Source organism: Lissotriton vulgaris, chromosome 5 (assembly GCF_964263255.1).
Source record: "Lissotriton vulgaris chromosome 5, aLisVul1.2, whole genome shotgun sequence".
NCBI classification, from domain to species: Eukaryota; Metazoa; Chordata; class Amphibia; order Caudata; family Salamandridae; genus Lissotriton; species Lissotriton vulgaris.
The window spans coordinates 1,574,803,173-1,574,875,261 of NC_141693.1; the positions used below are offsets into that span (position 1 = coordinate 1,574,803,173).

The window sequence follows — 72,089 nt, forward strand, 5'->3', positions numbered from 1 at the left end:
GCCAGGCAATAGTGCCAGAAATCCTTTGCTATCTCCGCCAGGAGCCGAGACCTGGTGCCTCCTAGGCGATTTATGTATCGCACCGGGGACACATTGTCCATGCGTAGGAGAATGCAGCATGACACTTTCTGAGGAGACAGAGTGCGAATCGCAAAGGAACCCGCCAGGAGTTCCAGGCAATTGATGTGGAGACTCAGCTCGTCCATGGACCAACGACCCCCCCGTCTCCACCGAGCCGCAACGGGCTCCCCAGCCCCAGCGGCTGGCATCTGACTCTATCAGCACCTCCAGGGTGGCCGCGAAAATGGCTCTGCCATTCCACGCATCCATATGCTCTAACCACCAGTTCATCTCCGTTCGAGCCTCTGCCGAAAGAGAAACTTGTTGAGCGTAAGTCAGACCCTTGCGCAAGTGCAACGCCTTCAATCGCTGCAGGGCCCTGTAATGTAAAGGGCCCGGAAAAATCGCCTGGATAGACGAAGCTAGAAGCCCGACCAAGCGCGCCAAAGTCCTCAAGGAGATTGTCGGAGAGACAAGCGCTCTCCTCAACTCCTTCCTGATCGCCACTCTCTTCTTGAGGGGCAAGAGTAATTGAGCTTTCACCGAGTCGACCTGGAAACCCAGGAATTCCATCACCTGAGAAGGTCTCAAGATGGATTTCTGTAAATTCAGAAGGAAACCCAAGTCCTGAAGAAGTTGAATCGTCCATGACAGATGGAGTGACACCATCTCCGGCGACCGACCTAAAATTAGTATGTCGTCGAGGTAAATAATGAGGCGAACGCCCCTTTCCCTCAAGTTCTGCACGATGGGTTTCATCAACTTGGTGAAACACCATGGGGCGGACGACAGTCCAAAGGGCATGGCGGAAAACTCGAACCACCGGTTGCGCCACTGAAACTGTAGGAACCGCCGGTGTGGGGGGTAAATGGACACTGCCAGGTAGGCGTCTTTTAAGTCCAGGCGTACCATCCAATCTTCTTCCATTTTGAAGTGTCGATACACCACCCAGCCGTTGAACTCCCTGAGGTTCAACACCAGCCGATACCCCTGGTCCTTTTTGGGGACCACAAAGACGTTGCTTACGAAGCCCAGGTCGTGTGGGGCGGTTTCCACAATCGCGCCTTTCTGGAGTAAGGAGCATATCTCTACGTCGATGAAACTCTGCTCTGTCTGGGAAGAATGCAGGGGATTCGGTCTCCGCCGTTGTATCGGGGAGGCATAGAACTCTATGTGAAATCCCTGTACTGTCTGTAACACCCATGGGTCGCTCGTGAGCATGCGCCACCTGTGGAGAAAAGGAGACAGTCTGCCTCCCACCATATGTTCTGACGGACACAAAAGTCGTACCTGAGTAGGAGTTGTCTCCAGAATTACTCTGTTGTCCACGATAGGTTCCTCTCTGTCCTTTGCCTCGCCCTCCTCTATCGCGGGAGGGGTAGAAGTTGGAGCGTCGGTTGCCTCTGCCCCTCTGATCTGCTCCACGCGAGGTCTGTGCATAACCTCGGCCGGACCCTCGACCTCGTGGGCGTCCGGCCCTATCAAAAACACCAGTGTGGAATACCTTCTTGATGTTTGAGTGCGCCCGGTCCAGCGCGGAGAAGGTGGCAACGTACTTGCCCATTTCTCTAACAAATTTGTCCCCAAAAAGCATACCATTAGCAAGAGAGCCAGGTTCGGAAGGGGCCATTTCCGCCAGCTGGGAATCGATTCTCATAAGAAAAGAGCGTTTCCGCTCTGTAGACAGGGCCACATTTGCATTCCCCAAGAAGCACTTGGCACGTTGTGCCCATTCAAGGACCTCCGAAACATCCAGTGGTACCTTTTTATCCTTTGCCTTAACTGCTGCGTCTAGTATCTTCGTGAGGTGTCCAGCGACGTCCAACATTTTGTCCTGACACCCCCGCCAGGCCCTATCCAGCCCCTTTTTGGGATCCTTTGCAAACTTCCTCATAAAGGCCGCCATCGTGGGATCCAAGTCCGGCGTATCTGCTACCTTTCCTGTCAAGGATGGCCTGGGGCATTCAGATCTGAGCGTGGCTCTCACACCACTGTCGAAACCCTGTCACAGGTTGTTACCCACATAATGCGCCACTTCCGGGCACGGCACCCATTCCGTGGACCTAGGGTGCGCGATGTTATTTGGATCAAAAAGAAGGTTCTTCGGCGCCTGACTATCATCGGCCTTATAAGCGGTGTGTTTCACCTTCTTTGTTTTCTTTCTGGACGTCACCGATTCCACCTCAGAATCAGAAGTGACAGGCGGGGTCGGGGACGAATCCCCAGACGTATCCATAACCATCGAGCCATGATCCTTCATAACATTCCTGGCCATCTGTGCTAACACCTGGGCCGAGGATTGAGTAGAGGTATCACCCTGTCGGGCTGACTTAAACTTCCTCTTGCCATATTTCTGAAGGGTTTGAGTAAAAGGCTTGAGAGCCTTGATCAGTGCCTTATTAACTGACCCTTGGACATGGGTATCCAGGGCCTCAACAAAATTTTCCTCCAATTGTTCTTCTTGTGGCTCATACTCTTCATACTCGTTGTATTCTACCCATTGGTTATCCTCCTCGGCGTAGTACGCCATAGCGCTAAAGCAGGGAGGTGAGGAGGAACTTCTACAGGGGGGGAGCAGCCCAGGGGTGCCTCCAACACACACACACACACTGTAGTTCGTAAGGTTCAACACTCTGAATGAGGCCAAGATTGAGGTGGAAGGAGACCCCTGTATACACACAAAACTCCCCTAGAGCCAAGCTCTGATCCGGACACGCTCCGGTAGGCGTTCGTTGAGACCAGGATTTATGCAGTCTGAAAGGCGCGCGATGTGCGAGGAGCCGGTATCATAGAAAACGAAAGTCGGCTCCTCGCGCATGCGCGTCGCGTGTGGGGGGCGAACTCGACTTGGAGGGTCTGTGAACCAAAACAGCTGAGCCTATGAGGTCTTTTTTAGAAAACCACGCTTTTGGATTGCACTAAACCAGACCAGGTGGTCACATGACACAAGTATATGATAGATATCCTATCAGCCCACCCACTTGGCGGAGCCTCGTCATGTAGGACGTCCAGAACCAGGGTAGTGAGTCCAAGCCCAGATGGATTGGCCAGACAACACACACTTCTGGTTCATATAATGGAAGTGTCCATGCCACAGAGTGGTGCTGGAAAAGTGCAGTGCAAACAAAAAAGTGAAGTAAGTGATGTTAAAATGACGGTCGAGGCAAAAGAAAAACTTTTATTGATATTCACCAGGACGCCAGATTAAAAAGAGATGTAGGACAGTGTGAAAAAATCACTGTTTACTTTGCTGTGTTATTAAATAGGCCAACATGTTTCTGCCAACAGGTGAAACTACACCGGCATTCTTCAGGGCCACATACATAAGATTTTGCTACTGCAAAGGTACACTCAAGAAGTGTTGTATGAAGTGAAAAAGACAGACCAATTTTTATTAACGGACTGTCAAAACTAATAGAGTGGTCATGTGGACCATCCTACCGTATCCTTTAGAACCAGTAGTTGATAGAGGATGTAATCCTGTAAACAAAAAACAGAAAAACAACAACTATTGTGTGTTCTTTAAACATAACAAACTAGTCACGTCGTGAAGACCATTAAAAGACTCAGCTGGGCTAGTCCCTACTAGAACGGCCAATCAAAATAATATAGGTTGCATTTGGAGTAAACCACAGTCATTGCTGAACATAATATTTCAAAAAGTAGAGAAGACTTACCCAGCAATGTGTGGGAGTCAAGCCTCACCTCACCCGGCAACGGCTCGGAGATTGAGGCCCGCTCTACGCACAAACAAATAAATGTAAACATGTAAGCCCAAGCGACTCAAAGGGTCTGTAAAGTATCCTAAGTCAATACTATGTTTTTAAAGTCTGTGCATGTAAATAACTGGTTATATGATTGCCCACAGTGATCACAGTCCCAGGGAGATCAAGAGAAGGTATAACTGCTAGTCAAAACTAGTTTATAATCGCTGACTGGCTGGGTAAACCTAGGGTCAATACCACTATTGACCTAGTAATACTGCTTGAGTTATAAGTATGTAGAACACTCAAAAGCAGCATACAGTTAAGAGATGGAAATGAACTGTAGCGTTCACAGGTAAATTTATAAGGGTGGTGAGTCTGAGTGAGAATACAGCCCAATAATAGACTAAATAAGGACAAAAAGAACCATAGCCTACACCTATGGCCTCACTCAAATGGTAGGGAAAGGTCAGATACTCAGTCTTAAAGTTAAGCTGGAATTATTTATCAGCCAAGAGAAAGCATTACTTCTTAAGACCGAGTGCTCAGAATATGCCCCACAGCCAGTAACAGCACACCACGCTCTGCCCACTCACCTCTCCGTCGTTACCTCTCGGCTAAACCAAAGCCGAAGGGGAGGCAACGAGGAGAGGTGAGGCTCGCGCTTATATACCCCACCTAATTGGAGGAATGGAAAACAGCTGCTAGCCTGTAGCAATTGCCGATATACGGGTGTTCAATTCCCTGCGCATGCGCGCCAGTGAGTCACTTCTCGGCAAAATGTGGTCGAAGCCCGGGCATGCGCGAACGGGTAAGGCGTGCCTCCGGTGCATGGAAACATGCCGATTGTGAGCGCATGCTCAGTAGCATGTATACTAGACACGAACCTGGCTAAAAAGTAAACAGTGCTGCGCTTCGTTTACATGCCCGATGCTTTACATACATATCGCGTGGGACAATGTAAAAACAACGATATGGAATTCTTGAAGCGCTAATTACAGGCTCAGAATCGTGCATAGCCTCGTACTTATGACACAAATGCACAATCATAGAGTATTAAATAGCGGGCGCTATGAAGTATGTTATGCGCCAGAGTTTATTGTGTAGGTCAAATGTGGCGAGTCAGCATTCCAGGTGTAGGAACAGTGTGTAAAAGATGTATAAAGAACACACTATGCAAAGATATTGATCAAATTGCAAAGACCAGGTGTGAACCACCAGGGATGTGCGCTGACCACTGTGAGCTATAGGGACTGGAACTTCAGAAACAGAGCAGGCTGAACCCGGAGCCTGGAATGGATGGATTCAACAACAAAGGAGGGAGCACTGCCTCACCCAGTTCATTTTGCATGTTAGGGTAATATTAACTGATTACTGACGTGTACTACACATTGTATGGTCACTGGAGAGGATCTACGTGATGTAATGTGTAGAGAAGACTTTTATGCTAAAGTTTAGGGTGTAAAGAATTGCCAGTTCATACGGGTTATATTTCCATGGAGAATCCTAGATGGTTAAATGGACACCCAAGGGATGTTATCGTTCAACCCCGACACATCAGTTTTCAATTTAAAAATCCAACGTTGTTCCTTGATAAAAAGAAACCGTGAGACATCTGTTATGTGCGCTGGGATGAAGGGCTGTTCTAAAACCAACCACCTCAGGTCATCAGCTTTGTGCTTCTTGATTAAGAAGTGGTTCGTCAGGCAGGTGGACTGTTTATTACACCGTATCATACTCTTATGTTCGCTGATACGTAGCTTGACTTTTCTGGTGGTGTGTCCAATGTATGCCAGACCACACGGACATGTGATCATATAGATCAATCTCTCCGAGTTGCAGTTTGTATGATTGAACAATTTCCATGGTCTGGAAGTTCCAATATCAATGGAGAGGGTCTTACGGGTCTGTGGACATGCCGTACAGCTACCACAAGGGTAGTGCCCCTGAACCGGAGTGGTATTCCAGATGGTTTCCAAAGTGGTAGTGGTTTCCTTCCTCTGTGTCTTCGGTCTTGTATGAACCAGGCTGTCTCTGATACTAGACCCTCGTTTGAAGGCGAACAGAGGCCTGGGTATTACACCAGAAGCCGTGTTCAGGATTTTCCAGTGCTTCAGTACTGTTTTCTTCACCATACTCGATAGAGTGCTGAAAGTGTGCACCATCGTAATCCTTTCAGACGGTGTCCTGCTTTGTTGATGTTCAATTAGTGCCTCTCGATTGTTATTAAAGGCTCTTTTATGCGCCCGACGTATCAAATGATTTGGATAGTGCCGTTCCTTCAGGTTCAGTGATAATTCTCTCGCATGTTGTTCGTACAAGTGATTGGAGGAGCAGTTACGCCGGACCCTCAAAAATTGGCCCACCGGCAAGTTATCACGTAGTGACTGTGGGTGGAAACTTCGATATGACAGTAGGGAGTTTCGAGCCATGGGTTTCTTGTATAATCGACTCTGCAAACCTCCCTCTCCCGGAAAGATGAGAAGATCCAGGAATGGTAGCTGCTCTTTGCTGTACTCCACTGTAAATCGGAGATATTGATTTCTGGAGTTCAACCACGTGTGAAAGTCGGTAACCTCCAAACTAGTGCCTCTCCATATGACAATGATGTCATCTATATATCTGCGCCACAGCAACACCTGACAAAAGTAAGGGTTGCTGTGGTTTAGGACATGGTCTTGCTCAAATTGATGCATATACAAGTTCGCCAGACTGGGGGCAAAGACACTCCCCATTGATGTCCCGGAGACTTGGAGGTAGAGGTCATCCTGGTATTGGAAATAATTCTCCATCATCGCAAGTCTGGCGCACTCCATGATGAAGGGTATTGGAGTGATGGTATCCGGTGGTTTGGATTCAAGTAAGTGCCTTATGCAGTCCAGAGTCTCTTGCTGAGGGATGCACGTATAAAGAGACTCAACGTCGAAACTCACCAATAAGTCGGTCTCGACGTTGAACTCAGTCTCAGCAAGAAGTCGAAGGACGTCACCAGTATCCTGTAGGTACGTAGGTGTCTCCCTTACTAATGGTTTCAGGTAGACATCCACAAAGGTGGATAATGGCTCGAGTAGAGACCCAATCCCCGAGATGATTGGGCGACCCGGAGGTGGTCTCTTCTCCTTGTGTATCTTCGGGAGGCAATAGAAGTAAGGGACCACCGGGTGGGCCGTGGTCAAGTACCTTGCTTCCTGAGATGTAATCCATCCCTCACAGGATGCTTCCTCAGTAAGACTTTTGATATCATTGGAGAGTCTCGTGGTCGGATCATCCGTTAGTCGACGATAGGCATCGGAATTGTTCAGTTGACGTACGCACTCCCTGTGGTAAGTGTCAGTGTCCTGTATGACAATGGCACCGCCCTTGTCGGCGGGCTTGATTGTGATGCTGAACTGTCAATTCTTTACACCCTAAACTTTAGCATAAAAGTCTTCTCTACACATTACATCACGTAGATCCTCTCCAGTGACCATACAATGTGTAGTACACGTCAGTAATCAGTTAATATTACCCTAACATGCAAAATGAACTGGGTGAGGCAGTGCTCCCTCCTTTGTTGTTGAATCCATCCATTCCAGGCTCCGGGTTCAGCCTGCTCTGTTTCTGAAGTTCCAGTCCCTATAGCTCACAGTGGTCAGCGCACATCCCTGGTGGTTCACACCTGGTCTTTGCAATTTGATCAATATCTTTGCATAGTGTGTTCTTTATACATCTTTTACACACTGTTCCTACACCTGGAATGCTGACTCGCCACATTTGACCTACACAATAAACTCTGGCGCATAACATACTTCATAGCGCCCGCTATTTAATACTCTATGATTGTGCATTTGTGTCATAAGTACGAGGCTATGCACGATTCTGAGCCTGTAATTAGCGCTTCAAGAATTCCATATCGTTGTTTTTATATTGTCCCACGCGATATGTATGTAAAGCATCGGGCATGTAAACGAAGCGCAGCACTGTTGACTTTTTAGCCAGGTTCGTGTCTAGTATACATGCTACTGAGCATGCGCTCACAATCGGCATGTTTCCATGCACCGGAGGCACGCCTTACCCGTTCGCGCATGCCCGGGCTTCGACCACATTTTGCCGAGAAGTGACTCACTGGCGCGCATGCGCAGGGAATTGAACACCCGTATATCGGCAATTGCTACAGGCTAGCAGCTGTTTTCCATTCCTCCAATTAGGTGGGGTATATAAGCGCGAGCCTCACCTCTCCTCGTTGCCTCCCCTTCGGCTTTGGTTTAGCCGAGAGGTAACGACGGAGAGGTGAGTGGGCAGAGCGTGGTGTGCTGTTACTGGCTGTGGGGCATATTCTGAGCACTCGGTCTTAAGAAGTAATGCTTTCTCTTGGCTGATAAATAATTCCAGCTGTTCCTACACCTGGAATGCTGACTCGCCACATTTGACCTACACAATAAACTCTGGCGCATAACATACTTCATAGCGCCCGCTATTTAATACTCTATGATTGTGCATTTGTGTCATAAGTACGAGGCTATGCACGATTCTGAGCCTGTAATTAGCGCTTCAAGAATTCCATATCGTTGTTTTTACATTGTCCCACGCGATATGTATGTAAAGCATCGGGCATTTAAACGAAGCGCAGCACTGTTTACTTTTTAGCCAGGTTCCTGTCTAGTATACATGCTACTGAGCATGCGCTCACAATCGGCATGTTTCCATGCACCGGAGGCACGCCTTACCCGTTCGCGTATGCCCGGGCTTCGACCACATTTTGCCGAGAAGTGACTCACTGGCGCGCATGCGCAGGGAATTGAACACCCGTATATCGGAAATTGCTACAGGCTAGCAGCTGTTTTCCATTCCTCCAATTAGGTGGGGTATATAAGCGCGAGCCTCACCTCTCCTCGTTGCCTCCCCTTCGGCTTTGGTTTAGCCGAGAGGTAACGACGGAGAGGTGAGTGGGCAGAGCGTGGTGTGCTGTTACTGGCTGTGGGGCATATTCTGAGCACTCGGTCTTAAGAAGTAATGCTTTCTCTTGGCTGATAAATAATTCCAGCTTAACTTTAAGACTGAGTATCTGACCTTTCCCTACCATTTGAGTGAGGCCATAGGTGTAGGCTATGGTTCTTTTTGTCCTTATATAGTCTATTATTGGGCTGTATTCTCACTCAGACTCACCACCCTTATAAATTTACCTGTGAACGCTACAGTTCATTTCCATCTCTTAACTGTATGCTGCTTTTGAGTGTTCTACATACTTATAACTCAAGCAGTATTACTAGGTCAATAGTGGTATTGACCCTAGGTTTACCCAGCCAGTCAGCGATTATAAACTAGTTTTGACTAGCAGTTATACCTTCTCTTGATCTCCCTGGGACTGTGATCACTGTGGGCAATCATATAACCAGTTATTTACATGCACAGACTTTAAAAACATAGTATTGACTTAGGATACTTTACAGACCCTTTGAGTCGCTTGGGCTTACATGTTTACATTTATTTGTTTGTGCGTAGAGCGGGGCCTCAATCTCCGAGCCGTTGCCGGGTGAGGTGAGGCTTGACTCCCACACATTGCTGGGTAAGTCTTCTCTACTTTTTGAAATATTATGTTCAGCAATGACTGTGGTTTACTCCAAATGCAACCTATATTATTTTGATTGGCCGTTCTAGTAGGGACTAGCCCAGCTGAGTCTTTTAATGGTCTTCACGACGTGACTAGTTTGTTATGTTTAAAGAACACACAATAGTTGTTGTTTTTCTGTTTTTTGTTTACAGGATTACATCCTCTATCAACTACTGGTTCTAAAGGATACGGTAGGATGGTTCACATGACCACTCTATTAGTTTTGACAGTCCGTTAATAAAAATTGGTCTGTCTTTTTCACTTCATACAACACTTCTTGAGTGTACCTTTGCAGTAGCAAAATCTTATGTATGTGGCCCTGAAGAATGCCGGTGTAGTTTCACCTGTTGGCAGAAACATGTTGGCCTATTTAATAACACAGCAAAGTAAACAGTGATTTTTTCACACTGTCCTACATCTCTTTTTAATCTGGCGTCCTGGTGAATATCAATAAAAGTTTTTCTTTTGCCTCGACCGTCATTTTAACATCACTTACTTCACTTTTTTGTTTGCACTGCACTTTTCCAGCACCACTCTGTGGCATGGACACTTCCATTATATGAACCAGAAGTGTGTGTTGTCTGGCCAATCCATCTGGGCTTGGACTCACTACCCTGGTTCTGGACGTCCTACATGACGAGGCTCCGCCAAGTGGGTGGACTGATAGGATATCTATCATATACTTGTGTCATGTGACCACCTGGTCTGGTTTAGTGCAATCCAAAAGCGTGGTTTTCTAAAAAAGACCTCATAGGCTCAGCTGTTTTGGTTCACAGACCCTCCAACTCTTCTTGTTCTTTGTAGCTCGATTAGGGGTATTTGAGTTTGGATGGTCTATAAATATAGTCCCCTTGACCCTCCTAAACAATTGTTTTTCGGGCGAACTTGACTGCCTCCTGAGCGCGAGAGGCTCGCGTCTGTCTCCTCCTGCTCCACCGCCCCCTACCGAGCGAGACACGCGCACTGCCGACTCGCGTGCACAAAGACCGGAACGGGCCAATTAAGCAATGTGAGCAATAAAGGCGAAGGCATAAAACACACAGTAGCAACACGAAAGAAGCGTGTGGGGAATAAACAACGCAACGGAAGACATCGCAGTCAATAAACGCGAAGGCATCAAGAGCACATTAGACACAACAAAGTCAAGGGCACGATCACGCGCCGTTCACAACCACCGCCCTTAAAACCATTAACCACAATAAAGTAGAAAACGTAAAGGGCACTTAACTCGCTGCTGCAGCAGCAAAGAAAGAGGAGGTCGTATGGTTAAACATGGACAGTGTATATTGGACTTGTTAGTGATTGGTGCAGACTGTTGGAGGGGGTTGTCCTTCCGGGGTCATGCCAGTTTAAAGTTTTTATTGGCTGCTGTTTTGTCAGTAAAGTGAAGAGAAGCATAATCCTCGCCTCCGTGGACTGACATAGAATCGGAGCCTCCGTGGACTGACATAGAAACATGAATAGCTGAAAGCAGTTGATGCCTGTTTCAATGTATCATGTACCACCTCAGCCTGTGTACTCTGGCGTAAAAGACCCAGATAAAAGGATAGCTCTGATTGGCTGTGTGGCAAAATCTTAGCGTCTTTGATCCAGTCAGAACAGCCGACATGGGTTCTGACCAAAGTATACAGTGCGCCTCCATTGGTCGCTCTCCCGAAAGTGCAGAAAGTTATTGAAACTACCTCTTAACTCCTACATTCTATGAGTTCCATACGTCCTTTCACCTCGGTGTTTACTCTTTGTTGCTGTTGTATTTTGCGTTTGGCTTTGAACTACACGCTCATATTAACACCCCAAACCGTATCATCCTCAAACTCCCTAGTTATCCAGAGTCTTTGTCATGCTCTGAGATGGCCCCATCCTGAAAATTGTACGGTGGGCCAGTGGCGCAATGGATAACGCGTCTGCCTACGGAGCAGAAGATTCCAGGTTCGACTCCTGGCTGGCTCGGTATAACCTTTTAGCACTTTCATTCATTTAAATATTCACGTTTTCACAAATACTTACATCACAAAAAAAGCACTCATATATTCTTCAAATTTACACAAACAGTTATATCAAAAAATTAAACAAGTGAACTTCGCGGTGGTCTCAGCTTATTATGTATGTGTGTGGCATTTACACTTTAAAAAGAATACAACATATATTCATGAAAATACGCATACCAGAGAGTTTCTTTGGTTACTCAGTATTTTAATTGTAAAATGAACATATTTCTCTAGGGTCACAGCAAGGTTCGAATAATAATTTGACATAACAATAAAGTAATGAGAATTTGCCAACAACCCATTTCAGAATAAACAATCAAATTCATGGTACGTCTACATTTCCTGCGGGGAAAATAATACAAACGATTTTGACAAAAAGCAACCTTTGCTTGCAAAAGATAGGTGACAGGTCGCGAGTGTTTTGATATATTCGGTTTTACTACGCCTCAGTTATTTACCAATAATCCTCAATCGCCCGATTCCTAACCTTCCCCATCATACTGTACTTCAAGGGGGAGCCCATTTCCAGAAGACTGGAAACCTCAGTTGCCATATAAATCATAAATTACATTTTCGTCTCATCCCTTCACCTGGTTGTACTTATACCACGACCTCTCAAACAGATTTGTTTTTTGATGCGCCCAGTGTTTTCGTTTCTTTTAAAAAGGCACAAGAGGTGTAAAAGTAAAACAGATGTTTCCCATCATGGGCAGACTTTAAGCTGTTCGATATGATAGAAGTCTCCAATGTGAATCTTTTTTGTTGACAGACACATGCATTATTGATTCTTATAAAGCAAGACATATGCCAGTATTTCCGAAACGGAGGGTATCACTGGTGGGTCACAAGCTGATTTTTGGTGGTTCGGGAAAAATCTGAGCAATAAAAAGAAATGTCTTTAAACTCTGTATTTATTTTGTCACATTTGCCAGTGTTTCAAAGACAGAGGTCAAATGTCGGGCTATGTCTTCTGAAATCATGCTGCTTACTGTTTTAAAATATAATTGGTGTTTACTTTTCTTTCTCTGACAGCAAAGTGAGAGGAGTTTTTAAAGTGAATTATGTGACAATCTTGCAGGAATATAAAAGAAGGGCTGTAGGATGTTGTGTTTTTTGTGTGTTTTTTTTTCAACACACAACAGAAAGTAATACCTGTAAATTAACTGTGTGCATTCAGCTGTTAGAAAAGCAAGAATGAAGCACAATTTTTGGGGGAAATCCCGAAGTGTGCAGGAAACAGAGATTTTAATAGAATCTAAACTAATCAAGACACTTTACTTGGAGATGCACAAATGAAAAATATTCCCAGAAACCTGATTGCCACACATTATCATTTGTGTGCTGTATAGTTTAATCAGTAAAACTGTATCTGTGCAAAGTTAGTGGCCATTTCAATGAGCACCTCCTATGGGTTATATTTATACAGTATTGTGTTAGCTTTCCTGGATGCAGAAAAGTGGGGGCTTCAGTCGAGGTCTCCACTCTGTAAGACAGGTAAAGGATAATGATGCCCCAAAGACCAAAATGCCCCAAGGTAAGTAGCAAGAGGCACTCCCTAAATGTAGGCAAACCCGGAGTACTCTGTGGCCACTCTGCAGCAATGAGGAGAGGTCAGCACGTGCTACCTCCTTGACAACCAGTGCTCACCATGTGCTGATAAAAATTTATTTGGATGGCCTGACTGGGGAGCAGGGAGACACGCAGCAGGCCACCACATAAAGCAGTTGCAAAGTGGCAGTCCCGCCTGCAGCCCAGCAGTCAGAAGGCTGACACAACTAAGCAGGCAGTCTTGGCGGTCTTGGCAGTCTATGGCGGTTTCTCTTAGCAGCAAAACAGTCCTCTGGCAATGTGCAGTCTGTAGAGCCAGCAGCATCTGGTTACAAATCCATGCAGTGTCCAAAAACATGGGGCCAAAGCCCCTGCACTTATACGCAAACATGTCTTTGTTTAAAGGATGACTTCAAAGGAACCCTTTCAAGTGCACAACAATACCCTTTCAACCCAGCCCTGGATTAAGACATCAGTAGGGGGTAAATCAGCCCTTTGTGTGAGGGCAGGACACAACCTTTACAAATGTAGTGTGAGCGCCCTCTCCCTCTTCCAACCCAGACAGATCATCATTATGCATATTAATGCAGATGCCACCTCTTCACACACAGCCCTTCCTGTGTTGTGGCTGTCTGAAAAGTAGGCGCAAAGTGTAGTTGTTACCCATGCCTAGAGGTGCATTGCAGGCAGGCTGCAAAGCACAGTGATAAGCACAGAGAAAGGCCCACTTTCTAAAAGTGGCATTTCTAAAATAGTACTGTAAAACCTAACTACACCAGTGAGCAGGATTTATCACCACTTTTCTAAACATACCAGACATGGCAACATCACTCCTTTCAGGTCCGGAATTACCACATAAGTGTGTATGCATATGGATCACTGAAATAATATCGTGGACAAAATATCGACAGTCAAAATATCGAGTTTGTATCTACAAACAGGTAAGTACAAAAATATCGAGTACAAAATATTGTTTACAATAATATAGTTGTAAAAAATATCGACTTTATTAAAAACAGTGTTAAATGAAATTAATATTCAAATTTAATTACTAAAATATACTTAAAAATACTTAGATTAACTTATAATAATTAAATAATAAATGAAATTAATAAAAATAATTTTTTACAATCTTATTTGTTAAAACATATATATATAGTAACATACTATAATTAAATAAGATACTATTATATTACCGTACGATACCAGAAGTGTAAAAAATACTATTCCCACTCCAAACAGTGCAAGCGTAGGGAAAGCATTGGATAGCGTAGGTGTTAAAATTACTATTCCAACTCCAGTGGGTGCAACAGTAGGGAAAGCGTTGGATAGCGTAGGGGTTAAAATTACTATTCCCACTCCAGTGGGTGCAACAGTAGGGAAAGTGTTGGATAGCGTAGGGGTTAAAATTACTATTCCCACTCCAGTGGGTGCAACAGTAGGGAAAGCGTTGGATAGCGCAGGGGTTAAAATTACTATTCCAACTCCAGTGGGTGCAACAGTAGGGAAAGCGTTGGATAGCGTAGGGGTTAAAATTACTATTCCCACTCCAGTGGGTGCAACAGTAGGGAAAGTGTTGGATAGCGTAGGGGTTAAAATTACTATTCCCACTCCAGTGGGTGCAACAGTAGGGAAAGCGTTGGATAGCGTAGGGGTTAAAATTACTATTCCAACTCCAGTGGGTGCAACAGTAGGGAAAGCGTTGGATAGCGTAGGGGTTAAAATTACTATTCCCACTCTAGTGGGTGCAACAGTAGGGAAAGTGTTGGATAGCGTAGGGGTTAAAATTACTATTCCCACTCCAGTGGGTGCAACAGTAGGGAAAGCGTTGGATAACGTAGGGGTTAAAATTACTATTCCCACTCCAGTGGGTGCAACAGTAGGGAAAGTGTTGGATAGCGTAGGGGTTAAAATTACTATTCCCACTCCAGTGGGTGCAACAGTAGGGAAAGCGTTGGATAGCGTAGGGGTTAAAATTACTATTCCAACTCCAGTGGGTGCAACAGTAGGGAAAGCGTTGGATAGCGTAGGGGTTAAAATTACTATTCCCACTCCAGTGGGTGCAACAGTAGGGAAAGCGTTGGATAGCGTAGGGGTTAAAATTACTATTCCAACTCCAGTGGGTGCAACAGTAGGGAAAGCGTTGGATAGCGTAGGGGTTAAAATTACTATTCCCACTCTAGTGGGTGCAACAGTAGGGAAAGTGTTGGATAGCGTAGGGGTTAAAATTACTATTCCCACTCCAGTGGGTGCAACAGTAGGGAAAGCGTTGGATAACGTAGGGGTTAAAATTACTATTCCCACTCCAGTGGGTGCAACAGTAGGGAAAGTGTTGGATAGCGTAGGGGTTAAAATTACTATTCCCACTCCAGTGGGTGCAACAGTAGGGAAAGCGTTGGATAGCGTAGGGGTTAAAATTACTATTCCAACTCCAGTGGGTGCAACAGTAGGGAAAGCGTTGGATAGCGTAGGGGTTACAATTACTATTCCCACTCCAGTGAGTGCAACAGTAGGGAAAGTGTTGGATAGCGTAGGGGTTAAAATTACTATTCCCACTCCAGTGGGTGCAACAGTAGGGAAAGCGTTGGAAAGCGTAGTTGTAATAATTAAATTTGTAAAAATCACATATTAACAAATTAATCAATTAATATAAAATTATTAACAATTACTATTTAATTAATTAACACATATACATTTATTATCAATTATTTACTAATTACTATCAATCAATATATTAACATATTTAATTATTATTAATTAAATTACTTCCCACCCTATTCCCCTATAATCCCACAACCCGCTACTGCATTAAATTAGTAAATTTTACATATTTAACAATTAATCAATTATTATTAATTAATTTGCAATTACTATTAAATTAATTAATACATATAAATTAATTTACATTAATTTTACATTAATATCGATTAATTAATTTACATATTTAATTAATTATAATTAAATTACTTCCCACCCTATTCCCCTATAAACCCACAACCCGCTACAGAATTACATTACGCAATTATTATTAAAACAAAATTCTTTTAATAAAATTATTTATAACATTAATACACACTTTTCACACATATTATTACATAAAAATACACTATAAAATATTATATATTATTAAAAATTCGATATTTTTGCTATCTATATTTTACACAGTCGATATTACTTCACTTACCTTAAAAACAATATTTTTGTAGTCGATATTCTGTCCAGTCGATATTTTGTCCAGTCTATATTTAAAAGTTGATATTATGTCCAGTCGATATTTCGGAATCAATATTTTGTCTGTGCACCGTATGCATATATCTGTTGAGTTATGAGACAGGGTGACAACAAGCTGAGTGTCACCCACATAAGACACAATGGTGAAATTGCGTCTTTCAACAGTCTCCCAGCCAGGGGTCCATTGTAAAGATAAAAAGAGTTGGACTCAGAATTGAGCCTTGTGAGACCCCTTGTGAGAGTGGAATGCTATTGGAAATGTGTGGGCGCTGCGAAACTTGGAAGCTGCATTCTGGATGAAAGAAATCATCCATTTTAGAGCTACTCCCTCCCACCCACCTGACCTAAGTCGCTGCAAGAGCAGTTTGTGGGATACGGTGTTGGAGGCTGCGCTGAGGTCCAGTAGGACCAAAGCTGCAGTCCGACCTTCATCCGCATGCCTGTGTTTTGTCTCCGTGGCGAGGAGGAATACTGACTCCGTAGAGTGCGTGGCTCTGAATCCTGATTGTGTGGGATGGTACAGGTTGTGCTGATTAGCATGCGCAAACAATTGCAACATTCTCTGCTATTTTAGAAAAGCAGGGCAGGAGTGAAATAGGGCGCTGGTTATCCAATAGACCCGGATGCACTCGTGGTTTTTTAAGGGGAGGACAAAGCTTGCTTCCACTTACTTGGGACCTCACTGCAGCTCCAGGAGAGCTCCTGGAGTTGCTGTACATCTAGACCTTCCCTAATGATTTTAATTGGGGCTGGGACCGCTGGGAACCTGATTTCATGCTCAGAGCTACACCTTTTAAATCTTCCAATGAAGGGGGGAGAACTTCAAGAAGGAATTGGCCTTAAACACAACGATTCTCTCGGACTGAGAAAATGTGCCATTATGGCATCATCAGGAAAGGAATCATATATTTTGGACACCTTCGTTGCAATCAGGTTACACAACTCTGGAGAACTAATGGCAGAAGCCATAGTTCTCTCCAGGGAGGAGAAATCTTTAAGGATGGCGAACAGTTCTTTAGCGGAGTTGTCCACCTGCTCTTTTCTATCATTATAGTAAGCAGCGCATGAACAAGACCGCAGGCTTGCGGTCGAAACACGTCTTCTTGCCATGCTTGTGAAATAAATAATCTTTAAGCACCACAACTGGAGTGCCCTTTGTTTGACCTGGCGTGGTATCACTGTGGGATTTTGCTTTCCATATATATATATATATATATATATATATATATATATATATATATATATATATATATATATATATATATATATATATATATATACACATACATACACACATATATATTACCTACTGGCGGTCGCCAGTAGGTATATAGTTAGGATTTTTTTGAATAGGGATTTCTGAAAATTCTATGTTGAATAACTTTGGCGTTGGTGGACGGAATTGGCTGAAATTTTCAGGAAAATGGCACATTTTGTTTCTGAGCGTCCCTTGAAAGTTTGGGGGGGGGGGTTTCGTCAAGCGGGGGCCGAGAAAAAAGGGGGTCCTAAAACGTGTTTTTAACATTGAGTTTTCCATAGGGCGGTTGGACTCACTTTTAGCTCGAACGGCTGAATGGATTTCTATGAAACTTGGCAAAATTGTAGAGACTGTTTGCCCGATGTGCCTTTGCTAGGTCTCAAGATATGTGCTCCAGTGGATTTTGAGAAATTAACGTTAAAAAAAATATATATATCTGTGACAGCGTCCCGGTTCGCGTACCAGACGCGTAACGGAACTTCGCGAGGAGAAGCGGATTGGCTCTCCAGTGACTCTCAAGATTCTAAACAGTCCGGGGCGGCCGCCATCTAGTCTCTCGGTAGGATCGAGAGACAAGAGGTGGAAATAAACGAAGGGGGAAATGAATGAAAGGGGCAAGGTAGACCCCTCCTGACCCCCTAGGATTGATGTGGGGGCTATTAAAGGGCCCCGCGGGGCAAAAAAATAAAATACATTTTTTCTCGATTTTTCGCAGTGGAAGCACTTCCCGGTACATGAACTGGGTAGCTCACCGGTAGCGTAACGGGAGTCCGCCATCTTGTCTTTCGGACGAATTTAGTCACAAGATGGAGGATAAACAATGTTGGGAATGGGTATAAGGGGGCGCGGGAGACATATCCTGACCCCCTAGGTTTTCTGAGGGTGGCTGAGGAGGCCCATATATGTAAAAAAAAAACAACTTTTTTTTTCAAATTTTTGCACAGTTAGCGCCCGGTCCACGCACCGGGTAGCGTTCCGGAAAGCGTAACAAGGGGAAAACCAAGGGAAATAGTAAAATTATATTTTAGAGTGCTTTGAGGTAGGGTAGCTCTGAATAGAGCTGTTGTGTTGTGTGGGTGATGTAAGTACCAATGAAGAGTCTAAAATTCATTGTACACCGTCTCCTCTGTAGATATTTTGTATGTTCTATTATGGGGTATTTAAATGTAAATGTGTGGAAAAGCACTTCATGCTTTAAAGCAATTGTATTTTTGAACTGATTGTTCTTTCCTCTTAGTCCTCCTCTTTGTTTTTTTTCCCCACACTCTTCTTCAGCATGATAGTTGATAAATTCGTTCCCTCAAAAAAGTATATACATAAAAAAATTATATTAAATACATATAAAATATATTTTTCCTTTAAAAGAAGAATACATTTTACAGCTTTTGATATTTGCTAATAAAAAACCATTGAAATTCACTGAAAAAAACATATGTTATAGACCATATATAGTTAGGAATTAGCATTTACAAAACCTTGAAAATTCACTGAAAAAACCATAGGTTATAGACCATATATAGTTAGGAATTAGCATTTACAAAACCTTATTTTACTCACACAAAACCATTGAAATTCGCATATATAGTTAGTTGCACTAACTATATATCGCGCACCCGCAATCCACTGCTGATCATGTCACATATTACATCATTCATGACATGGTCAGTGACATCACTGATGACATCACTGATGACATCTCAAATGACATCACTGATGACATCACTGATGACAACATCCAGTTACTGTATGTTTCTGTAAAGTTAAAATATGTCTTACATATTGAAGAATGAGTGGATGTATAAGTGTCTGGATGAAGGATCTAGTAGGTGCATGACTGACTGTATGAGTGAGTGATTAAATGTGTCTCACTGAGTGCATGGGTTAGTGACTAAACTGTCTTAATTTGTGCATCATTATGTCTGTTGTTCTGTAAACTGCTGCATGTGCTGATCAGTAGCTATATGAGTAACTACATGGGTTATTGATTGGTTGCCCAGGTATTTGTATGGGAGACTGAGTGTGTGTGTGGGTGGCTGGGAGGCGTATAACTCTGTGCATAGATGTGTGAGCAGTTGATTCACTAGATGTATGGGTTCAAAAGTGCATGTGGAAACAGCTGTATGGGCGGTTGACTGTGTGCATGAGTGTATTGGTGAGTGAATGGATATCTCAGTGCTACATGTCAAAGTAAGGACATATGTAAAACACAGTGCATGTGAGAGTTGACATATATAAATAACTGTGCATAAGAGCCAGTAAATGTGTGAGTGGCTGTATGGATCATTGTGAACTTGTATCAGGGATTGTATAAGAGAGTAAATATGTGTTAGTATATGTTTGAATAAGTAAGGTGTGTATAACTGTATAGTTGAGGAAATGAAGGTGTGATTGATTCTTTGCATGACTGACTAGGTGTGTGAGTAACTCCATGGATGAGTGACAGTCGGTATGCACCTGTTACAACGCAATTTTTACTCCGCACTACCACTACAAACCAGGCATTACAACGCATACTATTACAACGCATTGCGCTGGGGGGCGCTCTAGGATAAGAGGTAAGTTTAATTTACTATCCAACACCTTCCCTAGAGTCCACGGGGACTGGAGTTAGAATAGTAAATTATACTTACCACTATACAGCACCCCAAAGCGCTATGCGTTGTAACGGTATGCGTTGTAAATACCGCGTTGTAATGGTATGCGGAGTAAAAGTATGCGTTGTAACGTCATACATCCGTGACAGTCTGTCTGTCTGTTTACACTGAGTGTATCTAAGGTTATATTAGAGTCTGAAGAGGTTTATCGTATTATCACATGAATGATGTCAACAGTGATGTGATCAGTAATGTCAAATGAGATGTCATCAGTGATGTGGGAGTGCACTTTAACCGGAACCGCTCCTTCATCAGCCGCGGTGGCGCTCTGCTGATGATGGAGCGGTTCCGTTATGGCCGGCCCGAGCCACCTGCGCAGAGCGGATTCCGCGCCTGCGCTGGGCGTTCTATTGAGCGGGCGGGGCCATGACGGAACCGCTCCGTCATAAGCACAGCGCAACCGACGCTGGTGACGGAGCGGTTCCGTCACCAGCATGCGCCCGCCACTCGGCCGTCCTCCCCCCTTAGCACTGCGGCAGAATAGCCGCCGCAGTGAAGGGGTTAAAGCATTTAAATCTTTCCATTTCACTGTGACCGATGTGTGATCAAGGGCTTTCGCGTCCGAAACGCGTCACTGCTGGAACTTGGCAAATAAAGAAAACATCTTGCCTCATTGAAGTGGTCCGTTCTCCTTCTTCGCCGGTTTTGTAAAGCTGGAGGTGGTTTGGATTGTTACTCGTTGAATATATATATATATATATATCCAGGTGCAGACCTCTTCAAACTCCTCTAAATCACAGACAACCAATCAAATTCAAGGTGCAAGCAGTGTGATAAATTTATTTAAAAATAAAGAAACAAGTGTCCTTCCATGACGCGTTTCGCTCCACGAAGGAGCTTGGTCACATGACGCTCCCCAGCAAACATAGCATTTTTAAAGTGGATTAAAAGCCCAACCAGCGAGGAGGAGCTACGCGGGCATCCAAGATGGTCACGTGAGCAGAGAGCTCCCGAGACCCGCGCCGCCCTTCTTTATCTATCCTGCAATTATCCTGATCACTTTGACGGGCTTTTGAAGTACTACTCTCACTGATGCTGTCGATCCTTTTTTGGTCGAAATCGGACCTTGGGGACCATTTTTCTGTCGTCTTCAACTTTCTGGCCTGACCACAGACGCAACCGGGGCCTCGGCTGCCTGCCATGGCCGAGCTGTAATGCAACAACAACGGCTGCCTGGCATCTGGCCCACCGGTGGTGTGCCACTTTCACTTTCGGTTTCCGGCCTCATCGTCTCTGTCTCCTCCTACTCTGTCCTCGCCTGCCACTCTCACAGTGAACGCTTTCCATCTTTGGACTGGCAAGGAGGCCTGTGGTATTCACTCTTCGAACTACACTTCAGAGATTCTGGACTTATCATCGTCCCGCTGAACTTTGGTGCCCTCGGCCGCCGCTGACTGCGACATGGCGACGAAACCTGAGGCGTAAAAACGCAGGAAGACTGTAACTCGGGGGGGGTCGATCCAGTCTAATATGATCGAGCGCTACACCCAGCCGAGAGGCTCCCCCGGTGTCACCAGTGTGGGCTCTGAAGGCCCTCAAACGGACTTGTCGTCTTCCTCTGAAGTGTCACTCCAAGACCTATTGGCTGCCATCTCTGGACTTAAGGCTGATATGAGTCAGCAATACGAAGCCATCGTGTCCAAGATAGACACGGTGGCTGTGGATGTCACTCTTATTCGAGCCGATCTTGCCAAAACGAACGAGAGGGTGAAGGCACTAGACCTGAAGGCGTCGAGTCTGGTGACGGACATGGCGGAGGCGCAATCCGAGATCGGGAATCTGCGTACCTCGCACGATCTACTGCTCAAACGCATTGAGGACTACGACAATAGGGCCAGGCGGAACAACATACGCCTGGTTGGAGTGCCGGAAAGTGATGGTGCTGCCTCGATCGATTTACTGGTCGAGGAACTTATAGTTGCTAAACTCGCTCCGGTTGGACTCAGCAAGTTCTTTGCCGTAGAGCGTGCCTACCGTTTCCCAGGAGGACAAGTGAAGCCAGGAGGCCCGCCGAGGCCTATCATCGCAAGGCTATTTCACTATCGAGACAGAGACGCTATCCTGCAGGCCGCCCGTAAACACTGGCCGTTGAAATACAACAATAACTCTATCTCCATCTATCCTGATTTCACTCCCCAAGTGCAACGACAACGATCTGGGTTCCTCGGAGTGAAGCGTCGTCTAAGGGGCCGGGGACTGAAGTACGCCATGTTGTTTCCAGCACGATTGCGGATTGAGTTCAGAGAACGTGCCTATTTTTTTGATCAGCCGGACCGTGCTGCTGACTGGTTGGACTCGTTGCCGACAGATGACTCTGAGAGCGGTGGTCCTGGTGGTGCGGAAGGTGGTGCGACGGCCCAGGAGTGATATGGGCCCCCGGAGGTCCGACTTGAGACTACGAACTCTACAGAGTAAATTAACTTTGGGCTCTATGTTTATGCCCGTGGCGGTGCGGGTGCGGGTGATTTCTCCCTTCCTCCTCGGGGGGTTCTTTGTGTAGATCAGATGGGGTGACAGGCACACTGCAGTTTGGGGTGGCTTTTTAGTCAGCAGGGGTGCAGGGTGGGGGGTGTTGTAACGGGTTCTTGGTTGGGGGATGGTTCTTGGGGATTTGGTTGTGTTTCGTTTTGTTTGTTATGTTCCTTTTTTCATGGTATTTCACTGATTGCAAATATTCCGAACTTGGGGTTGTGGGGGAGGGTTGGGGCAGATTGCCTTTGCTGCGATGGGGGGGGGTGAGATGCAGGTTCTTTCTTGGAATGTCAACGGGTTGGGTGACAGAATCAAACGTGGCATTGTGTTACAGTTACTGAGGCGACATGCCCCTGATGTTGTGTTCCTTCAGGAGACCCACTTAATCGGTAATGCTTGTAAGGCTCTCGACCGTCGAGGCTACCGATTGGTCGCACATGCTGGTTTCACCTCTGGGTCCCGGCGAGTGGGTATCATGGTGAAGTCCTCCCTATCCCTTGCTATTGACGATGTTATATTGGACGATCGGGGCGGTATGCTGCTGTCTCCGGGAGGTGGGAGGGTAAACAAATTGTGCTAGTGGTTGTATACATTCCCCCGGGGCTGCAAGCTACCACCTACGCCGACCTCGGCAAGACTCTTCTTGGTCTCCCTGATGGACTGTTAATCATGGGCGGGGACTTCAATTCTGTTATGTATGGCGAATTTGATCGGCTGCCCTCTAGAGTCCTGCCGCCATCCCAGATGTGGCTCAATGAGATGGCAGATATTTTTGGTCTGGTGGTTGTTTGGCGTTCGCTGCACCCGTCGCTCCTGCAGTATACCTTCCACTCTGGTGCACATGGCAGCCTCTCTCGTATAGACTATTTCTTTATGCTGGCCTCCACTCTGTCCACTGTCCGGGAGGTTCGACATCTTCCCCGGGCTATCTCGGACCATTCCCCCTTGGTGGTCAGGATTTCGGTGGGTGGTCTGCTCGGCAACAGGATCCCCCCTGTCCCTCCCTGGCACTTCCGAAACCCCCGGCTCCGCTCAGATATGGTGAAGGCAATTGACTGTTACTTTGATGAGAATGTGGGCTCGGTCACCTCCCCTACTGTTCTGTGGGAGGCCTTTAAGACGGTTATCAGGGGTTCCGCATTATCTCTCATTGCTGCTGAGCGTAGGGCTAAAAGGGAGGCTGTTCTGGCCCTTGAGACTGAGATCACTGCGCTTGAAAGTGAGCTGGGTGGGGACGACACGCCTGCACTGTTGCACACTCTGGAATTAAAACAGGCTGACTACAAGGCTTGTGTCACTGATGCTGCTAAGTTAATGCGCACGAATCAACTGGGCCGGCTGTATGATGTGGGTGACAAAGCTAGCAAACTCCTGGCATGGCTGGATAAGGCTGAACGAGCGAGTCGTGTTGTGCCTGTTATTGTTCGCGAATCTGGTGAGAATGTCTCCGACCCAGGCGAGATTGTTGATTGTTTTGTGGACCACTCCCGGAAGGTTTATACTCCTGTTAGTGATCGTGATGAGGCCGATTCCAGGCTGTTATTGCGTGATATAGCTCTGCCTACTGTATTGGAGGACGATGGCCTTGTTTTGGAGGCCCTTTCACCGTAGATGAGATTGCCCTTGCTATCCGATCGTTACGCTCGGGTAAGGCGATGGGCCCGAACGGGTTGCCCATCGAACTTTACAAACTCTGCCCGGACAAGATGGCCGCCCATCTGCGCAACATGTTTCTCGATGCGGTTGAGGCTGGTAGCCTCCCACTTGAGCAGCGCCTAGCTACCATAGTGGTCATTTATAAAGATGGCAAGCCTCGTGACCGTTGTACCTCCTACCGCCCCATTTCCCTGCTAAACGCGGAACCCAAAATCCTTGCCAAGGTTCTGGCCAATCGGTTGTTGAAGGTGATTTGCGACCTGATCCATCCGGATCAATCCGGTTTTATTCCGCACAGGAACACGGCCCTTAACCTGCGTAGGCTTCATGGTGTTCTCGCGAGGGCTGCAACTCTCGCGGAGCCGGCGGTGGTGGCCTCCTTAGACGCCACTATGGCTTTCGACACCATCGAGTGGCTCTATCTCTGGGCGACCCTCGCTAAGTTTGGCTTTGGTCCTAATTTTATTGCATGGGTCAAGCTCCTTTACGAACGACCACTGGCTCAGGTTGTGGTAAATGGCAGATGCTCTGACCCCTTCCCATTAGGTCGTGGCACTCGTCAGGGCTGTCCGCTTTCCCCGCTTCTATTTGCGCTCGCGCTTGAACCCCTTGCGGCGTGGCTTCGGTGGGAACCCTCGATTAAGGGGATCCGGTGGTCGCCAGATCTCGAGGATCGCGTCTCATTGTACGCCGATGATATCCTTCTCTATCTCACTTCCCCTCAAAAGTCTCTTAACGTCCTCTTCGACGTTCTTACGTCCTTTGGTAAGAACTCTGGATTAGTCATCAATTGGACCAAGTCCTGTGTTTATGTTATAGCCGGGGCTTTGCCACCTCTGCCTCGCAGGTTCCCCATTTTGGTGGCGACGGACGGTTTCAAATATTTGGGGATCTATGTCTCTACGGTCTCTTCGGTCCGCTATGAGCGGAACCTGTATGCCCCGCTCCGCCGACTCAAGCAGGATGTAAGAAGGTGGCGTGAATTGCCCCTATCTCCATTGGGCCGAGCGGCGCTCTTCAAAATGATGTCGCTCCCCCGATTTCTTTACGCCCTGCAGAATTTTTTCGACCCTGTCCCTGCTCGCTACTTTCGTGAGGTCGAGAGCCTACAGCGACAACTGATTTGGGATGGCCGTGCCCGTATTGCATTGTCCAAGCTTACCCTCTCATGGTACGATGGTGGTATTGCTTTGCCGGATATTAGACGCTATTACTGGGCCTCACACCTGAGCGCTATTAACCATGTGACGTACTCTTCGGAACCCGCCCCCGCCTTTGCTCTGGATAAACTGTTATTGCCCGGTGGCAACTTTAATAGGGCTCTGTACTCAAAGTCACCCGTCCGGCTCCTTACAGGTCCAATGAAGTGTGCGGTGCGGGCCTGGAGGGACGCTACTGTGGCCACGGGCTGGGGTGGTAAGTTGACGCGTATGACGCCACTGTATGACTCGGATCGGTTAGGCAACCTGTGGAAGACGAAAGGGTTTGATAAGTGGGACATGATTGGGATTAGTAAGGTGGAGGATCTATGGGCACGGGGCGCTGTGAAGTCCTTCGCTGTTTTGAAACTGGAATACCGGCTCGATGACAGGGAGCACTTCCGATATATGCAGGTTCGACATGCCTTGTCCTCCGTCTTTCCCCCTGGCACCGATATTCCGCAGTCATCCCCTTTGGAGGATCGTGTCTTGGACGGCCATGTCCCCGATAGCACAATTTCCTTAATATATAAAAAGCTCGTCAACAACAGGGCTGACCAACTGGAGAAACTTCCTGATTCTTGGACAGCTGACGGGCTCGAACTCGACGACGAGGACTGGCAGTCCGCTATATCCTCCCCTAAGGAGGTGGCTATCCCGGCTCGGCTTCGTTTTGTCCAGCTGAAGATCCTCCACTGTGTGTATGTGACCGAAATGCGTCTGGTACAAATGGGTTTAGTTTCGGATGGACGATGCAGGCGTGGGTGCGGTATGGATGGTACCTTCCTTCATGTTTTGTGGGAATGCCCAATGATCGCGGCCTTCTGGTCTAGAGTACATGATGTTATGGGTCGTGTCACCGGGATCCCCCTCCTTCCCGAATCACGACGTTGTCTGCTTAATGTGTGGGAGCCTTCGGATTGCAACGCTGCCCAGATGCTCTGGGTCACTCTGGGCAACATGGTCGCGAAGAGAGATATAGCTCAGCTCTGGGGCTCCCCTAGACCACTATTGCTCAGTGCCTGGAAGGAGAACATGGACTGGTGCATGTTCCGAGAAAAAACTGTGTATGAGGCACGGGGGCGTCCCAAGAAATGGTCCAGGGTCTGGGCTCAGTGGAATTCGTACCGCGGAGATATTTGCTCCCCTCCACTTGATTATGAGGCTCCTCTCCCCTCTTCTCCATGATTGACGTTCCGTTTCCAGTTTTCCGTATTTCCTTTGTTTTTCCCCTCCATGCTCGCCCCCCCTCGCCAGATGTGTTCCTTTATCTCTTTGTTCTATCCCCCCTCCCCCCCTCCTACGACCCTTGCCAGTATGATACCATGTGTTTGTGTGTTGTTGTTCTTCTCAACAAAATCATAAAATTAAACCTTTTTTATCCTATTTGATATGGTGCTATGTTCCACATGACAGTGTATGCTCAAGAGATTGCTTTAACAGCGTACTGTCTCCTAATTTCCTTTTTATCCATCCTGTTTGTGTCATAGCGGCCGTCCCCGCGGGGTTGTAGGCAGACGCTGTGTACTGTGCTTTTATAAATAAAGGTTTAAAAAAAAAAAAAAAAAAAAGCCCAACCAGCTGTAAAAATAAACTGGCCAGCAACAAACCAACAGTGATAGATATAAAAGCGAGACTGTAACAAAGCGGCACATATTCTAGTAGTATGTCGTTTTTCCATTTACATGCTTACAAAAACCGTTTCAGTGCAATTCTTGAATAAAAATTTGTAAATACATCATCATTAATACAAAAGAATAATTGCAATGCACGTTCTTGGCAACCAACCACAGTAAAAATGCATGTTGGGCAAGTGCCCTGTAAAGTAACCCATAGAATAGAACAAGGTGAAACCTAAAATTCAAATGTTTATGTTTAGTTGATCTAATTAAGGGCAAGTGCCCTAACCATTGGCCCCTAATAGGTCTGAAAAATAATAATGCTTGTAAAAATATATAGCAAATTCCTGCTAAAATTGATGGACAGTTGAACCAGGCATGGATGTCCTCTTCTAATAGTCAAAATACGGGTAAAGAGACAGATGTTTAAAAAGTTTTGACAGTATATACCGATAAAGTGCAAGTTCAACCTTTATAAAGCTGGATTCAAAGAAGAGGCATCAAGACCTTTACAAATCAATTCTGCTATCAATTTCAACAAACAAACGGACCGAGGGCCTAGCTAAACCAGCAAGTAAAACATATGTGTATAGCTTTTTAAAGGGTCACAATCTTGGATAATATAAAAATGGTAGTTGGTCATTCATTAAATATCAAAATGCAAAAACTTCATAATAATTAGATTATCAAATTGCGCCATTAACATAGTCTAAAATGCATAAGTGCTTTAAAGTGGTTTGAAAAATGTGCAAAAATTGTGCAAAAAAGTGCTCATAGCGAATAGCAGCAAAATAGATGCTTTCTAAACTAGTAACCTTCAACTGGTACAGTTGTCAAAAAGAAGCAACAGAGACTGATACATAATCATACAGTCAAAAATCAAAATTTTGTATAAGGATGGATAGCTACTGCGTAATCAAAAGACCAATGGAGTCAGAGACAGATGTTAAACCCGCCTTAACTAAAAGATACAACTAAGATAGCGATTGGACAGATCCTAGAGGAAGTTGTGTAGGTCCTCATTCATATTGAGTCCATTTGGGACTATAGTGTCAAGAGACAGGATAAACTGGGTCTCCCTCTGTCTAAGTAGTTTTTCAGGATCCCCCCCGCCCCCCCGTCCGGGGCTAGGGACTGAACCCAAGACTGTGTATTCAAAGTCCTTAAGTTTGTTGTTGTGTATAGACTTAAAATGACTTGCCACTGGATAGTTACTATCTGAATTCATGATGGCTCGTATGTGCTGCAGGATACACTTATAAACGGGGAGCTTTGTGCTGCCAATCTATTCAAGATCGCAGGTACATTTAAGTTTATATATCACATATTCTGACCTGCATGTTAAATATTCTTGAATTGCGATCTTATCCTCACTAAAAGCTGTTGTATAGTGGGTACCATTTTTAGCAAAAGTGCAAGCACGGCATGACGTACACTTAAAGAAACCCATTTTAGATAACCAAGTTTTCTTGAACTGGACCTCAGGCATAGATCTGTCAAGGGCATCACGCATGGAAGGGGCCCTCCTAAAGGGGATCGCTGGCTAGCTAGGCATGATGGGACCCAAGATATTATCAGTTAGAATAATGGGCCATTCGGAGCAAATAATGCGACAAATGTCTCTTGCTTGGGTACAGAAGGTGGTTATAAAGGGTATAGAACACTCTGTTTTTGGGGTAGCGGTTATATTGGCCACGGGTTCCAATAGCTCGTCCCGGGTTGTAAGTTTGGCCTTCAATAAGGCTTGATCTAAAATCTTCCGTTTATAATCCCTTTTGAGAAATCTTTGGACGGCTTCATCTAGACAGGCATCCGCTGTTTCAAAATTACTGCATATCTGACGGATACGTATAAATTCTCCGTACGGAATGCTGTTGATGGTATGGATAGGATGGGCACTTTGGGCATGAAGGATGGAATTGCCCGCAGTGGATTTCCTATGGAGCCGAGTGTGTATAGTGTCTTCCTCAATATACAGTTGGAGGTCCAAAAATTCAGCCAAGCTGTCATTGATTATTGCAGTGAACTTTAGATTGAGATCGTTAGAAATTATGTCATTAACAAAAGCTACAGCTTCATTGAATAAACCCTTCCAAATAATACACACGTCATTGATATAATGCCAATAGTGGACAATGTCTTGCCACCAGTGGTGATGAGCGGCTCTGAGCACATGCTCTTCCCACCAGCCAACATACAAGCATGAATAGCTGGGGGAGAAGCACAAACCCATCGCCACCCCGCGCAACTTCTGGAAGATATCATTCTGAAATTGGAAAAAGTTGGTCTTTAAACATATTTCAATCATTTCTGTTAGCATTTTGTTATGTTCACGTAAAGTTACATCTCGGCTGTTTAAAAAGTATTCAGTAGCCTTAATACCATGTTGATGGTTAATAGATGTATACATTTATTCTATATCCATCACAACAAATAGATAGTCAGAACACCAGTCAACATTCTTAATTTTGATTAAAAAATCAGTAGTATCTTTCAGGTAAGAAGGCAAATTGGTGACATGAGGTTGAAGAAAAAAGTCAACACATTTGGAAATGTTCGCATTCATGCTACCTTGTGCAGAGATTATCGGACGGCCTGGCACTGGAGTAACCAATTTATGGACTTTTGGTAGGAAATACAAAATTGGAGTAATTGGATGTGCCACACTTAGAAATTTAGATTCCTCTTTAGTAAGAAGACCAATTCTCTGCCAATTATGAATTTTCTTACGGGTCAGTTCCTCACTTTTATGCATCACAAATGTAGTGGCTTTGGCATAACATGAAGAATCTGATCGATATTTCTCGGCTTCAGCCAAATAATCAGATCTAGACCACAAAACCGTATTTCCACCTTTGTCCGAGTTTTTAATGATAATGATAATAATAATGATAATGACATTTATAAAGCGCTCAAAGACCAAGAAGGGTGTCTCGGCGCTAGAACCAAGAGCAAAGCCCCGACCGACTCCTCTCACTGAAACAACCAAGTTTTCAAGTATTTCCTAAAGCTCAAAAGAGAGCTAGCATTCCTAATCCCAGGAGGCAACAGATTCCACAGTTTAGATGTGCCATAGTGAAAACTCCGACCTCCCCAGTGCAGGGTCCGAATCTTCGGCACTGTAAGAAGATTTGCACCAGTGGACTAGAGTGATCTACCTGGCTGGTACCACATAAAAAGTTCCTGCAAAAACAACAGACCTTTTTGTGTCAAGGCTTTAAAGGCCACACAGAGCGCCTTGAATTTGATAATGATAATGTTGTGGTTACTTTGTAATTTCTTGACTAGTTGATGGTATTGACTGTTGTTCTAGTCACTTTTCTTAGCATTATTTAACACTTTCCTTTTGAGATCTTCGAGTTCCACAATAATTCTATCTCTGAAGACGTCAACAGCCTCCTTCGGCATAAGTGGTAAAAATGTCGATTTGGAGCGGAAAGGACTTGGTGCAGGTTGTTTAACGTTAATAATCTGGCTGACTGCTGGAGCATCTTGTGATTCGTTTTCAAAGGCCAGATCATAGAGATTTTGTAGATCTGGAATATCACCTACTTGCATTGGAATGATAGAACTATCATCCGGTGTATCAATGAGAGATATCTTACGAAATGTGTGTAGTTGAAAATACTTCATAAGCATGATCTTGCGGATGAATTCAAAAACATCAATGCATGTCTGATTATTTGAAAAACGATTTTTAGGACAGAAAGTGAATCCCAAAGACAGAAGTTGCTCCTCCTATATATATATATATATATATATATATATATATATATATATATATATATATATATATATATATGTATGTATATAGATAGATAGATAGATAGATAGATAGATAGATAGATAGATAGATAGATAGATAGATAGATAGATAGATAGATATAGGAATTACCAATGCTAGCCTATAAGAGGAGTATAAGAGGAGTAGGCCTCACAGCGGTGAGATACAGAATAGGCTGTTTGTCACTACCAGGCCACACATAAAGGCACATGTCCTAACATTTTCCTGCACAGCACTCTACCCATAGGGCTAAACAGCGCCTCCCTTAGGGGTGCCCTATGTGTAATAAAAGGGGTGTTTAAGGCTTGGCAGGGAGTTTTAAATGGCAAGTTAAAGTGGCAGTTAACTGTGTACGCAGGCCCTGCAGTGCCAGGCCTAAGACATGTTTGAAAGGCTACATCTTTGGGTGGCACAATCAGAGCTACAGGCCCATTAGTAGCATTTCATTTACAAGATCTGGATATAAAGGATACTACTTTACAAGGGACTTACCAGTAAATTAAATATTCCAAACAGGTGTAAACCAATCATACCATGTTTTAGTGGAGAGAGCACATTAACTTTAGCAGTGGTTTGCGGCAGAAAGTGCCCAGAGTCCTAAAGCTTGCAAAAAGAAGGTCAGAAAAATAGGAGGATAACCCTGGAAAGAAGGCCAGGTCCAAAAAACAAACAGACACACACACACACACATACACGCCCACATACACACACACAACACACATACACAATATGAGCATGGTGCTATTCAGCCATAAACGGAACCCTCACTAGGAAAGAGAGCAGCAGTGGCATACATGAGTAGATAGTAGAATTAATTGAAGAACTAACACCGTTCACCCTGCACTTACACATACATATGCATCTCTCATCCAGCATTCACCCACCAAAAACCCATACTGAATAACCATTCACTTTGCACTCACACACTACTAGCAAGCACTCACACACTACTTATAAAGCGTTCACAATTGTCATTCTGCACTTACATGCCACAACCTGCACTTACACACCGCACCCTCCTCCTCTCACACACACCACTTTCCTTGCACACAGATGTGGTTCACACTGCATACACAGTTAACCCTGCAAATACAAACAAAGTTGACCCTGCCCTCATACACTGCGCACACTTTATGGACACACTACATGCCAAGCACACTCACATGCTACTTATCCTGCTCACACACACACTGCTCACTCACCAACATCACCCCTTGCACTCAGACACTACTCATTCTGCACACAGACACCAGGTGCACTACACTGGCACACCTCTCACCCTGGACAGACACCGCTAACTCTGCACACATCATTAACACTTCACGGATGCCTCTCACATACCTATCACCATGTACTCGTACACCACTAAAACCTTACTCACTCTGATTGCTTGCCCTGCATTCACATACTTCTCAACATGTACACTCATTAACGTCTCACCCTGCTGACTCACACACTGCTAACCATGTACTCTCACAGACCACTCTGTCTTCACACTGAGACACCTCTCACTCTGCAGCAATACACTTTCACCATACACTCATACACCTTTTTCAAGATTTGCCCGGCGCTAACCGCCCTTGTACCATTCAAATTACCAAGCAAATGAGGCAGGCGCCGGAGACCAGAAGGCAGGAAACAGAAGTTTTATTCCGACGGAGCAGAACACATCAGATCAGACAACAAGGTATCATCTCGAGGTGCTCTAACAGCCTCTCGGAGGCCTGGCCTCTTATACACAGGTTTATGGCATGTGACCTTTCTTTATTACAATCAGAACATTGTGACATAAAGGAAAGGAAATCCCTGTAATCCTCGTGTCAATCCCACCCCCCATATATCCCCACAATAGAGGTCCTCAACCTGCTGATAAGAGGAGGGGGTCATCACGTAGCTGAGTGTTCCGTCGAGTCTTAGGATGTGTGCGCCTGATCATATCACAGGGGGTGGGGAGGCCTGGATCAATAGAGGGTCCTTTGAAGGAGGGCGACCTCATACAATAAGGGGCAGTAAATGATATCTTCCGGCTTAGGCGATGGCCTCGGACCTGTGTGGACAGCTGGACACGGGGGAAGGGGTCATCAAAGGAGTGGTATTCATGCCGCGTGGACAATCGAGCTGAGGGAAGGTTTATCAACAGAGGGGCATTCATAGGAAGAGAGGAGGTGCTGGTCAGGCGCTGGTGTGACTCCCAAGGACAGGGTCATGCAGAAGGGTTATGCTCGTAAGGAGGAGGGAGGGGGAGCCAGGGTGCGCGGAGGATGCTTGCTGGGTCAGAGGGGCGCGCTGGCGATCGGTCGTGGACAGGGAGACCATGATACCTAAAATGGCTGCCATGCACGTCGTACGTGGATGACAAGCTGGCGCAGATGATGTTTAGATTGCAAACTAAAATTCCACAGTCCTCCCTTTTAACATGTCTCGCCAACTTGTCAGTTTGGATTTATCCCCATAAGGCCACGTATTTCTACTTCATAGAGGGGGCTCATGTGCTCATTTCGGAAGTCCAAAGTCTTTGGGCACATACAGTTAGAAACAAGGCCGCACAAAGGTGGCAGACATTGGATACCTAGGCAACACCCACATAATATCACAACAGGTATCAGCACGAAGGAAAACAACTTCCAACCCCAGTTCTTCAAAGCGTCCCAAAACCAGCTCCCAAGCGACCATCCTTCCTGTTCTTGGTGAACCTCTGAGGAAAGTCTGTGGAGGTGTTCGATGGCTTTGTAGACTGAAGGCGAGTTGTCTGGCACGTAGGTGCAGCAGCTGGATCCGATGATGCGGCATGCTCCTCCTCGGTCGGCTAGGACCACGTCTAGGACAAGACGATTTTGAAGGGTCACAAGGCGGACCTCCTGAAGTTCCGCAGTGTTGTTGGCGAGGATGCCAGCCGTGATGTTGATCGTTGTTTCTACTGCCTGGGTCAGGTGTCGGATAGCACGGCTGTTTGCCATTGGGCCCCACAGAGGAACAAGACCCTTTGCTGCATCCAGGAACTGTGCTCCGGTGGAGTCGGCTTGTCCAAGGTCGTCTGCACGCCTCTGCCGGTGATGGTTGGCAGGGGCTACATATGTGGGTGGAAGAACGAAGGCAATGTAACAGATACCTTTCCAACCCTTCGGGAGCCAGGTGTAAGCTTTGGTGCCACACACAAAGTACATGTTCGGAGAAGCAACAAAGGAAGGGGGGTCAGCTGAGTCCAATGTTCTGGTGATTCGGCAGGCGCTGTGACCCACCAGCTGTGTTCCATGGCCTTCGAGACACACGAGACCTGTGACATTGATAACAGACAGGGCCACAGTCAGAGTGGCGGTAGTTTGTTTTTGCAGATGAGTAAAGGTGGTTCTGGCTGGATTGTGGAGCACCTGTACTTCGACTCGTTCTTTGGCTGGAATGTCTTTGAGGAAGGTGGCGCCTGCGAGCGCGGGACACAGGGCAGCAGGGGTCTTTCCGGTTTTGTTCAGCCAGAACCCAGAGTAGAAGTGTGACACTGTCCGGCTGGAGGTGGCGTTGTCCTTGTGGCTCTCTTGCATGAGGATCAACCAGGCGAGGCAAGAGCCGTGAACTGAGAAGGGTGAAGGGATGAAGGGGATGGAGTGTCCAGTGGCATGCGGGAGCAACCCGCAGATCCAGCAGTTTGTAGCATTTGCAGCAAGGTTGTGTTGGTGCAACAGTTGCACGAAGGAATTGTTCCAGAATTCCCTGCGCCTTTCTTGGAGCTGAGGCGACAGGGAGATTAGGTGATGCTCTTTCAGGGGTGTCGGTTGTGCCGTAGGTAGTAGTGCCTTGTGGGCCGGTGTGCTTTCCTCCAGAATCCAGAAGGAGGTCATGAGGAGGAGGCAGAAGAGGAAGACAATGAAGAGTGCGATTGTCTTTGATTTGTGCAAGTTGTCAGTCTTTGGATTTCTATACTGGGTATTTCCTGTTGCTTCCATCATCTTCTTATCTGGCGCTTCCATCATCTTCTTATCTGGCGCTTCCATCACCTTCAAGGGGCTCGGTAGTGGGCAGAACCACAGACTTCGTTTAGCTTCTCTCCCGGTAACCCTTGATTGTGTTCAGGTCACCGTTCTGAGATTTAACTTAGTCCGTGGCCTACTTAGCCGAAACTCCCTCCTTTCGTCGCAGGAAATACCCTTCTCTGGATGGCACAGTGGGATCAGAGAATTTGGCAAGTTCGAGTGCCTCAGTATCGGGATAACAGTCCAATATTGGTCGGTCTTTGCTCAGGAGCTCTTCTTGGGCGCTGACGTTTTCTGTCGTGGCCAGGTTTGCAGAGACCTTCCGGCAATGATGCGCGTGCAGCCAGTGCTTCTTCCCCTCCACTCGAAGCGCCGTTCGGGTGGTAATCAGCACTTGCCAGGGGCCCGTCCACCGCGGCTCCAGACTCTTGGTCCGCTGGAAATTTCGTATCAACACGAAATCTCCCGGTTGGATGTCGTGGCCGGGGCCCCTGGAGGCATCGGGGATGGCCTGCTGCACCTGTTGATGAATGATAGACAACGTTTTAGTTAACTTGCACAAATATTCAGATAGTAGGACGTCTGGGACGTCATGAATGGAGGTCGGTTTGGGAGCAGTCCAGAGATTCATCGGTCGCCCAAACACGACCTCGTAGGGGGTCAAATGGTGCTTGGTGGGAGTGGAGCGCATCGATAACAAGGCCAGTGGGAGGGCATCCGGCCAGTTAAGTCCAGTGGTGGCCACTATTTTTGACAATTTCAGCTTCAGTGTGGCATTATGGCGTTCCACCAGACCGGCGGATTGGGGGTGGAAGACCGCATGAAACCTTTGCTTCACCCCCAACCCTTTTAGGATTAGTTGGATAACCTCAGCTATGAAGTGGGGGCCATTGTCGCTCCATAAAATTCGACAAAGGCCATAGCGAGGGAAGAATTCTTTCAGTAGTACTTTGGCAGTAGTCATGGCAGTGTTGTCACGGGTTGGATAGGCTTCTACCCATTTGCTGAAGGCACACACGATGACTAGTACATACTTCAGGCTTTGGCATCTCTCTAGTTGGATGTAATCCATCTGAAGGACCTCAAAGGGGTGATTGGGGGTCCCAAACCCTCCCCGGGGTACTACAGTTCCTTTCCCGGGGTTGTGTTGCAGACAGATAAGGCACTGCTGAACTAGGCGTCTGGCGGAGTCAGGGATTTTGTCATTGTGCCAGACTTTGGAAATGAGTTCGATCATGGGTGCAGATCCTATGTGTGCGGGGGAATGTGCCATCGTCAGTATGGGAATCAGGTATGAGTTGGGTAGCAACCATCTGTTTGCATCCTTCGTTCGCCAGCAGCCCTCTTCATCCTTCAAACCCACTCTTGCCCACTTGGTCAGCTCGTGAGGGGTGCTGGCCGACTGTATGTCTCTGATCATTACCCTTGTGTCACTCCATGTTTCTGCTTGTGACCTGGTCACATACATGCGTGTCACCGTCCTATTCTCAGCAGTGGTTCGTGCAGTAACGTCGGCTAATGCATTCCCTTGTCCGACTAAGTCTGTCACCCTTTTGTGTGCCTGACATTTGATCACCGCTAATCGTTTGGGGAGGAGAACTGCTTCGATCAGAGCGGAAACTAGGTCTCCGTGGAGGATTGGGGTGCCGTGGGACGTCAGGAATCCCCTCTCCCTCCACAGGAGCCCAAAATGGTGGACCACTCCGAAGGCATACTGGCTGTCCGTATATACGTTCGCAGTGGTCCCTGCGGCTATGATGCATGCTCGTGTGAGGGCTATCAGCTCTGCTGCCTGGGCAGATCGTTGTGTGATGCAGGCTGTCTCGACTACTGTTCGGGCTGTCGTTACTGCATAGGCAGCTGAAGTGGTGCCATCTGGGAGTTTGATGCATGAGCCGTCTACCCATAGATCTCCATCGGGGTCAGTAAAAGCAGTGTCTCGGAGGTCAACCCTACTTCTAGTCTGTTCGTCCGTGAGGGTCACACAGTCGTGGATGGGAGGAACGTCGGGGTCATTTTCAGGCAGGGGTAACAATGTGGCAGGATTCAAAGTCGTGCATCTCTTTAGTGTGATGTGGGGTGCAAGCAGAGTCAACTCGTACCCTGTCAGTCGTGCGCTAGTCAGGTGTTGGGTCTTTGTCTGGTTCAAAAGGGTGTCAACTGCATGGGGTATTAACACAGTGAGGGAGTTTGAAAGTACAATTCCTTCGCTCTGGCGGATAGAGACAGCAGCGGCAGCTACCGCTCGAAGGCAGGCAGGTAAAGCTCTGGCCACAGGATCAAGAGTGGCGGAGAAGTAGGCACAAGGGCGCTGCTTAGGACCAATTGATTGAGTTAGGACAGACAATGCACATCCCTCCCTTTCGTGGGTGAAGAGGGAGAAGGGTTTGGAGTAGTCCGGCGTTCCGAGGACGGGTGCTGAGCAGAGTGCGTCCCGTAATTCCTTAAAGGAGGCTTGACACTCAGTGGTCCAAGGAAGCGGGGAGGGGACATCTTTGGTCAGCAGGGCAAGTAATGGTTTCACAATGAGGCTGTAATTAGGCAACCACTGTCTGCAAAAAGAGGTTAGGCCAACCAAAGAGCGGACCTGCTTTTGTGTTCTTGGGATGGGGGTGTCTAGGATGGTTTGGATTCGGTCGGGTGTAAGTTTCCTCCCTTCTTTGGACAGAAGATGGCCTAGGTAAGTCACTTGTGGCTGGCAGAACTGTAACTTCTTTTTGGAGACTTTATGGCCATTTTCTGCAAGAAAGTGTAAGAGTTGGACGGTGGCTGTCGTTGCAAGCGGGGTGGTGTCGGCCGCCAAAAGGATATCGTCAACATATTGGATCAACACCACTCCATCTGGTAGCTGGAAGGCATCTAGCTGCCTTTTGAGGGCCTGGCTGTAAATGCTGGGACTTTCAGTGTACCCCTGGGGAGCTCTACAAAATCGGTACGAGCGGGATTTTAAAGTGAAGCCGAAGAGATAACGGCTGTCTGGATGGATGGGGATAGAGAAAAACGCGTTCTTAAGGTCGATAACAGTGAAGGTGGTGGCAGTGGACGGGATGAGGGTCAAAATGGTGGTGATATCAGAGACTACAGGATATTGGGGTACAACCACTTTGTTAATCTCTCGTAAGTCGATGATGAAGCGGTACGCTTTCTCATCTCCTTCACCTTGCTTCTTAACAATAGGTAGGATTGGGCTGTTGCAGACGTTGCTAACCACCTCTTCAACCACTCCTGCATCTACCAGAGACTGAATGATCGCTACCAGTGCCTTCTCACCCTCTGGCGATATCCGATATTGCGGGAGCTTCCGGAGCATAGCGTCCTGTCGTACAGTTATGTGAATAGGATCAACCATCATTCGCCCCACATCAAAGTCATTTTTGGCCCACAGGTACGGAGGCAGGGTGTCAAGCAGGGACAGGTCAGCGTCAGTTATGGAGCACATGTGTCGTGGGGGACGGGATCTGGGCATGTCTGGGTTGTCGTACAGGATGACTCGTATTCCATCTGGGGAACACCTAATGGTAGCTCGAAAATGTTTCAGTAAGTCAATGCCCATAATGGCGTCAGGGGAGTTGGAGGAGAGCAGAAATGTCGCGTCAGTGGTGTTGTTTTCGAGGTCAAAGGTAATAGGTACGGACAGGGGGTTAGTGGAGGGCGTTCCATCGAAACCTATCGACGTTATGTGTGAGCCAGACAAGGGTGCCCTTGGAATCAGTCGTTTTGATAACACACTACGTGTCGCCCCAGTGTCTACCAAGAATGGAGACTCTGTACCCAGGACCTTAGCGGTGACATAAGGACCTTGCTGGTCAATACAGAGCTCGACTGGATCCCTCCCTTGCCCCTGGCAGTCCTATGCAAAGTCGGGGGTATTTTCACCTTCGGACAGCTGAAATTGGTTTTGTCGGGGACGGTCAAATGTGTTCAATCTCCCTGATCTGTCATTGTTGGTGTCGTTGGTGTGCCCTCGTCCTTGTACCTTATTTCTTGGCCCTCCTGCCATATCCCTGGAGTCCCTATTTCTATTCATCTCTAGTAGAACCGGGCACTGGGATTTCCAATGGCCGAACCCTTTGCAGAAGGCGCATTGGTCATTGCTAATATCTCTTCGTCCAGTGTGAGGTGTTGGGGTGTGATCTTTAGGAGGTAGATCTCTGGGGGTGGTTGATTGGTAGTTCCCCCTTTGGTGTTCCCGTCCTACCGCTATACCCTGTATCTGGGCTATCATTACCCTTTCCTTTAAATCTTTCTTCTTTTTCTCGGACGCCCTATCATTCTCATTCTTTTGGTGCTCGTAATACTGAGCCATCTGAAGGATAGCTGCGGGTTTGGAGGCCCCCCAACTACTCTCACTCGTCTGCAGTTTTTGGGAGACTTCTTGTGTTAGGCCCTTTACATAATTTTGTACAAACAGGTGCTGTCCGGTTGCGGTGGTCATGTCTTGGCCACTGTAGTCGGAGAACACTGTCTCGAATCGGGAGAAGTATTCTGACACATCTTCCTGGGGTTTCTGTCGACAGGCCGTGACTATCGACCAGTCTACCTTTCTTTCCGGGACCAGTGTTTTCAATTTCTGAACTAGTTTATCTGGGAGTTCCAGTATGTCTTTTACTGGTTTCCTTCCAGGCTCTCTTTGTCCATCTAGTTTACCGAGTTGGTCCCAGGTATGTCCAAACAGATCCGTGTGGTCAGCCTTCCGGATTTGCTTCCACACGTCAGCTGGCAGGCATAACCCAAAGAACAAGTCAATGTCTGCTAAAGTCATTATTGTCGAACCCAAGGCTGTGCCTAATTCGGTATAAAATGCCGTCGGGTTCTTTCTTAAATCGGGCAGGGTTTGTTTGAAGGTTAGGATATCTTGCCGGTCCCATGGTTGGTAAACCCAATTGTACACAACCCTCCCTTTTGCATTTTCATTATTAATATCATCGCTTGTTCCCTGGCCCCGTGGCGGGATCCAGTAAGGGGCCGCTTCTCTGATAGGCATCATAGTATTGGCTACTTCTACCGAGGTCGTTTCAGGGACTGTAGCCTTGGTTTCTGGTTTTTGTTCCGTGAGGTGGCGGAAGACCTCAAGCATCTGCATGAAGAGCTCCGTCGCCTCAGGTTCAGTCCCATCTCCAACATCAATCTTCCTATACAGCGTTGTTAGCTTAGCGGGACCCTTACTTTGATACCTATCTTCATATGCGTTCAGGGTGTAGTAGCTGAATCGCAAGATGAAATGCCGTCTGTGGCTGTCGGCATGTGAATTATATACGCTCATTGCATAATCTTCGCTCTCCCTTCGTTCTACTAATGTCTTTGCTATTTTGTCGATCCCATCCCGCTCATCTTTGCTCAACCTAGTTAGCCTAGCTGGTGATTGTTTGCTAGCCTCGGGATCGTCTGACGAAGTTGTTAATGTGGCTGGTGCAGAGGCCGTGAGGGCTGGTGCACTAGCGCTAGGGTCACTTTCACTCACACTCGGGGCTCGCAGGCTTTGTTGGCTGGGAGCATATGGAGGGGGCATGTAGATGATTGGGGGACCTAGCAGTAACTCATCGTTTGCCCGTTGTTTGGAGGGCAATTCAGGGTAGAGTGCAGAGGGGGTCCTAACAGGACATTGGCCTGTCGACCCTGATTCTTGGTTTTGTGTAGCTTCTTTTCTTTCTTTTATTTCCTCTTCTAGTTGCTTTGCGGCTAGGTGGGCTGCCTTTCGTAATTCTTTCCCTATTTTTGCTTCTTCTCTTTTCTTTCGTTGTTCCGTTTCTTTGCGCCACATGCCGATACTGTCGAGCATAGTGGGCGTGGTCTTATTCTTCTGGAGCGCTATTTCTAATGTTTTTATTTTATTTTCATTAAAGGAACCTATCAGTGGCCACTGACTTTCAGGGTTCTTTTTTGTATATTTATGCCATAGTTTAGTGTAAGCTATAGCGACTAGTCCATACTTAGTGAACATGTCCTTATTAGGGGTGCCCTCCAGTGGAGCTGGATGGTTCATCTCTAATAAGCGGTCCGGGCTAAACAGGCTACCAACCAGTGGGGAGAAGATAGGCATGACGGATTACAACGGGGACAAAAGTCTGCACTACCTATCTTATCACAGCGGGCAAAGACTAGACAGAATATTTCTATTCTCCGTTGTTTGCCGGCGGTGAATACCTCAAACGAACCAATACCGAACAATCGGTCAATCAAAAACAATTCAGTGGGGAGAGTAAGTGGGCACGAAAAGTTATCGTTACCCACTCTTTCTCTACCTGCAAAGAGAGACCTTGTTCTTCCCTGTTTGCAGGAAAAGAATCTCCAGACAATAATCCACGAACGACAGTTCGGGAAACAGTGGGGGAGGAAGATAGGCACGACGGGTTACAACGGGGACAAAAGTCTGCGTTACCTATCCTTCACTGTTTGCAAAGAGAGAGCCTGTTGTTTTCTCCGTTTGCAGACAGCGAATCTCCAGAGGTTTCAACAAAGCGTAATACTAGTATTATCCAAACAAAACAATTTTCTCAGTTCGTCGTGTTTACACGACCTTACCCGGACCGCATGGACGGTTTCCTGTCCTCTGGACCCAGCGCCCGATCGTCCTCTCTCCTTCGTGATGCCCGTGGCACTCCTGATGGTTCCCAGTCAGGACCGTAGATCACTCGAGAGAGGTCTGTTCAGAACTAGTGAAGGTCGGATGATCGGCTGTCAGACGAGGGTCTATCGGACACGAGCTCTTCCTGATCGTTGCAGTCGTTCACTCTGTCATCGGGACCTCTCCCACTGGATCCACGTGTCGCTGATGGGCCCCACGCTTTGGGACGCCAATTGTGGAAAAAGGTAGGGCTAGGACCTTTCTCAAGATTTGCCCGGCGCTAACCGCCCTTGTACCATTCAAATTACCAAGCAAATGAGGCAGGCGCCGGAGACCAGAAGGCAGGAAACAGAAGTTTTATTCAGACGGAGCAGAACACATCAGATCAGACAACAAGGTATCATCTCGAGGTGCTCTAACAGCCTCTCGGAGGCCTGGCCTCTTATACACAGGTTTATGGCATGTGACCTTTCTTTATTACAATCAGAACATTGTGACATAAAGGAAAGGAAATCCCTGTAATCCTCGTGTCAATCCCACCCCCCATATATCCCCACAATAGAGGTCCTCAACCTGCTGATAAGAGGAGGGGGTCATCACGTAGCTGAGTGTTCCGTCGAGTCTTAGGATGTGTGCGCCTGATCATATCACAGGGGGTGGGGAGGCCTGGATCAATAGAGGGTCCTTTGAAGGAGGGCGACCTCATACAATAAGGGGCAGTAAATGATATCTTCCGGCTTAGGCGATGGCCTCGGACCTGTGTGGACAGCTGGACACGGGGGAAGGGGTCATCAAAGGAGTGGTATTCATGCCGCGTGGACAATCGAGCTGAGGGAAGGTTTATCAACAGAGGGGCATTCATAGGAAGAGAGGAGGTGCTGGTCAGGCGCTGGTGTGACTCCCAAGGACAGGGTCATGCAGAAGGGTTATGCTCGTAAGGAGGAGGGAGGGGGAGCCAGGGTGCGCGGAGGATGCTTGCTGGGTCAGAGGGGCGCGCTGGCGATCGATCGTGGACAGGGAGACCATGATACCTAAAATGGCTGCCATGCACGTCGTTTGTGGATGACAAGCTGGCGCAGATGATGTTTAGATTGCAAACTAAAATTCCACACCAGGCCTAAGACATGTTTGAAAGGCTACATCTTTGGGTGGCACAATCAGAGCTACAGGCCCATTAGTAGCATTTCATTTACAAGATCTGGATATAAAGGATACTACTTTACAAGGGACTTACCAGTAAATTAAATATTCCAAACAGGTGTAAACCAATCATACCATGTTTTAGTGGAGAGAGCACATGCACTTTAGCAGTGGTTTGCGGCAGAAAGTGCCCAGAGTCCTAAAGCTTGCAAAAAGAAGGTCAGAAAAATAGGAGGATAACCCTGGAAAGAAGGCCAGGTCCAAAAAACAAACAGACACACACACACACACATACACGCCCACATACACACACACAACACACATACACAATATGAGCATGGTGCTATTCAGCCATAAACGGAACCCTCACTAGGAAAGAGAGCAGCAGTGGCATACATGAGTAGATAGTAGAATTAATTGAAGAACTAACACCGTTCACCCTGCACTTACACATACATATGCATCTCTCATCCAGCATTCACCCACCAAAAACCCATACTGAATAACCATTCACTTTGCACTCACACACTACTAGCAAGCACTCACACACTACTTATAAAGCGTTCACAATTGTCATTCTGCACTTACATGCCACAACCTGCACTTACACACCGCACCCTCCTCCTCTCACACACACCACTTTCCTTGCACACAGATGTGGTTCACACTGCATACACAGTTAACCCTGCAAATACAAACAAAGTTGACCCTGCCCTCATACACTGCGCACACTTTATGGACACACTACATGCCAAGCACACTCACATGCTACTTATCCTGCTCACACACACACTGCTCACTCACCAACATCACCCCCTGCACTCAGACACTACTCATTCTGCACACAGACACCAGGTGCACTACACTGGCACACCTCTCACCCTGGACAGACACCGCTAACTCTGCACACATCATTAACACTTCACGGATGCCTCTCACATACCTATCACCATGTACTCGTACACCACTAAAACCTTACTCACTCTGATTGCTTGCCCTGCATTCACATACTTCTCAACATGTACACTCATTAACGTCTCACCCTGCTGACTCACACACTGCTAACCATGTACTCTCACAGACCACTCTGTCTTCACACTGAGACACCTCTCACTCTGCAGCAATACACTTTCACCATACACTCATACACCTCTAATCCTGCACAACCCGACTGCACTCAGTGTACTCAGACATTGTCACCCAGAAATCATGGACCGCTCACCCTGCACAAACTGAGCACATGCTGCACTCACACCACTCACTCTTCACTCACACACTTCTCACCATTAACTCATCTCCGTCAATGTACTTGTGCACTTCCCACCTTGCACTCTTCCACACTCACACTGCACTGACACCGCTCACATATATCTCATCCTGCAGTTGCATACCAGTAATACATCATTCGCTCTATCTCCTCTCCCTGCAAACACATACTTCTCAACCTGCCCTTACCTCTTACCCTGCACATTAGGGCACCGCTCACCAGTCAGCAAGACACTTTCACCCTTCATTTAGACACCTCACATTCTGCACGTTCACACTGCACTGAGACATCGCTATCCGAGAACGCATGCACCACTAACACGGCAGACTGCAATCACATCGCTCACCATGTACTCCTCCTGCACACCTTGCACTTGCACACTGTCACACACCTCTCACCTTGCGCACATCCATCACTTGACTTGCACTCACACACCACTCCCCCTGCACTCACCCACCCTTTACCTAAACTCATAAATCACTCAACCTGAGATTACAAACCAAACTCTGCACTCATACATCACTCTTGCTCCAAACAGATACACCGCTCACTCTGCGCACATCCCTCAATCTGCACCCATGGCTCACGCTGCGCTCTCATACACCACCTACTCTTTACTAACACATTGCTCACGCATCACACTCGCACGCTGCTCACCCTGTGCTCAGACATCACTCAGCATGTACAATCACGCACCAACACTGTTCATTCTGCACACGGACAGTACTTGCAATGTACTCATACACCGCTCATCCTGCACTCCCACACCTCTCAGCCTGATCTCACATTGCAGACACTGCACTGACACAGCCCACATACATCTCACCTTGCCTTTGTATTCCACTAAAACATCACTCATGCTGGCCACTTGCCCTGCATTGACACAGTTATCACCCCGGACACTCATGCACTGCTCACTATGCGCACTCCACTCATCCCACACTCTCACACAATACTCACAGCTTCAGCAAGACACTTTCGATCTGCTCTCAAACATAGCTCAAACACCTCTCATCCTACCTGCTCAGAATGTAATCAATGCATTCAGATATCACTCACTATTTGCTCAGCCAGAAATCACACAACCCTCGTCCTGCACAGACTGTGCTCATGCTGTACTCACACCTCTAATCCTGCACTCACACACCTCTCACCTTGTACTTACTCTGTTCACCCTGGGCTCACACTCCTTTCATCCTGTACTCACACACCTCTCACCTTGTACTAGTACTTGCATATCCCTCACCTTGCACTAGTGCCTAATTTGTAACAAAATTAATGTCAGGGCTCTCGTCAGGTGGCCACTGCAGCTTGCACCAGACATTGCCTCTGCCAGCACTGCCAATGATAATAATAACAACACAACTACTAATCACCTCACTCATACAAACGTTATGATTCAGACTATTTCATGTCCACAACGCTATAAGAATTGCTTGGGCGGCCTGTAATAGTCATTTCTGTTGTTGTGGTGATCTATAAATTAGCCAGACAGTGCCAGACTGTCAAGCTCCGGTGTTAACAATTAAGTGCTGGTGCGGAAACCACTTGCTCAAATTAAACACTGCCTTGCACTCTCCCACTGTTCACCCTGCACTCGTCCACCCCTCACCCTATGCTAACACATCACCTATACACCTCTCACCAAGGAGTCACTCACCATTACCTCCTCGTCCTGTCTCCCTGTCCCATTCCTTATCAGTGAGCAGCTAGTCTGCTCCACAGAAACCTATAACCTAGCTGAGCTTTTTGCACTTCCCCCGACATGGCGTCACTATCACGTGACAATATAGGGGGAAGTGCATCACCGTAACATCCTGGTTTTTTTTTTCTGCCTACGAGGTCTGCCTTGGATGCCTGGCTGAGCTCGGGGTAAGTTCCCTGTTTTTTTGTTGTTAATTTGTGATGTCGGTGGCCTGCCTTAGCGGCTGCCTTGTTATTTCTGAATTTCCCCTGCGCTGCCTCCTTTACCGGTGATTTTGCGCGGTTCGCGCTAGCGTCCGCCTCTGCTTAGCGCCCTCACCTGTTGGACCTCGCCTGCTTCAGCGGCCGTTTTAAAAGTGTTTTCCCGGTCCCGCTGCGCCCTGCTTTAGCGGGTGGGGATTGCTGGGTTGGTGCTGCAGCGCGTGTGTTTTGGCATTTATGGGGTCGAATTCTGGCGGCAGGCTGTGCTTTTATGCCACCCCTTTTCTATGGCCCTTCGGGAGCTTCGGTCCTCGGGACTTCGTGATGCTATAAGTGGGGTCCTTGCTTTCAGGTTTTTGTCAAAAATTGGTTTGTGCCTGTTTTTGGTACTTGGGACTTGGCTTGTTGCTGTCATGGCCTCTGATGCCTCTTCCTCTGCTGCCCCTCTTGATGCCCTGCACCTGATAATTAATGAGGCTGTGCCTGCTGCATTCCTGGCTCGGGACGCCGCTGGGCCTCCTCCCAAGATGGCTCGTGGTTCCATGGATCCGCTGGCTGCTCCTGATGATGAGTTTGGTCCTGATGAGGATGAGGGTGTCCGTGGGCGCTTTGTTCAGGATGTTGAGCTCTCTGTCATGTTTACCCATGTTCGGGGCAATTTGGGATTTTCTCCTCCTGTTGCTGATGTTCTGGAGGATGACTTCTTTACGCAGTATGTCCAGCCTACTGCTGACTCCTTTCCTTTGCACAGGGCGGTGCGCAAGGTGCTGGCTCACGAGTGGAAGGAGGTGGACAAGTCCGCTTTTCCTCGTTTCCTGTCCAAGCGTTACCCTCTGGAAGGTTTTGCTGCTGAGTTCCCTCAGGCTGTGAAAGTTGACAATTTGATGGCTGGCCTTTCCTCTCAAGGTTTGGTCATTTCGGATGACGCCATTCCTGCGGACGCTGTGGATAAGCGTGTTGAGGGGGCGGTGAAGCCTTCTTATGCTGCTTCTAATTTTTCTGTCCGTACGATTGCCTATTCTAACTACATGGTCCAATCGCTCCTCAAGGATTTTCAGTCCCTGTCCATTCTGTTGCAGGATGGTGAGTATGCCACGCCTCTTTTGTCTATGATGGAGTTTCAGGTGCGGTACTTGTCGGATCTTTCATTTGACAATTTGGGGGCGGCGGTGACTGCTTCCGGTGCTTCCATCACTGCCCGTCGTCATATCTGGATGCGTTCCTGGAAGGCTGAGTCTTCCCTTGAAGTCGGTCCTCCTTAAGTTGCCCTTTGAAGGTTTCAAGGTGTTCGGTCCCCAGCTGGAGGATATGGTCAAGCAATCGGCGGAGAACCGCAAGCTGGTGTCTCCGGTCCGCCCTCCGGTCCACTGCCGGTGTTGCTGCCACCGCTTCCTCCTCTTCCCAATGACTATCTGCCTTTGCCAGTTGGTAGTCGCCTCCAGTCCTTCCGGTCCCAGTGGTTGTCAGTTCCGGATGCCTGGGCAGTTCAGACTGTGTCGGAGGGTTGTGAGGTTCCCGTGAAGTCTGAACCTGGGTCATAAAGGTCGTGGTTCTGTTACGATTTTGGTAACAGCGAACCGTAAACAGTGAGTTCAGTAAGTATGAGTGTTTTCGTTATGTTACACACATGGATTCACTATGTATTTGGAGATTTCATTCTGAACCCTTGGGTTCCATTTTGTTCATGGCAGCCATTTTGTGGTTGCCCTCACATAGGACGATGACTTTAGCTGACTCCTGGATGACCTGAGTGAACTGACCCTGTTGCCTGAAGCTGACCTTGTTAGACCAGTTCCTTGCCCAGTAGCTGATCAAGATTAAGGATCAGAGCACAGGAGATTGTAAAGCTTGGTATGCACATACACACCCCTTATCCTACTTCTCATCTGTTTCTGTTCCTTCTTTTTATGATCTATTTACGATATGGGTTGTGGTCTTTTATTATGAGTTTGTCCAGCTTGTGTAAGAAGGAATGTTGTTTTTTTTGCATGCTTGCAATAGCTAGGACTGCCCCTTACTTTTGTGCTGAGTTTTGTAACCCTAAAACATATAAAAGGCCTCTGTTCTCTGTATTCCTCAGACTGCCTCATTCAGTTGCTAAGGCAGCTGGGTGACGTAGCCTCACTTATTGAAAGTTTAATAAAGATGTCTTTTCATATTTCAGCTTCTGTGCCAAGTTCTTTATTGATATTAGTAAGACCCCTAAGAATGAAGATTTTTCAGTTCCTCAAATGGCGCAGCCAATGCGGGCTTCATCAGAGAAGTGACTTTCTGTGGGAGTGATCTTTTCAGGAGACTGAAATCTACTGAGGAGGACAGAACAGGATTCTACTAAGAAGGTACTCTGTGCACAGGGATTCTGGAGATTTTTTTTTTCTGCAGCCTAGTATATTTCTGATCTTCCTGATTTTGATCCTCCACATGATGTCACTCCTGACTGAGAACCTTTTTGGCATGAGTAGTCTAAAAAGACCGTTAGGTCATGTAGAACTTGACAGTTAGAATTTGGATAACCTTTTTAGTAAAAGTAAGAGTTAAGTATAAGTGGGTCGCTCCCAGTCGGATGTACCATGTTACAATGCATACCATTACAACTACCTACTTTTACAACGCGACCATTACAACGCATACCATTACAACGCATAGCGCTTTGAGGTGCTGGATAGTGGTAAGTATAATTTACTATTCTAACTCTAGTCCCCGTGGACACTAGGGAAGGTGTTGGATAGTAAATTATACTTATTCCCTATCCTAGAGCGCCCCCCAGCGCAATGCGTTGTAATGGTATGCGTTGTAAAAGTTGCGTTGTAAAAGTAGGTAGTTGTAAAAGTTGCTTTGTAACAGGTGTATACCCTCCCAGTCCTTTGGTTTTTTGGTTCTTTGGGTCTTTGATTTGGTTATTGCAATTACCATAGCCGAGGGGCTCGTATATTTGCGAGTGTATTGGTAGAGATAACCCCTTGAAGTTTGAAGCTAGATTAGTGAGCTGTAAGATGCCTGATCTTAGCAAATTTGGAAATGTAGCTTTGGAACTTTGGAATTTGTGTTGGCCAACTTTTGGTTTTTATAGGTTTGGATATGCGAATTGCAATTTGTGTAGACAGGTAATGAGGAGAATTTTCTCCATTTGGTCCTTAGGAACGGTGCACGTACGAAAAGTACCTTAAGCACTACTTTGATTATAATACTTGCGTATTCCGCAGTATTTTTGACATGCCTTTTTTTTTTTTAAGCTCACATGGAAAAATGTGTTGTTTTTTTGGAAGGTACCATAGTATGATGTGAAGTAAATTAGCCGGCTTCCCCTAAAGGGAATATCTAAATAGGTTAGGTTTAAAAACATATTTCTTCCTTGGTGATTTTGTATCCCCAGGGAATCAAAATATGACATAATACAAAACAAGGATCCTTTGTTCTGCGCAGTTTTATGAATGAAGATATGCAGAACGATTTTGTTTGGTGCTCTGCTTGCCAGAGCTAGTGAAGTGAGTGTATTTTCGCTTTTAGGACATACATCAGTCTGTTGGGCTGTTTTTGCAGTCTTTTGGAACACTATTGAGAAGCGTTTCTTGTAAATATGACTTACAACTAGTATTTGCAAATGGTTTGGTTTAAGTACAGTCTGTGGGCTGTCCTTTGTTTGTTTGTGTTCTGAGTATTAATTTGTGGGTCAAATATGTGTTTAAATGTTTATGTGGTTTTCCCACTAGTGCAACTTCTGTAAGTGAATAGCGATGGCGCTATTCACGAAATGCATGGCGCGCCGTATTGTGTGTCCTGAGTGTTTGACCCTTTTCTGTTTATGTCTGAAATGAGCTCAAATGTGTGTTTGTGTTTTTTTTTATGTTTTCAGTCTATTAAGCAAAATGTTTAAATGTTTAAAATAACAAAATTAAAAATTCAAATACACTAGGAATAAAGAAGCCTCAAAAACAAAAATGGTGTGTTTTTTGTAGGAAAACAAGCTTATGGTATTTTTTGCTTACAAATATTGCATCCGATATTAACAGGCAAACACTTTCAGCGGAAGTACATTTTTTCTGAACTCAGACGCATATTATAGAACATGCATTTATGTGTCTTCTTTTGAAAATGACGGCCTCCGTGCTCATGTTACAAACCCTGAGAGACAAGCGAAATAAACAGGAGTATTTACTTAGCCAGGACTTTGTCCTCAGTTAGACACGGGTGAATCTTTGCATTTCAGAGTGTTGTTTTCAAAAGGTTCCAAGACTAGGGTTCATTGTATTGTATTGCGGGAGGACATTCCAATTAAGGGTTTCCTCTCCTTAAGCATTTTTTATTTTGTAAGCATATTCTTGGGTCTGTTGCTAATTAAAAATTGTCCTTTTTTTAAAAAAGACAAAAAGTGGCGCAAACATTTTGTCATGTTATAAGTTAGGCTTCTGTGCTTAGGCTTATAAATGAATGCGTCTAAAATGATAGGCAAAGGATGCAGCTCGCTTTTATATGTGGAACTATCAAAAATTATTGGGTTTATTAAACATAATTAATAAATTATGAAAAATAATTATTACAAATAAGTGCTACAAAATTCGTTTTTTACTATTCATGAAGCTTAAAGTTCATACTGTGACATCCTAGCATTATAATTTAGTTTCAGTTGTGCTGTCCTGCATAGTGAGGACATTAGCATATGGAATTTTTAATTGGCGCAGGAGTAAAAAAACTCATTTTTCTAAGGATTTACATGGGATATGTCTGATGTCCAATCTCTGTAGCTTGTGGGGAACATTCTGAGGATGATTAATATGTATCACAAGTATGGGATATTTGTTTTTGAGTGCCCCAGACATCAAAGTCGAATTTGGAAAAAATAGACCATTAAAAACAGCATTCTTGCCATTTATGATAACTTTGGGGTGCTTTAGGCTTGAGTAAGTGCATGCATTTGGGTGTAATACAGATTTGCAGACTGTCCCCGTTTGGGGTATGCTTTTAAATGACCCAGTGAGATCCAATTAAGGTTGCTGAAATGAGTACCATTGCAACAAGCATTTGTTCTAAAAACCGGTATGTGTGTTGTTGGGTTTTGTGAATTATTCACAGTGAATGTAGTTTATTAATCTGAGAATAGAGATAATTCACAGTGAGCAGAAGCTGGGGGCTAGAAAAGCTGCAGAGCCTCAAATCACGCTGAGATGCTATCTTTACTTTTCCTATAAACAATGGAAGGAGGCTGCCATGTTGACATTTGTGACCTTTTAAATTATTGCCTTGTCTCTGTGGAATGACCTTGCTAAACAGGCCTCTAAAAGGTGGGGTTTCTGGTTTCTAAATAAGAACATCAATAAAATTAAAGAACTTAATTCCAAAGGGAAATATAAATAAGGTTTCTTTGAAAGTCCCAACATCATGTTAAATGCTCTGCAGAACTGATACATTTGTGTCTCTGCTGTAAAAAAATATTGTCTGCTAGTTGCTTTCATTTGACAGAAAACGAGTTCCGCGCGGACCTGCGCTGCCACTGTGAAGGGGGCAGAAGCTGATCGAGCTTCGCCCAACCCGCCGCTGCTTCCATCCAGAAGCAAGCAACTGGACGGATTGACTCCAAGCCTCCTAAAAAGAAGAGCGCCTATTCCTTTCCACGCCCCCGGCTACAACATACGTAGCTAGCAACCACGAGGATCCATCAGAAGGAAACCTCGCAAACACGGAAAATAACAGATAATTCTCCCCACCCCTACACGGCCCACACTACATGTGGCCAGCACTTGATGTTGCAAACCGGGTGGAAATCCCTTTCCTCCGGTAAGAAGAATTATTCCAATTAAAGGCGACTAGTAGTAGCGCCAGGCTTCAATTACTGCAGGCACTAACTGTAAAAATTGTCCTGATGATGATCCCATTGTATTATGAGCCCTTAGGGATCGAAACGTCGACGCAATATGCAGTGTAGCATATTACTTAATATGTTTATTTGAAATTGTTGACACTGCAGGATGAATTTGTTGTAACTGTATTTACTGTAACTACAAGTCACCTTTTGGCTCAAAAACTTCTTGCTTGCCTGAAAAGCTTCTTCCCTGCTCTATCTCCCTCTTCTTGGTTTATCTCTTCTAAACCTTTCTGGATAGGTACAGGACTGTACCCTATCTTGCGACTATCCTTGGCCTCTCCTTGGGCCAACACGACTCTATGTTATCCTATGAATAAACTTACGTCCAGCTGGGAGTTTTTTCAAAAATATAGCACTGATTGTAGTCTATATTGTTATCTTCTTGTCATATTGTGAATCCTTAGGACCCCTGTTCTTTAAAACATGACCAATGAAGAGCACAATATTTGTAGTGTCTGCCGCAGAGGAGAGATACTGGTGCACTGCATTGAGGCATTGAGACTTTTAAGTGAGCTATGAGTGTTTGCCAGGAGGGCACTCCAATGGATACTGAGAAGCATTTTTGTTCATGGGAGGCCTGAATCAAGAGGCCCATGCAACAACAAAAGAAGATTTGATGGACAATAGAAGCCTGCCAGAGAGGCTTTTTGAACGGACTCTGGGCATAGTTAGTTTCACAAGAGGTTTTGTGTGATAATATAGACTAGGTGTTAGGAGACTGATACTTATTGTTTGGCTGGCATTGTTTTAAAGTACTATTCTGTTTAGTAAAAGCAGAATAAAGTCCATTCTCTGTGGAAGAGTATCCCCTTTTCACCTCAGAGCATTAATGAGGGTCACCACTGTTTCACTTGAACATACAATAAATTACTGAAATGCATAGGAAGCCCTAAAATGTTACTAGATAATTTTAGGATTTGTTTTTTGCTTAGGGTTGTGAAAATTAGAATTTTGTTTGTAATAGTGGTCACTACTTTCTCCTGTTGTCTATATGTTCTTAATAACGTGTTTTCTAGTGTTTTTTAAACATGACGTTGTCTTTTATGGGTGGGATTGTTTTTTTCTACTCAATTGACTTCTGCACCCACTTCCCAACCTATGTCTTTTCCTACTACTGCTTCTTTGCATTCTTTTCACCCTTTACCTGAACATGAACTGGTTAGGAGGTCAGAGTTTACTAATAATTCCTTTTGTACAGCTTCTACATCAACACCAGTTAGTAGTGAACATCACTAATTGTTGGGTGTTTGGTCGTATGCAACATACTACAGATAGAGGTATTCCCTATTTGGTCCTGCCATATGTGGCCTTTGTGCTACTACGTGTGTAAGGAGACCTGTCCCGAGAGAGTTACTAAGTAATAGGATTATGCTCCAGCAACATCTTGATGATCTGATGAATATAGACCTGGATTCAGATTGACATGAATTTAGGTTATTGCCTATGTAAGGGCAAAAGGAGGGTCTGAGGTTCCGTGAAGTCTGAACCTGGGTCATAAAGGGCGTGGTTCTGTTACAATTTTGGTAACAGCGAACCGTAAGTGGTGAGTTCATTAAGTATGAGTGTTTTCGTTATGTTACACACATGGATTCACTATGTATTTGGAGATTTCATTCTGAACCCTTGGGTTCCATTTTGTGCATGGCAGCCATTTTGTGGTTGCCCTCACATAGGCCGATGACTTTAGCTGACTCCTGGATGACCTGAGTGAACTGACCCTGTTGCCTGAAGCTGGCCTTGTTAGACCAGTTCCTTGCCCAGTAGCTGATCAAGATTAAGGGTCAGAGCACAGGAGATTGTAAAGCTTGGTATGCACATACACACCCCTTATCCTACTTCTCATCTGTTTCTGTTCCTTCTTTTTATAATCTGTTTACGATATGGGTTGTGGTCTTTTACTATGGGTTTGTCCAGCTTGTGTAAGAAGGAATGTTGGTTTTTTGCATGCTTGCAATAGCTAGGACTGCCCCTTACTTTTGTGCTGAGTTTTGTAACCCTAAAACATATAAAAGGCCTCTGTTCTCTGTATTCCTCAGACTGCCTCATTCAGTTGCTAAGGCAGCTGGGTGACGCAGCCTCACTTATTGAAAGTTTAATAAAGATGTCTTTTCATATTTCAGCTTCTGTGCCAAGTTCTTTATTGATATTAGAAAGACCCCTGAGAATGAAGATTTTTCAGTTCCTCAGTTGCCGGATAGAGTTTTCCTCTCCTCCTCCCCCGGTTTTCGTTCGGACTCCCCTGCCCGGCTTCCTCTGCGACGGGAGGCATTGTTGGCAGGTGTGCGGCTTCTGTTGGAAAAGAATGCTGTTGTGGAAGTTCCTCCTCTGGAAAGGGGCAATGGTTGTTATTCGATCCTCTTTCAGGTCTCCAAAAAAGATACTTCGGATCTCCGTCCTGTTTTGGATCTAAAGCGGGTCAATCGCTTCGTTCTCCATCGTCCATTCAAGATGGTGACTCTACAGTCCATCCTGCCTCTGGTGCTTACGGGGGGATTCCTGGCGTCCCTGGATCTGATGGATGCGTATCTGCACGTTCCTGTCCATCCGGCGGACCAGCGGTTTCTCCGGTTTGCTGTGGGGGCCCTTCACTACCAGTTCCGGGTGCTCCCGTTCGGCCTTTCCTGGGCACCCAGGGTTTTCACCAAGCTCTTGGCCCTCTGGTGGGTATTCTTCATTCCAGGGGGCTACAGGTGTTTCCCTATCTGGATGACTGGTTGATTGCCTCTCCTTCTTTTTCTCAGGCTCTGTCGGATATGGACCAGGTGTGTCTTCTCCTGGGTTCTTTTGGGTTCCTCCTCAACCACCGGAAGTCCTCCCTGGTGCCCTCCCCGTCCCTGAAGTTCCTGGGGGCTCTCTTCCGCATGGACCTGGGCACGGTGTTCCTCTCCCAGGAGCGCCAGTTGACTTTGTTTCGTCACTTTTCTTGGCTTCTGTCCCAGTCCCGGGTGTCTGCCCGTCTCTGGTTACGGAGTCAGGGGGAGATGGCGTCCACTTTACAGCTCCTTCCTTGGGCCAGGCTACATCTGTATCCACTGTTACATCATGTCCTGTCACACTGGGATCCTGCCTCCTTGGACTACGAGACTCTGATACCTGTCCCTCCGGGGATTCTGGCGGATCTCCAGTGGTGGTTGTCCCCTCAGTCTCTTTTGAGGTTCTTTAATTTTGACTCCATTTTACATTCAACTCCATTTTGTGTTGCCTTTACACAGGCTGCATGATCTGCCCTTTGGATTGCAACGTGTTGAAAACCCCCTCTGTCCTTGTCTTGAAACCCATCTCAGACACCAGCCGGCCTAAACTAATTCTTGTCTGGACCACCTAATCCCTGTATCACCTATCTGTTAGCCTTTAGCATTCTTGTCGTGCAGAATCTTATCTTTTCGCGAACAAAGCGGTACAAAAGGGGGTAGTGATGGACGGAGCATCTGAACCAATTAAACACTCACACCCAGTCAACAGATCTGGGTTTAATCCATCACCATTCTTTAGCCCACTCTGCCACCCCAGTTCAGACATACCCATATGCAAATCAGTCTGACCCTGTGCCTCCTGGGAACAGTCCAGCCCGAACTGCCAAGCCATGCCTTATCTGGACCGGAAACAAGCTTCCGAGGACCGGTTTCTGGCATTTCAGCCGTCTTCAGCCCGGCTTGCTTGAATCCAGTGGCAAAGTGAGCAAGGGACTCACGTCTGAGCATAGACGTGAGTCCCTTGCTCACTTTGCAACTGGATTCAAGCAAGCTGGGCTGAAGACGGCTGGAATGCCAGAAACCGGTCCTCGGAAGCTTGTTTCCGGTCCAGGGAAGACATGGCTTGGCAGTTCGGGCTGGACTGTTCCCATGAGGCACAGGGTCAGACTGATTTGCATATAGCCATGTCTGAACTCGGGTGGCGGAGTGGGCTAAAGAATGGTGATGGATTAAACCCAGATCTTTTGACTGGGTGTGAGTGTTTGATTGATTCAGATGCTTCGTCCATCACCACCCCCTTTTGTACCGCGTATCTTATCTTTTGGCCTTCGCTATTCTCTCCCTGTGTTTTCCTATTTCACAACCTTTCCTTTGAAGCACACAGACATGTTCTGCCATTACTGATTGACCTATATGTGCTGTAATTGATTGACTTATCGGGTTGGGCAAAAGCACGACTCAAAAACAGATGTGTTTTTTTTATTATGACTTCTTTGAAAACAAATGTTCGTGCATTTTACATACTTTTGCATTTTATCCTTTTATGAATTGTTCCTCTTGGTCCTGTGTGTCAGAAGCGACACAGTAAGTTGTATTTGACAGCCGATTTCCACTGCCTGGTGATCTGCTGTCAAAAGGAGGGTAAGGATTTTAAACCTGACAAATTAAGCAGGCCCGAATATTGGGTTTTGGGCTGCAGGTTCACAGTGCATACAGTACATGACATGGTGTTGTGCGTCACCGCTCATTTATGTATGCTATTGTTTTGTCTATGCTTTTTGTGCTTGATATACAGCAAGTATATCTGATGGCTTGACATGTGCATTTTGTGCGTTTTTTTTAATTTTATGCATGTTTTTGTTTTATGTTGTTGCCTCTAATACTATTACAAGTTCCACTGTGTTGTGAAGGGATTTTTCATGACGATGCATATCGCTGCACAACAGTTGGGTTGATTTGCTAAATTTCACAGATATGATATTTTCTTTTTTTGTTTTCAAATGTTTTTATTAAAATATAAGTTTCATATCAGAAGTTACAGACAGTACATTGTAATGCAAAGAGGTCAACAAAACAAAAGAGAGAAAGAAGAAAGAAAAGAAGGGGGGCGGGGGTTCTATACATGTACTGCATATATACCTGTGTCTATATACAATTATATATCCATACATTTACCTATTTATCGGTTGGCACTTGTATACATTTGGCTTGTGTTGTTGCTTAGTCCCTTGGCGCTTTGGCGTCGCTGTTACCCCCCGTAGCAGAAGAGATGGGAGGGGGTGGGGGGTTGGGGGGGGTTACGTCTGGCGTGATTCCAAGTATGTGTCGAGGAGTTCCCACATTCCATCCTTGGCATTGTGTTCCTTCGAGAACTTGCTGGTGATGTTGTCTGCGCCTCTGAGGAAGGTGACCCAGTTTATCCAAGTTTTGAAATTCGCTTTGGCTGTGTTCTTCCAGTTTGTTAGAATGATTTTTAATGCTGCCGTTAGTAGGATGTCCACTAGGTCTCTCTCCTCTTTGCTGTCTAGGCATTCCGTCATGAAGCCCGTGGCAAGGCTCACGAAGCTGATCGTTATGTTCTTGCTGGTAATGTCGTTAATGAAATTGTTCACTTTCGCCCAGAACTTCCTGACTTTGTGGCACTCGAAAATGAGGTGTTCTAGGGTGCCATTCTCTTTTTCGCAGTTCCAGCAGGTCCCAGTGCCTCTTATGCCTGCTTTGTAGAGCCTCGCCGGGGTCCTGTATGCTCTGTGAAGGAGCCAGAATTTTGTTTGTGCCAGTTGTGGCGTGACTTTGTTCATTGTCGCCGACCGCCAGAGTTTGCCCTTTTCGTGTTCATTTAGCTGCCTCCCAAGAAGTGCTTCCCATGTACTCATCACTTTCTTGTTTAGTGTGGATGCTTGGGGGTTGAGGAGCTTGTTGATTTTTGCTGTGTGGTGGCGTGTCGTATTGAGACTTTCCATGTATTTGATGATGGTTGGTGTGTTTTTGCTTAGGTTTGCCTTTGTTATGGCGGTTTTGATTTTCAGGAATGTGTACAGCTCACTTTCTGGGAGATCGTGGAGTTGTTTCAGAGTCCTGAATGTGACTGGCGAGTTTTTCGTTTCTGGTTGGGTGTGGTAATCCCTCTTTCCATCCATGTTTCATTGTTTAGTGTCTTTCCTTGGTATATTATCTTTGTGTTGAACCAGATTGACTCCCAGGTGGTTCCCTTCACTTTCTGTCACATCCGTTTGTCTATTTTCATTAGTGCCTCTTTGGTGTGTCTGAGGATTGGGTTGAGTCTGTGAGGGTGTTTGTTCGCTGTGAGCAGCGCTATGGGGTTGAGTCCCCCCAGGATGTTTCTTTCTACTTTCAACCACTCTGGTTCATAGTCTTGCATGTTGGTCAGACAAAAAATACCTTGCTTTGCTAAGCATGCCATTTGGAAATTCTTGAAGTTCAGTAGGTTGAGGTCCCCCAGGTTCTTTGTTAGTCTCCACTTTTGTAGGTCGATTCTTGGTCTCTTATCTCTCCAGATAAAACTATTTATTAGTTTATCCAGTCTCTTGTGGAAGTTCTCTGTCATTGCCATGGGTAGCATGCTGAGTGTGTAGTTGATGGCTGGTGTAACCATCATCTTGATTGTTTCAATCCTGCCTCACCAGCTTATGTATTTGGGTGACCAGAGGTCCAATCTTTCCTTTATCTTTTTCAGGGTGGCTTCTTCATTGTGTTCTAGGGTTGACTTTAGGTCTCTTCCGAAGAGTAGGCCGAGATATTTAAGCGGTTTTGTTTGCCAGGCAAGACCCGAGTGTCCCAGTACCTCTTTTGTGGTGTGTATGTTCATTGGCTTACACTCCGATTTGTCCTTATTGAGCTTGTATCCAGAGGCTGCTGCGTACTCCCCTATTGTGTCCATTAGGGCTGTGATTGATGTGGTTGGTGTGGTGGTAGTGATGAGGATGTCGTCCGCGTATGCTGCGAGTTTCACCGTCTTGTTTTTGATTTTGATGCCTGTTATGTCGTTGTTATCTCTTATTCTGGCCAGTAGTGGTTCTAGCACCAGGAGGAAAAGTCCCGGTGATAGGGGGCATCCTTGCCTTGTGCCCCTTTCCAGCATTAGCGTCTCCGATGTACCCCCATTTACCACCACTTTTGCTCTTGGTTTGTTGTACAGGGCCATTACCATTGTTCTATATTTGGTACCTAATCCGAACTTATCCATGCATGTGTCCAGGAATGGCCAGGATACTCTGTCGAATGCTTTCTCTGCATCAAGTGCTATCATCACTGCCTGGTCTTCGCTGTGTGTCGTGTGGTTGATGAGGTGGCACAGCAGACACGTGTTACCTTGGGATAGCCTGTTCTTGATGTAGCTTACTTGTGAGTTGTGGATGAGAAGTGGTAGGACCCTGTTTAGTCTGTTTGCCAGGATCTTTGTGTAGATCTTGCAATCTACATTGATGAGTGATATGGGTCTGTAGTTTTGTGGGAGTTGCGGGTCTTTCCCTTCCCTTCCTTGGGGATCACAATGATATTGGCTTCGGCCATTGAGTCTGCCATTCTGCCCATGTGAATGCAATGCGTATATGTCTCTGCCATGATTGGTCGCAGTTGTTCGATGAACTTCTTGTAGAAGGTTGCCGTGTACCCATCTGGCCCCGATGCTTTGTTTGGTTTGAGTTGGTTGATTGCTGCGTCGATTTCCGCATATGTTATGTCTTCCTCGAGTGTTTCCCTTTGGTCCGCTGTTAGTGCCGGCAGGTTGGTTTTGCTGAGTATGGCTGAGCCTCCGTCAGCGTCTAGATTTTTTGTCTGCGCTGTATAGTTCTTGGTAGAATTGTCTGAAGACCTCTAGGATCCCCTTGTTTGTAGTTTGTGATTTGTTTGATTTGTCCGTTATGGCTGCAATTGCGTGCTGCCTCTGCTTCGCTTTCAGGTACAACACCAGTTGTTTCCCTGCCTTGTTGGCTGTGCATAGGTTTATGGCCTTGAATTTATTTAACAGTCGTGGGAAGCGGGATGCACGCCTTTTTTATATCACACTCTGATCATTTTAATCCAAAGTTTTATCTGTTTCCATCTTTTAGCGTGCAGACTTCTGAGGTGTAATGCCCAAACACACTTTTGTAAACATAACACCATATTTAAGCGCTTGTCCGCGCCTATCCGTCGCACAGCATTCTCATGCCTCCTCTGGCAATTTTTCCAACAAGTATACCAAAATTTTTCATCTAATTATCATTATCACTTGATCCATTCATCCTGTTTGCACTTATTTGCTTATTCCTCAAACGGGGTGTTCATGCCATTTTCCAGGTTTCTCATGTTGCCACCGTGTCCATCCGGACCTCTTAGTAAAAACACGAATAAAGCATTCTTCGTTCAGGGCAGTGTTTATTTGTAAAAAACTGAATGCATTTTGTGCATTATATGCACTTCTTCAGGGGTCACTATTAAAAAAAACAGTAAACAATCTTCACATTATGGAATTCTTTGCTGTGTGCATATGCATTAAAACTAGCATCTAATAACAATGCGCAACTCTGTACTCTATCACGTATACCATTAATTTCTCTTCATACTCAAACTGCAAGTTGACTACCCACGCAGCCTAATCTTAATTTCTTTAGTTATGGGTTTGCTGATCACGTTGACAAAAAATAACATAATTTAACCGTGGACCTGGTGCTCGAGCTACATGCAGCCGTTTAACCTTTCCCCTCTTCCCAACTTATTAAGAAGACTAACGTTCTACATCTCTTGTTTTCAAAACTCACTTCACAAGGAATTCAATACTTTTTATTGTTTAGGGGAAATGACGAACCTTTAGCCTCAGTCATTTCCTTCACTATAATTATCATAGCACTCTGCTTACATACCTGCGCTGAACTGTTTAAAAGCATTTGTTCCTCTCTCTAGCGGCTGCAGCCCTTCACGTTAACCCTCCCTCGATGTCACTGCCTTAAAACCTTCATTGTTAGCACGCCCACTAATCACATGAATTTAAATGGTTGCACGTTTTCTATGTTTCAATAGGTCACGTCTTGTTCCATGGTGCTCACAAACTACATGCCCCACAATCCCATCTACCAGAATGTATGTTTACAATATATAAATTCGTGAACATGAAGCTTTAACATATAATGTAAAGCGTCCTCTTCTTAATCAAATGAACATTGTCCTTTCAGAATCACGTTATTAAGTCCGAATGAGAATAAATAAAGCAATCTTCTCTTGTCTGTCATAGTTATCTGATCATATGGGTGCACTCCCGTGGAAGGGCATTCTTTGTGAGTCAACAGTCGTGGGAAGCGGGATGCACGCCTTTTTTATATCACACTCTCATCATTTTAATCCAAAGTTTTATCTGTTTCCATCTTTTAGCGTGCAGACTTCTGAAGTGTAATGCCCAAACACACTTTTGTAAACATAACACCATATTTAAGCGAGTGTCCGCGCCGATCCGCCGCACAGCATTCTCATGCCTCCTCTGGCAATTTTTCCAACAAGTATACCAAACTTTTTCATCTAATCATCATTATCACTTGATCCATTCATCCTGTTGCTTTGTTTGGTTTGAGTTGGTTGACTGCTGCGTCGATTTCCACATATGTTATGTCTTCCTTGAGTGTTTCCCTTTGGTCCGCTGTTAGAGCCGGCAGGTTGGTTTTGCTGAGTATGGCTGAGCCTCCGTCAGCGTCTAGATTTTTGTCTGCGCTGTATAGTTCCTGGTAGAATTGTCTGAAGACCTCTAGGATCCCCTTGTTTGTAGTTTGTGATTTGTTTGATTTGTCCGTTATGGCTGCGATTGCGTGCTGCCTCTGCTTCGCTTTCAGGTACGATACCAGTTGTTTCCCTGCCTTGTTGGCTGCGCATAGGTTTATGGCCATGAATTTATTTATCCATGATATCGCTTAGGATCTTGTTAAGCTCGTATTTCCTTTTTGTTAACACTGTCAGGGTGTTCCTGTCTGATATGTTTGAGCAGTGGCCTCTTTCCAGAAGAGAAATGTCTTCTTCCAGTTCTTTGATTTTCTTGTTTCTACCCCGGTTCATTCTTGCATTGATGTTTATCAGTTTACCTCTCAGTGTTGCTTTTAGGGCGTCCCAGATAGTGCTTTTCTCTACCTCACCATTGTCATTGTGTTCCAAGTATTCTCGTATGGTTTCTTCGATTTCTTTCACATTGCTGGGGTTTTGCAGGATGACGCTGTTTAGTCTCCATCTGCTGGTTGGTTTCTCATTGTGCCTCCCGCTCAGTGAAAGTGTGATGTGTGCATGGTCTGATATGGTAATCAGTGCTATTTCAGTGTGGTATATCAGGTGTGTGTGCGTGCTAGACATCAGTATGTAGTCTATCCTGCTGTAGGAGTTATGTGGGTGTGAATAAAAGGTGTATTCCTGTGCGCTCGGGTGTTGTAGCCTCCATGGGTCTGCGAGGTGGAGTTTGGCGCAGAGGTTTTTCAGAGTGTTGGCATTGAGGGAGTCGTGGCTTGTTCTGTGTGGGTGTCTATCTGTTGCCTGGTCTAAGACTTGGTTCATGTCTCCTGCTACTAGGAGAGGCTCATCCTGGGGAACTTCGGACAGCATCGTGCCGACTTCTTGCCAGAACTGTTTATCTTCTGAGTTTGGACCGTATATGTTGGCTATGTGTATTTGTTCGTCTCCTCTTGCCAGGCTTGTGAGTAGTATTCTTCCTTCATCGTCCTTGTGTGTTGTGTTTAGGGTCAGGTTGGCTTTCTTGCTCACTATGGTGATAACCCCGCGTTCTTTTTTGTTCGGCTGGTAAGCAAAGTACTTCCCCTATCCACCTTGCCTTCAGGTGTTAGCTTAGTTTCCTGAAGTACGTAGACGTCCCTTTTCAGTTTTGCTAGGTAGTCTAGCACCTTCCTGCGCTTGATTGGGTGGTTAAGGCCTTTGACATTCATTTACACTACCTTGAGGTTTATGGCCGATCTGGCTTGCGTTGGCGGGTTCATGGTGGTTTGGCGTTTCGCCGCTCGTCGGTGGGTTGGTTAGGTGTCCGGCTTCCGTCGACATTGTTATGTGGTTCCCTCTTCGAGTAGCCCCCCCCAGGGCTGTGGGATAGTGAAAGTGAGGGTATAGATGAGATAAAGAAATACAGAGAAAGAGATGCATAGTTATGTACTGTGGTGTTCGCCCATGATTTCCCATTCCCCCCCCCTCTTTGTCCTCCTCCCTCCCTCCCTCCCCCCTCCCTCCGCCTTTTGAAATGTGAGCGTGTGACAGCAAGGGTCCTCCCTCTCTCCCCCCCAGTCTCTGTCTGTTAGGAAGGTGTGGAGGTCTTGTCACTTGTGCCCTTGCATGGTGGGGTCCCCCCTCTTAGTTCGATCTTGACTGTAAGGGGAAAAGGATATGGCTGCGCTGTAGTGGCTTCCGTTCCGCCGCTGACGTCTTTGAGGTAGTTTGTAGCGTTTCTTCCCTCTACAGCTTACTACAGGGGGTAGTTGTAGTCAGCACACTTGTGATTGTTGAGAACTTGAGGTAGATATAGTTGTCTTTGTGTACTTTGTGCAAGACCCCCCTTGGGGACTACATAATAGTCATTTCGCTTCTTTCTTCCAGGTTGAGGTAGGTATGTTGATAAAGTTCGCCGGTGGTGTGCAGTCATGTTTGTGGTTGGCCTTGGTTATCTTAGCAGTGTGCCTTATTCCGCACCGCTCCGACGATGCTCTTCTCTTCGCTCCTGGGCTTTGTAGGTCCATTTCCTCTGGATCTGGTCCATTTAGATATCTCCTTAGTTCGTTGGGGTCCTCGAAGGCGCTGGTGCCGTTCCTGTCTGTTATTTTCATCTTGGAAGGTCTGGCGAAGCTAAAGGTGATGTTGTTCCTGCGGATTTTGTCTCGTAGGGCTAGGAACCCTTTCCTTATCTCCACTGTGAGTTTGGAGTAGTCTTGTGTGATTGTTATTTTCTGCCCTTTAATGAGTAGCGGCTGGCCTTTTCTGGCGACTGCGAAGATTGCATCTGTTTGGTTTGCGCGTAGCGGTTTGCAGATTATTGGCCTTGGGCTGTTGCTGTTTGTGGGCTTTCTTGCTGGGATGCGGTACGCTCTCTCAATTTCGAAGGGTTTGTCAATTTGAGGCCCGTGAGTTTCGGTATTATGTTCTCTAACATGACTGCACACGATCCCGGGGTGTCTTCCTCTCCTTCAGGAACCCCCAGCAGCCTTATGTTTCCTTTCCGGCTTTTGTCGTCTTGTTCTGCCAGGATTCTTTGCCAAGCGTTGGTCCCTCTTATACTATGCCCAGGTCCTTGTGCATTACTTCTGTGCGGTCTTCCAGGCCACTAACTCTTTTTTCCGCCGCATCAATTCTTCCATTTGCTCTGCTTTGTTCTGCCCTTATGGCAATTAGTTCCATTTCAATGTTGTCGACAGTTTTTTTCGTGGCCTTGGCGAGGTCGTTGCCTTCGGTAATTTTCTTCAGGAGTGTGTCTAGCATGATTGTTTCGCCCGCCTTGGACGTTTTTGAGTTTGCCTGAGGAATCTGGGTATTCGTTCCTGCTTTTTTTCGGGTCGTTCGAGATCTTTTTTCTGCCATGGTGTCGTAACCCCTTCTGATTTGGTGGGTTAGAAGCCTGCCTTCCCTTTGTTGCTGTTTAGTTGGGTCTGCTTTTGAAGCTCTGGCTGCTTTTGTGGTAGTGCTTCTTTGTGGCAGGGGGTCTTCTTCCCTAAGTCGGCACGGCCACTTGACTGTCCTGGTTCTGATCTTCCCCCCCACCAGCTCCTACGTCTGGTCTTCCCTGGTGCCGGCTGCGTGTTATTGAACCATGAACTGTTGCTGTGTGCTTTGTGCCGCTCGTATCTGCGTTCGTGGCTCTGGGAGTGCTTGTACCCTTGTATGCCCTGTATGCCCTGCTCACGAGCTTGCCGGCTTGGTGTTTGCCTTATAGGTGTCCGATCTCGCTTGTCAGGGTTTTGGCATTTGGCTACCCTCTCTGCTGTGGTAGCGTCTCGCTTTGTGCGGTGCGCGTTCACCTTATTGCCCCGCTCCAAGATTCCGCCCCTTATGTCGATTTGCTAGTCCCGCTTCAAAATGGCCGCCGCCCTGCTGTGTTCGCCCCTCCACGCTTGGGATCTGCTGTGCCTCAGACCAAGGGTGGATCGCACGCTCTGCTGCCCTGGTTGTTCTGCTGCCCTGGTTTGCAGCGTGTGCTCGCTTTTTTGTGCTTTTTCGGCCTCCCTGCACCAAGATGGTGGCCGATGTTGGTTTGCTGGTCCGCTTCAAAATGGCCGTCGCCCCGCTGTGCTCGCTCCCCTCGCTGCCTTGGAATCTACTGTGCTCCGGACCCGGGGCGGGTAACACGTTCCGTTGCTCTGGTTTGTCGGTGCTGATCGTCTGACTGCCCCAGCGTGTTGGTCGCTTTTGTCTTTGTCTTTTTTTTTTTCCGGCCTGCCTGCACCAAGATGGCTGCTGCCTTGACCACCTTCGGTGCCCTGGCCGCTGGTACCGCTGGTGTTGGTTGGCGCTCGAAGCTGCACTCTTACTCGCCCTCCGCCGGCTTGTGCTCCTGCGCCCCGGTGCTCTGCCCAATCACACCGCCGCTTCCGCCGTCCGATCTCCTTCTCCCCCACGTGCCAGCTCCGCTCCGCTTCTTCACCGGACTTCCGTGCTGCTGCCACAGCTTGTGTTGAGGGCCTACTGCTCCTTGTCCTCAACTTCTGGGTTTGTGTGTCGGGGTACAATGGCCGCTTAAGATGGCCGCTCCCTGTTCCCCGGCTTCAGTTTTGGTTACGTTCTCCCTGCCGAGTCGCGGGGGCTCTCTCTCTCAGCGTGTGTCTCCTCTTTTTTATGCCTTACTTGCCCCTTGCACTTCTCTCGCTCGTTACCTTCGGGGGTATGCTGGCGAGCGTTGAGTGCGCCTCACTGGTGGTTCCTTCGGTTATGCGCTTTATCTCCGCCTTCCCCTCTCATGTCGCCATCTTGGGCTTCGCTCCATTGCTTCTCCTCAGCCCGTTATTTTGCCGCTTGTATCTCCTCGGCTGTGGCTTCTCAGGATCTGCGGGCTACTCCTTGGGGTACCCCCAACCTTCATATGCCTCCTCGTCTCCTTTTTCCCCTTTTTGGGGGGGGGGTTTCCTCGGTTGCTCCCCGCTGGTTCGACTTGGGGGTCGGGAGCTCCGGACTTAGGTCTGCTGCCTCCTCGCCATCCAAGCCACGCCCCCCACAGATATGATATTTTCATATCTGTGAACAAGACAGACAACACTTCATCAGTGTATGTCAATTTGGCTATAAATAAGTGTTAAAGAAAAATAAAAGAAATATACAGGATCAAAGTGTGTCACCTGCTGTTAGTCATGTTACTGCCCCTTCCCTTAAGGAATAGGCAGCCCTAGATTTATGTATCCTGATTGGACGTAAGGATAAAATTATAGATATTTTTTATTTTAAGAATTTATAGAGCGCGACTGTCACCGTTGCAGGCATCCTGGCGCTAATAGAATCCAGACTACAGAAGGCAGCGAAGTATGCCTGGGGAGCGAAGGCTAGCCAGGGAAAAGCCAAGTTTTTACCTTTTTCCTAAACTGCATAAGTTCATTAGTGGCCCTAATCTCGATGGGGAGAGTGTTCCAGAGTCTGGATGCAGTCACCTGAAAGGATCTGCCACCAGCTCTGAACTTCTTAAATCTGGGAACAACTACCAGTTTAGCATCCGATGAGCGAAGGTGTCTGGAAGGGGTGTACCAGACAAACTTGGACCTGAGGGGGACTGGGCCGCATCCGTGAAGAGCCCTAAACACAATGCAAAGGGCTTTAAATTGAATCCTCTGTCTAAGAGGAAGCCAATGTAGTTTTGCAAGGGCAGATGGACCATGAGATCTCCTAGGCAGCCCCAACGCCAATTTAGCCGCCGCAGATTGAACCCTTTGGAGTCTGTCCAGTAGATACTCAGGGGACCCGAGCAGGAGGGCATTACAATAGTCCAACCTGCTCAGGATGGTACATCTAACCACCTGGACGCGGGCATGAGATGGTAGCAGGGGCAGAACCTTCCTGAGTGAGCGAAGGATGGAGAAACAACAGGCCGATGTTTTCTGAACATGGGTGTCCATACTGAGCCCATGGTTCAGCATGACTCCCAGGTTACGGACAGAGTCTGAAGGCCGGACGCTAGAGCCGGATTCCGGGGGCCAAAAATTGTTCGGAAACGGGCGAGGGATCCTTGTTCCAGCGCTAAAAAGCACTTCAGTTTTCCCAGCATTAAACTGAAGCGAGTTTGCCTTTAACCAGCTGGCCGTATTCCTGAGGCAGTTGTGTAAAACCTCCACAGAGATGGACTCCTCTCCTTCCAAGGAAAGGATCATCTGCGTGTCATCGGCATAATTAATAATTCGAATGCCAAAGCCTTTGATGAGCGAGATTAGTGGCCTAAGGTAAATATTAAAAAGGATAGGGCTGATGGCAGAGCCCTGGGGCACACCATGCAGGACGGGGGAGAAGGGGGATTGAAAAGGAGGCATAGAAACCGCCTGCTGCCTGCCCTGCAAAAAAGAGTGGAACCAACTCAGAGCCGAGTCTCTCACCCCTGTCTCAAACAACCGCCTTAACAAGATCTTATGATTAACCGTGTCAAAGGCGGCAGACATATCAAGCAGAATCAAAAAAGAAGCCTGATTTCTGTCTGCACGCCTCTGAAGTTCATCCATGGCGGTGATGAGGGCTGTTTCGGTCCCATGGGCCGGCCGGAAGCCAAATTGGTCCTCGTCAAGTAGGAGAAGTTGTTCTAAGTGGGTGGAAAGAGTGTTACTAACCACTCGCTCGACTATCTTGGCGGGAAAAGGCAACAGTGAAATGGGTCGGTAGTTTTTTGAACACTCTGGGTCCAGAGAGGGTTTTTTCAACAGGGGAGAGACGAGCGCACGCTTCCAGTGGGCAGGAACGGTGCCTCTTGTACATGGTGACTTAATTTCTATATTACATTAGTCAGTTTTGTTCTGCTTCCTAAGTAGTATATGGCTTTGTTCCTTAAAAGGAAAACAGGTTTCATTTTTCCCTGAAGAAGGAACTGGAACATTAGCTAAGGTTACCGTATATGGTTTAGCGGCCAGCGGTAGAGCTAACCTTTGTGAACTATTTTGATTTTTGTGTATCACCCATACTTTTGGTATTGTGTCACATGCTTGACTATCACCCAAGTAATTTCTTGTTCTTCCTATAGATTTTTCTTTTGTCACTTCTCCCCTGACCGATGTCACATCGTGCCTAGTTATTGGGGATTTTAGCTGTGTCCTAGTTCCATTTCTCTTTTCCATATTCCTTTCACCAGTCAGCCCATTTGTTGTTATTGGTGTATTGTTCAGGTTCACACTTCCAGACTGCAGTAATGTACCGGAGACCCTGTATTATGTATAATTCCCTTTTGTTTAACCAGACTGGTTTTTAAGAATTTTCTTTAGGCCTACTTCGAGGTTTTCCAGTCTGACTGTCAGGGTAGTGATGGACTGGTTAACTGACTCAATTCTATAGTAAGACAAGTTTTTCCACCTCAATAGGAGATACCTTACATTTTTTTTTTAACATGACAAATTTTCAATGACTATTTTAATTTGGATTTTTACCTTTTTTTTCCTGCTGCTTTAATTTTTGGTGGGATCAGATGTGTTCCAAATCATGGAAATACTAGGACTCTCTAGTGCTTATCTTTTGTTTCCACATTTGATCATTAGCTTGTGTATTGCATAGTGCACCTGATGCACAGTTATTAAAAGGGAGGTGTCTACATGTCCCTGATGATCTGTATTATGCGATTTCTCTTTTGAGACGTTCTAGATAAGGAATTTAGGAACACCTATATGTAATCATTGAGAGAAAAAAAATGTGTTTACCCCATTAGACGATGCCACTATGTGTGAGGACATCCATTCAGATAGAATTCCCATGTCGCTATCTACCCTTAGATGGTGGAGGATATGCTCTCACACGGAAACCCAATTGAAGAGCCTAGAGGCACTATTTTGCCTACGGCCTTTGTCTTTGTATTGCCTTTGAGAATGACAGTGTATTCTAGACCACAATTGTCCCATGGCGGATGGCCACTCCTTTGAAGATTGCAGGCCACCTGCTTGCAGTCCCCTTGTTATACAATGAACTGTTTAAAGCATCGCACTTGCTCCATCAGACGGCATTGAACATCACAGAACGAGAATTTCAGTGCAAAAGAGCGAAAGAGAAGGATTCCTGTTGTTTTGAGGCTTCAGTTTTCCACCTGTCATGTGGTGGTAACCTCTGACAGTGTGCAGTCCCTTGAGCCCATTGGCCTGAGTTTTGGCCACACACACCCCCCTTTTCCTTTGCTCCAACTGAAGTGCAGTGCACCGGAGGATCCAAGATTGGCAAAAGGCACTACATTCTGGTGCCCATGAAAGAGCAGCCTGAGCGTCCTCTGACACTGAATAATGAGTGTTGGAGCCTGAGAATGTAGACCCGGGTCTGCACGAGATGATCTGTGCCCATGACCAATGAAGAGCACAATATCTGTAGTGTCTGCCGCAGAGGAGAGACACTGGTGCACTGCATTGAGACATTGAGACTTTCAAGTGAGCTGTGAGTGTTTGCCAGGAGGGCACTCCAACGGATACTGAGAAGCACTATTTCATGGAAGGCATGAATCAAGAGGCCCAATGCGAAAAGAATGGGAGCAGATTTGATGGACAATAGAAGCCTGCCAGAGAGGCTTGGAATGGACTCTGGGCATAGTTGTGGTTGCACAAGTGGTTTCCGTGCGATTGCATAAAATGGGTGTTAGGAGACTGATTCTTATTTTTTTGTTGACGGTGTTTTAAAGTAGTATTCTGTTTAGTAAAAGCAGAATAAAGTCCATTCTCTGTGGAAGAGTATTCCCTTTTTACCTCAGAGCATTGATAAGGATTGCCACTGTTTCACCTGAATATATAATAAGTTACTGAAATACATAGGAGCCCTAAAATGTTACTAGATAATGTTAGGATTTGCTTATGCTTAGGGTTGAGAAAAATGATTATTTGTTTGTAATAGTGGTCATTACCTTCTCCTGTTGTCTATATGTTAATTATGACCCAATGCCCTGTTCTCTTTGTATTCCTGCTCATACCTTTAATGAAATGTTTAGAATGGAAAATGCTCGCCTAGCAATTAATTAGGATTTGCCTGTGTAATGGCAAAAGGAGGGTCTGAGGTTCTTTAATTTTGACTCCATTTTACATTCAACTCCATTTTGTGTTGCCTTTACACAGGCTGCATGATTCACAAAGTGTCTCTGCCCTTTCGACTGCAACGTGTTGAAAACCCCCTCTGTCCTTGTCTTGAAACCCATCTCAGACACCAGCCGGCCTAAACTAATTCTTGTCTGGACCACCTAATCTCTTTATCAACTATCTGTTAGCCTTTAGCATTCTTCTCGTGGCGTATCTTATCTTTTGGCCTTCGCTATTCTCTCCCTGTATTTTCCTATTTCACAACCTTTCCTTTGAAGCACACAGACATGTTCTGCCATTACTGATTGACCTATATGTGCTGTAATTGATTGACTTATCGGGTTGGGCAAAAGCACGACTCAAGGGGGATGTTCTGGTTACATGATGCCTGGTTTTGAATGTTTTCCTATTGGCTAATATTTGGCCGATCTTGCATGTCCATGTTAGGCATTTTGCATGCTTGCAAAAGCTAGGACTGCCCCTTACTTTTATGCTGAGTTTGTAACCCTAAGCATATATAAGGCCTCTGTTTTCGGTACTCCTCAGACTGCCTCATTCAGTTGCTAAGGCTTCTGTGTGACGTAGTCTCACTCATTTGAGTTTAATAAAAATGTTCTCTTTATATTCCAGCTTCTGTGTCAGATTCTTCTTTGTATCAGTGAGACCCCTGAGAATGAAGATTTCATTTCTTCACTTTCCCAGGGGTTTGATCTCCTTCCCCCACGGTCTGTGGTTGTATTATCCACGGATGCCAGTGCCTTGGGTTGGGGTGCCGTTCTGGGTGCCTCCAAGGCTCAGGGTCGGTGGTCCCGTTTTGAGTCCCTCCAGTCCTCGAACTGGAAAGAGTTGAGGGCGGTTTGGTTGGCTCTTCTGTGGTTCGCTCCTCTCCTTCGGGGTCGGGCGGTCTCGGTGCAGACCGACAACCAGGTTGTTTCATGCTTATGTGAACCGCCAAGGGGGCATGTGTCGATCTCTGTTTCTCCTGTCCCGGAAGATCGGGCTTTGGACCGAGTTGACTCTCTTGTCTCTGACGGCGGTCTATCTTCCGGGGAAGGAGAATGGGCCTGCGGATTCTTTGAGCAGGGTGTTTCCCTCCTCTGTGTCCCTGTGTCTGTCCCCGGGTCTGTTCGATCTGATTGTCCTCAGGTTCCGCCTTCCTTGGCTGGATCTTTTTGCCTCGGAGGATTCTGCCCTTCTTCCTTTGTTTTGCAGCATCATTACCTCTCGGTTGGCGTGGGCCACCGATGCTTTCTCGATTCCATGGTCGACCGGGCTGCTGTTTGCCTTCCCTCTGTTTGCCTTGATTCTGTGGGTCCTCCAGTAGTGTCGGGCGGAGGTTCTCCTGGTGGTACCGAAGTGGTCTCATCAGTCCTGGTTTCCCCTTCTGCTGACCTTTTCTGTTTGCTCACATTGGAGGTTCCCCTGTGTCCCTCTCCTCTGCGGGCTCCTCTTCTTGGGATTGCCACCCTGCACCGCCTCCGGCTGGGGGTTTGGCACTTGAGAGGTTGAGTTTGCTGGGTCTGGGTTGCTCTGTGGAGGTTGCCCAATGTCTCTAGCTGTCTCGGCGCCCTTCCACCTTGAAATCCTATGCCCGTCGCTGGAAGAATTTCTCCTCCGGATTTCCCCTTCTGCTGACCTTTTCTGTTTGCTCACATTGGAGGTTTCCCCTGTGTCCCTCTCCTCTGCGGGCTCCTCTTCTCGGGATTGCCTCCCTGCACCGCCTCCGGCTGGGGGTTTGGCACTTGAGAGGTTGAGCTTGCTGGGTCTGGGTTGCTCTGTGGAGGTTGCCCAATGTCTCTAGCTGTCTCGGCGCCCTTCCACCTTGAAATCCTATGCCCGTCACTGGAAGAATTTCTCCTCCTGGTGTCCTGGGAAGGGTCTCTCTTCTGCCTCCTGTGAGGCTGTGAGGGTGTTGGACTTCTTGAGGGTGCACAGACATAATATTGAGTCCAAAATATCGATTGGACACATTATCGTGTTTTTAATATAGACTGGACAAAATATTGACAGGACAGAATATAGACTACAAAAATATCGTTTTTAAGGTAAGTGAAGTAATATCGACTGTTAAAAATATAGTTAGTTAAAATATCGAAGTATATAATATAGATAGTTAAAAATATCGATTTTGTAATAATATATAATTTTTTATAGTGTATTTTTATGTTATAATATGTGTGAAAAGTGTGTATTTATGTTATAAATAATTATATTTAATGAATTTTGGTTTTATAATTATTGCGTACTTTAATTCTGTAGCGGGTTGTGGGTTTATAGGGGAATAGGGTGGGAAGTAATTTAATTATAATTAATTAAATATGTAAATCTACTTATTGATAGTAATTTGTAATTAATTGTTAATTAATTTATATGTGTTAATTAATTTAATTGTAATTGGAAAACAATTATCATTAATTGATTAATTGGTAATTATGTAAAATATACTAATTTAATTCTGTAGCGGGTTGTGGGTTTATAGGGGAATAGGGTGGGAAGTAATTTAATTATAATTAATTAAATATGTAAATGTATTTATTGATAGTAAATAGTAATTAATTGTTAATTCATTCATATTTGTTAATTAATTTAATTAAAATTGTTAATTAATTTTTATTAATTGATTAATTGGTAATTATGTAAATTTTACTAATTTAATTTCTGTAGCGGGTTGTGGGTTTATAGGGGCATAGGGTGGAAAGTAATTTATTAATAATTAATTTAATAATAAAACGAATTAAAAATTATTTAT

General features: G+C 46.1%; 1 non-coding gene across 1 annotated transcript; it reads left to right on the forward strand.

Moving 5' to 3' along the window:
- The first annotated feature begins 11,231 nt into the window (after positions 1–11,231).
- Positions 11,232–11,304, forward strand: TRNAR-ACG (transfer RNA arginine (anticodon ACG)). Its single transcript has one exon. It is a non-coding gene; the product is annotated as a tRNA-Arg (tRNA).
- Positions 11,305–72,089: the final 60,785 nt, after the last annotated feature.